This window comes from Physella acuta, unplaced genomic scaffold (assembly GCF_028476545.2).
Source record: "Physella acuta isolate Inbredline_101_S28 unplaced genomic scaffold, ASM2847654v3 ptg002303l, whole genome shotgun sequence".
Taxonomy (NCBI): domain Eukaryota; kingdom Metazoa; phylum Mollusca; class Gastropoda; family Physidae; genus Physella; species Physella acuta.
Genome location: NW_026733801.1, coordinates 1 through 72,089, shown reverse-complemented (window position 1 = coordinate 72,089; position 72,089 = coordinate 1). Strand labels below are relative to the sequence as shown.

At 38.5% G+C, this 72,089-nt stretch overlaps 3 protein-coding genes across 3 annotated transcripts; 1 reads left to right on the top strand and 2 right to left on the bottom strand.

The window, feature by feature from the left end:
* Positions 1-45,199: 45,199 nt before the first annotated feature.
* LOC131932875 (protein transport protein Sec61 subunit beta) lies at positions 45,200-47,303 on the top strand. Its single transcript, XM_059289781.1, has 4 exons — positions 45,200-45,271; positions 46,248-46,342; positions 46,502-46,600; positions 46,830-47,303. The coding sequence occupies exons 1-4, from the start codon at positions 45,263-45,265 to the stop codon at positions 46,915-46,917; spliced, it is 291 nt and encodes a 96-aa protein (XP_059145764.1). The 5' UTR covers positions 45,200-45,262; the 3' UTR covers positions 46,918-47,303.
* A 173-nt stretch (positions 47,304-47,476) lies between these two features.
* Positions 47,477-56,257, bottom strand: LOC131932878 (beclin-1). The gene is made up of 16 exons (XM_059289784.1): positions 56,052-56,257; positions 53,498-53,553; positions 53,086-53,141; positions 52,535-52,613; positions 52,378-52,440; positions 51,792-51,865; positions 51,632-51,704; positions 51,357-51,481; positions 51,143-51,205; positions 50,610-50,693; positions 50,380-50,440; positions 49,344-49,432; positions 49,060-49,167; positions 48,932-48,974; positions 48,681-48,781; positions 47,477-48,275 (listed from the first exon to the last, which is right to left on the bottom strand). The coding sequence occupies exons 1-16, from the start codon at positions 56,185-56,187 to the stop codon at positions 48,167-48,169; spliced, it is 1,320 nt and encodes a 439-aa protein (XP_059145767.1). The 5' UTR covers positions 56,188-56,257; the 3' UTR covers positions 47,477-48,166.
* Positions 56,258-57,890: 1,633 nt separating this feature from the next.
* On the bottom strand, positions 57,891-65,980 carry LOC131932876 (uncharacterized). The gene is made up of 6 exons (XM_059289782.1): positions 65,509-65,980; positions 64,172-64,347; positions 62,939-63,258; positions 60,884-61,132; positions 59,858-60,322; positions 57,891-59,043 (listed from the first exon to the last, which is right to left on the bottom strand). The coding sequence occupies exons 1-6, from the start codon at positions 65,978-65,980 to the stop codon at positions 57,891-57,893; spliced, it is 2,835 nt and encodes a 944-aa protein (XP_059145765.1).
* Between the last annotated feature and the right edge of the window lie 6,109 nt (positions 65,981-72,089).

The following is a 72,089-nucleotide window of genomic DNA, read 5'->3' as shown; positions in this document are numbered from 1 at the left end:
CAGATTCACCTACGTCATCCAAATCCTGGCGTAATTCAGTATTCCACAAATGTTGAGTAACAGTTGTCGAGTAATAAATGTTGAGTTACTAACAAATTGTTGAGGGAGAATTGTTAACCAACTACTAAAACTTCTTCGTCTGAACTATCAGCGTCGTTGTAAGCAATCAGATTGTAATTAGTGAACACAATCACTCCTGTCCTCTACTCCACCTGGTCAGGGTGTGACTGATCTGACTAGTAAACAAACTGAGCTGTATCCATATTTCCAGGTGACGACAGTTCCAGAAATGACTCGAATGTTCTATCTAGGCTTCTTGAAAAATTATTGATTTCTTAAAAGTCGATACATGTCTTCCATGTTAAACGTGTTTATTCCTGTAAGTCGGTGATTAGCGTTCTAAAGTTGGCTGATGAGTGGTTTGAATTCAAATTATAGATGGAAAAAGCTTAGCGATTTCTATTTTCAACTTTGAAGAAATGAGAAATGTTTTAACGCTTAAATAAACGTAACGCTTTCGAAACAAATTTCATTTCGAATACCAAATATAGTTAAATTTGTGTAATTAATTATATATTTCTAATTATTTTAATTTAATCTTAATTTATTTTTGTAATTAATTTATAATCTGAATATGTCAGTAATTATAAATAAACGCACACAATTATAAAGTGAAGTATAAAAGAATTCCAAATATTGAACTCGTAAAAGTTCAAACTGGTGACACATAAGTCACAACTCCGATAAGAATCTTGTGGTTAAAAGTTAGTGAATGTTTCCTTACCCCTGCCGAGTATATATCTAACACCGTACTAACGGCTGGAGTAATGGCCAGGGACTATCACGTGATCTGCTCCTGCTGCAAGCCTAGACTGGAGATGTTGAGACGGTGGGTGAGGCGTCACAAGGATCAGCGCTAACTCTGGGGTCTAGGTGCGAACACTGGGGCGCATCATTTCAATTCTTGTGTCTTCCTCTGTCAGTGTTGAAATGTAGCCCTCCATAGAATCAACCAGCGGCGTCTCTAGCAGTAGCTACCTCTAGCAGCGGGCTACCTCTGCAAGTGTATCGTGGTTTGACTAGGCAAAAGATTATGAAAAGCCGCCGCCCCGCCCTCCCCGCCCTAAATATAGACGGGGTTTAGTAATGATTGCAGTGGAGCCAATCACAGGGCGGCGTTGGGGGACGGATAATTCTACCCTCTCGCGCTGGAGAACTCTGCAATTTTCCCGGCAGCCGTCACACGTCGGGACACGCCCACACGTCGCTTCCTGCTTGAACCCAACCACACGCCCACACGTCGCTTCCTGCTTGAACCCAACCTCCCCACGTCCGCCTTCATATTGTCCGTGCTTACAGCATGTGTTGCAAGTTTCAAATGGTTTTATCAGAGGTGTGGAGGTGGGTGGGGTGGGGGAGAGAATGAGATAATCAAGTTAATCTAAACGTATTATTTGTTAGGAGTCGCCCCCCCCCCCCTCCCAAGCGCTAGTACACTAGCCCTACAATCAAACTATCAAACAACCAACATTCTACCAAAACCAGTGCCGTTATCAAACTTGTAAGTCGCTCAGCTGAGGAAAGTAGATTTTAAAATGTTGGATGTTTGGTGTAAGAGTACAGTATCTACACCACTAGTGAATTGTGTGGGCACGAGAATCATGGGCATCACTTGTGGGGGATGGGGCTAAGGGCATATCCCGTGTATAGATGATCCCGTGGGCATAACATATGGGCATATGCTTCAGAAAAGATATAACTTAAAGCAACGATAGAGTTAAGGTTTTAATTCACATTCTTAAAAGTACAAGAAGTGTGTAGACAGTACCTACTTAAGTTTTAAGGCAAGGGTTCCCAACCCCGTGCCCGCGGGCGCCATGGCGCCCGCCGAACGATTCTTATGTGCCCGCGTCTCACTATTCGACAGAGACAGAATTTTTTTCATAAACATTATTGAAAGGTTGAAGGGGATGTAAATCGAAAGTTTGAAAGGGGGGGGGGGTGCAAATCGAAAATTTGAGAGGGGGGTGCTAATCGAAAGTTTTGTCCCCGGGTGACGGGAAGGGTCGCTACGCCTCTGGAAGGATTTTGTCGATTTAAAATAGGTGGTGCCCGCCACCCTACCGATATTTTAGAATGTGCTGTAGAGTAAAAAAAGGTTGGGAACCCCTGTTTTAAGGTATGGATTAAGTAATCTTCCCTCTAAGCTGCGCGGTTGCGCGGCCGCACAGTAACTTTGAACCTGCTGCGCAGTCATTTTGAAAATACAAAAAGCGCGCACACAAAAAAAAACATGTTGCTCTCACTGTTTTGCCCTTATAGGGAACGTTTGTTTTAGACCGTGTGAAAATGTATCTTATAAAAAAATAAGAGTCTACCTTCTATGAAACTTGCGAGAATAAAGTTTCGTGTACTTGGAAAGATCTACCTAAATAAAAAAAATAAAAAATAAAAATAAAAAAAAAGATTTACCTAAATCTGATCAATGTTTTGTTAATATTTTCTGACAAAGAAAGAAACTTGTAAAGGGGCTATAGGCTTAGGGGTACATGGACGGTCAAAAGTTGACATGTTTGGGCCTATGGACGGTCAAAAGTTGACATGTGTGGGTCTATGGACGGTCAAAAGTTGACAGGTGTGGGTCTATGGACGGTCAAAAGTTGACATGTGTGGGTCTATGGACGGTCAAAAGTTGACAGGTGTGGGTCTATGGACGGTCAAAAGTTGACAGGCGTTGGTCTATGGACGGTCAAAAATTGACAGGTGTGTGTCTATGGACGGTCAAAAGTTGACAGACGTGGGTCTATGAACGGTCAAAAGTTGACATTTGTGGGTATATGGACGGTCAAAAGTTGACATGTGTGGGTCTATGAACGGTCAAAAGTTGACATTAGTGGGTATATGGACGGTCAAAAGTTGACATGTGTGGGTCTATGAACGGTCAAAAGGTGACATGTGTGGGTCTATGGACGGTCAAAAGTTGACACGTGTGGGTCTATGGACGGTCAAAAGTTGACATGTGTGGGTCTATGAACGGTCAAAAGTTGACATGTGGGGGTCTATGGACGGTCAAAAGTTGACACGTGTGGGTCTATGGACGGTCAAAAGTTGACACGTGTGAGTCTATGGACGGTCAAAAGTTGACATGTGTGGGTCTATGAACGGTCAAAAGTTGACATGTGGGGGTCTATGGACGGTCAAAAGTTGACATGTGTGGGTCTATGAACGGTCAAAAGTTGACATGTGGGGGTCTATGAACGGTCAAAAGTTGACATGTGTGGAGCTATGGGCGGTCAAAAGTTGACATGTGTGGGTCTATGGACGGTCAAACATTGACTGTGCTACGATGAGACGAGTGACGTAGGCCACTGACAGAGTATTACAGAAGCTGTCGACGTGTGTTTTAATAAATAAAATCAAAGAATTTTTCTTTCAAATAGATTATGTAAATTACACAACAGTAAATTAAATAAAATACGTTTACATATCTATAGATGGTTTTGACAGTTAAAAACAGCAATAGTTTTAAGTTTTTTAACATAGATATTCACATGTTTCCGAATCCCTGGTTCAACTCAGCTCTACTTCACCTACACCATGGACCGTCAGGTTTGAAAGAGTACTTTACGTTTATTTTATTCACTTGTTATGTATACAATGCCTGAAATGGGCAGGCAAAGTGTACATATACATTCCTTTGGTGACACAATAGTCATTAATAAATTAGACTCGATCTTTGGAATTATGGGATGGCTTTGTGCCTGGTAGCAAATTGTCAAGTCAAGTACCGTTTTCACATCTCGATAGTTTTAACGAAGACAACATAGCAAAGAGTTAATATTGAGTTAGCTTAGAGTTGGGTATATAACTTAGAGGGGTAGAGTTAACATACAGTTAGCTTAGAGTTGGGTATATAACTTAGAGGGGTAGAGTTAACAGACAGTTAGCTTAGAGTTGGGTAGAGCTAACATACAGTTAGCTTAGAGTTGGGTAGAGTTAACATTGAGTTAGCTTAGAGTTGGGTAGAGTTAACATTGAGTTAGCTTAGTGTTAACAACGCCAGCCACTTTAAGTCAGATATCACCAGAGGTATCTGGTGAATGAAGGCAGGTACCACAAGGGGTATCCGGTCCCAGAGACAGTCCAGGAACCGAACACAGTCATCGGGTGCTCGAGCGCCCGCTCTACCAGTCGACCACGCATCCATGTAACAGGTGTGGCTTTACTTGCCTGGTGTGAGCTTATCTTGAGCTTACATGAGCTCACACGAGCTTAACTCTTCACGTGCAGACTTATTAGATTTTTAAAATATTCTCTAGATATGTAAAATCACTTTAGAAAAAAAAAACAATACCTAAGAAAATATTTAAAAACAACGCTATTGTTTGCTATGATGAAAAAAAATATTGTGACGTCTTTATTTAGCGTGCTAACGCTATATTGTTGCCTACACAAGCAGATTTAAAGAACTTAAGTGTTTCCTCATTAAGAGTAATTAAGAGTAATTAGTTAGGATTTAATGACATGAAAAACTCTTTTATGTACATATTTTTAACAGCACCTACTTAAGGCTACGGGTAGGCACGTGAAATGTTGAGTAATCCATTTGTAACTTCATGGCCGTTGTCCGTGGGAGGGGGGGGGGGGGGAATTCTGCTGGTAACCGGAGCATTGTGACCTCACATGTCTAATTAATTAATTTGATGAACTCGCTGGGAAACCCATGAAAAGACAGCCATGCTTTATATGTTAAGCAACTTTAACCTAATGAGCCGTGCCTACGACTACTGAAATGTATAAGGTCTAATTGGATATGTGGTTACCAGTGGGTGAAAAATCTGCCCACTGCACGAGAATTAATACCAGACTCCAAATACCGGGTTAAAAGTTGGATTTTTTTTTATTTGGAGACAATTTTTAAGAATTTATTGTTAATAAGTTTTCCTTATAACCGCAAAAAATATTTTACTATCATTTAGATTTTTTTTAAAGAAAGTTGTTCCCAAGTTCGTTATGTTGTTAAATTCATATTTTTTAGAAGTTCGCTACTATTAATTTCATCTAAAAGTTCTGATGTATAAAGTAATCGATAACTCCAGCAAGTCGCCTGTCTGCAAATTACCGCCCCTGATATGCTTGATCGGCTTTCATTGGCCACACCCCCAGCCCCGCCTCCCTGTGACGTAGATGCCGCCATGAATATTCTGAGGCCTCGCTATCGATTTATTTTTTTCTCGAGACAATCGTTGCATGTGGCAATATAACAGATATATTGCGCAGGAGGAAAAAAAATTGATTTCCAGTACCTAGTTGATGCAGTAGTGAGTATTTGGGTACAGAATGGGGGAGGGGGGATGTAGGTTGTTTTTTTTTCTCCAAAGAAATCGATGTCCCGTACAATGTTTTTTTTATTCAATTTGACCTAGCAGTGACGTAGGATAAAGTTTGGTGTATAAGTAAAGTTCCCTTTCGAGCCAGTGTTTCTTACAGACTTTTTACTCCGGTGTGGGGCGGGAGGGGGGGGGGGGGGGCGGACAACATTTTTCGAGGGGCGGACAGTATGTTTTCTATATAAATTCCATTTCGTTCGGGGGGGGGGGGGGGGAGGCGGACAGTATGTTTTTATATAAATTCCATTTCGTTCGGGGGGTGGGGGGGGGGGTAGAAACTCAGTTAAAACCTGATAGGCTCTACGGGGCGAGTGAAGTAGAGTTTACTTGTTTCTGTGACCTCGGCATATGATGAGATATAGTGTGGTCAGCACTATGCCCAGCCGCCTTTACTTACCCTAACGTGAGTTGGGTGGACTCAGGGACGGTCTACTAACTTGAACCCGGATTCGAACTCGAGACTTAGCCTACGGGTTTGCAGTCCAGCTCTCTAACGCTAGGCCACTCCGTCCCAGAGTTTGTGTATGTGTGTTATAAAATGTTTGTACACTCAAATTGTTAAGATGTCGTCCATTAAACACGTCGCGCTATTCGGACGTCCCCCCCCCCGTCCGTCCGTCCGTGAGTACCGTGCTGTGACGGAAGTACCGTGCTGTGACGGAAGTACCGTGCCAAGTTCTGTGACGGAAGTACCGTGCGACGTTCTGTGACGGAAGTACCGTGCCAAGTTCTGTGACGGAAGTACCGTGCCAAGTTCTGTGACGGAAGTACCGTGCGACGTTCTGTGACGGAAGTACCGTGCGACGTTCTGTGACGGAAGTACCGTGCCAAGTTCTGTGACGGAAGTACCGTGCCAAGTTCTGTGACGGAAGTACCGTGCGACGTTCTGTGACGGAAGTACCGTGCTGTGACGGAAGTACCGTGCGACGTTCTGTGACGGAAGTACCGTGCTGTGACGGAAGTACCGTGCCAAGTTCTGTGACGGAAGTACCGTGCTGTGACGGAAGTACCGTGCCAAGTTCTGTGACGGAAGTACCGTGCTGTGACGGAAGTACCGTGCCAAGTTCTGTGACGGAAGTACCGTGCCAAGTTCTGTAACGGAAGTACCGTGCTGTGACGGAAGTACCGTGCTGTGACGGAAGTACCGTGCTGTGACGGAAGTACCGTGCTGTGACGGAAGTACCCTGCTGTGACGGAAGTACCGTGCTGTGACGGAAGTACCGTGCTGTGACGGAAGTACCGTGCTGTAACGGAAGTACCGTGCTGTGACGGAAGTACCGTGCCAAGTTCTGTGACGGAAGTACCGTGCCAAGTTCTGTAACGGAAGTACCGTGCTGTGACGGAAGTACCGTGCCAAGTTCTGTGACGGAAGTACCGTGCTGTGACGGAAGTACCGTGCTGTGACGGAAGTACCGTGCTGTAACGGAAGTACCGTGCTGTGACGGAAGTACCGTGCCAAGTTCTGTGACGGAAGTACCGTGCCAAGTTCTGTAACGGAAGTACCGTGCTGTGACGGAAGTACCGTGCTGTAACGGAAGTACCGTGCTGTGACGGAAGTACCGTGCTGTGACGGAAGTACCGTGCTGTGACGGAAGTACCGTGCTGTAACGGAAGTACCGTGCTGTGACGGAAGTACCGTGCTGTAACGGAAGTACCGTGCTGTGACGGAAGTACCGTGCTGTGACGGAAGTACCGTGCTGTAACGGAAGTACCGTGCTGTGACGGAAGTACCGTGCTGTAACGGAAGTACCGTGCTGTGACGGAAGTACCGTGCTGTGACGGAAGTACCGTGCCAAGTTCTGTGAGGGAAGTACCATGCGATGTGCTGTGACCAGTGGCGTAGGCAGAGGGGGGTTAGGAGGTCATAACCCCCCCCCCATAGACCCCTCGGTATATATATATATAAAAAGTATGAGGCGTGTGCAAATCGAAAATTTGGGGGGGGGGGGGTGCAAATCGAAAGTTTGAAGGGGGGGGGGTGCAAATCAAAAGTTTGAGGGGGGGTGTAAATCGAAACTTTGAGGGGGGGGGTGCAAATCGAAACTTTGTCCCCGGGTAAAAATTGGAACCCCCCCCCCCCCCCTTAAGACGATCCTGGCTACGCCACTGGCTGTGACGGAAGTACCGTGCTGTAACGGAAGTACCGTGCTGTGACGGAAGTACCGTGCTGTGACGGAAGTACCGTGCTGTGACGGAAGTACCGTGCTGTGACGGAAGTACCGTGCTGTGACGGAAGTACCGTGCTGTGACGGAAGTACCGTGCTGTGACGGAAGTACCGTGCTGTGACGGAAGTACCGTGCTGTGACGGAAGTACCGTGCTGTGACGGAAGTACCGTGCTGTGACGGAAGTACCGTGCTGTGACGGAAGTACCGTGCTGTGACGGAAGTACAGTGCCACGGATCCATGTAATTTGTCTGTGCGTGTGGGGGGGGGGGGGGGGGGGGGATAAAATATTTAAAAATTATTTTAACATGATTTGTTATGCTCCTTTGCTATAGTAACATCAGAATAAGTAGACTGATAAATTACTTCCATGTATATCATGATGTCTGACATGTTTTATCTGATGGTGTATCTGTCCGCATGATTTGAAAGCTTGACTGCAATCAGCTATGTTCATGCCAGTGTTAATGCTAGTTCACAGGGTTTTCATAAAAAAAAAAAAAATGCCTACTCCTACTCAAGTAAACAATTTTTGCGAGTTCACAGGGTTTTCATTTAAAAAAATGCCTACTCCTACTCCAGTAAACAATTTTTGCGACTATTCTGGAAATAACGGTCGAGGATTAGACCATTCAAAACATTTGCTTTTCGTTACGGTTTTTGGTTTCTTTTTTGTTGTTGTTGATTTTTTATTTTTGTTTGCTTATGTTTTGATTTAAATAAATGAGTTTTTGTTACAGTTGGTGGGGAATAATAGACAATATTTTACCAATTCAGAAGCACATTAGTTAATTTGTATGAGGGAATGATGTAATAGATAATGTGAAAGTGTTTTAGTGTTTATGTATTTTAAATAGTCAAATATAAAATTACGTTGTGTTTAAATATACATTTAAATCGTTTCAGAAATAACAGTATTTTATATAATATAGAAATAATTATTAACTATTTTATATTATTTAACTTGTTGATTTTTAAATTATATTTTACAAACAATTGGAATATAATTTTTAGTTGCCTCCCCTAATTACAATTTTAATGGGTGAATGGCAGAAATTTGTGTATTGTAATGCGAATGAACAATTCTCTCCACATCATATTTATACTAAGACTCTCATTCAATCCTGTACTGTAACTCCACCATTAAATTTAAAGTTTTCTTTTATCCGTAGTAAATCGTCGTGTATTGATTTTCAGTCATGGCTTACCATGTTATATTTAGTGTTATATTTTGGAATCAAACAATAGCATTAGCCTAAATTAAACAATGTACGTCATCAACCGCCTTCATTTAACTTACATGTGAGGTTGGGCGAAGAATTGGATGTATATGTGTGTGATGAATTAGATGTATGTGTGAGTGATGAATTTGATGTATGTGTGTAAGTGTGTGTGAGTGATGAATTGGATGCATGTTAGAGTGATGAATTGGATGTATGTGAGTGAAGAATCGGATGTATGTGTGAGTGATGAATTGGATGTATGTGTGAGTGATGAACTAGATGTTATTAAAAAAAACCACTCTAGCTTTGAGTTAGCTTTAGTTTACAGCCTCTAGCCCACGCTGTTGTAGACACACACAAAATGGTGGGCAATGAGGACGGGATGGGGGGGGGGAACACAAATGTGAAACTGTGATTTCACAGCAACTATGTTATTTCATGTAATATCACAGAAATTATGTGAAATCACAGAAACTGTGATTTCACATAAAACTATATCATATCACAGCAACTATAAGATTTCACAGAAACTATGTGATTTCATAAAAATCGTGTGATTCCATAGAAACTTAACAGAAACCAGAAACTATATCACATCACAGCAACTATATGATTTCACAGAACTATGTGATTTTACAGAAACTGATTTCACAGAACTATGTGTTTTCACATAAACTATGTGATTTCACATAGACTATGTGATTTGCCCGCTCAGCTGAGTATTTGGTTTCCCTTATCATATGACATCAATTTAACACTTTTCCTCTTCAGTTTTATAGGCATATAGCACAGCGAGGGACACTCGAGTATAATGTTCATTCTTTAATATGTAAAATATATTGTAGGCGTTTCTGCATCCATTTTCTATTTCTTTTAAGTAGTCCTATATACCACACAGACCGCTGTACATCAAAATGTCTCCATCATTTACCTATGTGATATATGTATATTCAAGATACCGTTTTCCACCTCCAATTTCTAGTATATCTTCTCCATTGAAACTGTTTCTATTCACCTTAAGCTCTAATATATCCGATTTCTCGAGGCGACTAAGAGTGTCTTGTTATGATCTATATCTTGTCTTGTACGGGCCAAATTTTTTTTTAGTTTAGTCAATTGTGTGGCTATTACCTTGTCTGGCTCCGTTTGGGGAAAAATAATTTGACTCGCGCGAATAGGGGGGATTACTCTTATGACAGTTCTAAAGCGCATGGGTTGTCTTCCCATTGTCCTGGTGGGAAATCCCGTGGGATCTATATTTAGATATTGTTTTCAAATAAGGGAAAGAACTAACCACACGGTACGGAGACCTTCGGGGAGTTGAATATTCGCACGGAGATTTTATGAGAGGTGATTTGATTTGGGCGCTATTCCCAGACGGTACACCTCTTCCCCTGTCACCCCAAGTGCGAATTAGCCCCTTTTTTGGTAAAGGTATACCTGGTTATTATTTGAAGTGACACCCACGGTTAGATTAGAAATCACAACAGTTACGGGGATTAGCTGTATCCCGATACTGGCCATAGCAGCATGCACCATATTTTCATCAGGCTGTCTAGGCCGTACCTCAGTGTGGGGACCCGGGGCGACGGGTAACGGTAGTTCCAATGGCCGACGGTGTAAGCATTATTGTTGAGTGGATTAAGGGATTAGGGTTAATCTCCGCTGCCCGTCCGTGGATTACGGGGACGACGCCGTGATGACGGCAGGCGGGTTGGGGGAAGCTGCGTCGGTGTCACTGCAAATAGATCATTACCTGACGGGTGTAGGGGTCATTTGTTGAAGGGGGGGGGGGGGGGGCGGGGGGGTCGTCGTAGAGGAGTGGGACTGGGCGTAATAAACTTGGGTGGGGGGGAGGGAGTAGGAAGATACTGGATGGCATGGGAAGTACTGGGCATTATTAGAGTAAGGGGTATGGAGTCGTACTGGGCATCATAATGGGCATGAGGGGGCATGGAGTCGTACGCAGTGGGCATCATTAGGGGATAAGAGCATTGGAAGTACTGGGCATCTTTTGGGGCTGAGGACATGGGAAGTACTCGGCATCATTATAGTAGGGGGCATGGAAAATACTGGGCATCTTTAGTGGATGGGGGAGGTATGGGAAGTACTGGACATTAATTATTAGGTGGTGTGATATGGGAAATACTGGGCGTCACTATGGTTGGGGGGGGGGAGGAATCATAGTGGGCGTCCCAGTGTTAGCACAATTGGGAAGATACCAGTCGGTCTAAAGACCTTTAGAAATCACCGGATAGTTTTTTTCCAAGAGATTTGTGGTTCAATAGGCGTAAATTGGTCGGCTGGCGCCTAGCTGGGGACAGACAGCTATAAATAGCTGCAAACTTAAATAATTTATTGTTGTCCCCCCTGATATAATCCAATGATTGGCTCTAGAATTACAGCATTACCAAAAAAACAGAACCATAAAAAAATGGAAAAAAAATACTATTCTTTTTTATTCCAAATTTTCTAGCTATGTTAGTTTTGTAAACATTTTTTTTAGCCCGATGTTTGTTTTTGAATTCGAGAGAAAGCTATGCTGATTTTTATCGAGGGGAAGTTGTTTTTTTTTTTTTAATTTTGTTGAAAGCTGAGGCTACCATGGAATAGAACTTTTTTTTTTAAATGTAAAGGAGTAGGCAAGGGATGTGTAAATGATTAGGCAAGGTATGGGATGTGGAAAGGATTAGGAAAGGGATGTTGAAGGGAGTAGGCAAGTGATGTACTGGTATTCGCTGACTGAGTTTTATTCCAGAAAGTTGTGAAGACGTCCGCATCATGTACAGGCCCAAAAGGTGTTCAGCAATGTTTGAAATAGAAATACAAAGGGAGACAATCTAGTATGACATGGGCTACATTCAGAGGCGTAGCGAGGGGGGGGGGCGGGGGGTGCGGACCGCACCTGGTGACACCATTTAGGGGGGTGACATCAAGGCAAAAAATAGTAAAATATATAGAGAAAATTTTGAGGGGGGGGGGAGCAAATCGAAAGTTTGAGGGGGGGGGGGGGTCGAATCGAAAGTTTGAGGGGGGTTGCAAATCGAAAATTTGAAGTTTGTCCCCGGGAAGAGTCGCCACGCCTCTGGGGAGGGGGGTGACACCATTAAGTACCGCAACGGGTGACACCCGACCTCGCTACGCCACTGGCTACATTAATTTACTGGATTAAGTTTGAGTTTGTGTTTTCGTTTATGTTTGTGTTTGCTTTTGCTTTTGAGTTTGTGTTTACTTTTTGGGTTTGGGTTTGTGTTTTGGTTTTGGTTTTGGTTGGTTGTGGTTAGGGTTAATTCGAAAGGTAATATATTTCCTAAAGTCGGGCAATGCCGGGTATATGCTGCTTAATAAACACACAAGTCATAGTCCTTAACTGATAGGTTTTTCACAGAGGCCAGTGCAGGGCCTGGCCGGGACGGTGTATATAACCATACACCTCTGGTTACACTAAGATGTCTTCAGATCAAACTCGGTGAAATCGAAACCGACAGAACAAGCAACAGACACGCCCACCAGCCACGTGACAAAAAAATTAGCATGCGAACTCAAAACAAATGTACAGTTCTCTCTATCACCGCGCCATTACAGGCTGGATGTCACGTGATCAGTCAGCTGATATATCACGTGGTCTGGTGTAGGTTACAACCACCGGTCCGATCCATTAGCCAGCTGATAGCCGGTAGTTTGGCCCGTCATACAGCATCAGATACGTCATCCAACATGAGACAGTCGTGGAGGCATTGGACAACTCATGCAGCCTCAGACACGTAGATGGTGTTATCTCCCATCATTGGGTTAAATAAGCCTATATTGATAGTTATCTCCCTTTAGATAGTTTCACTAACTGTAGAGTTAACATTCCGAGTGTTTGCTATGGATTTTTTTTACTAGGAGACAATTTATACACACCGGCCTTTGATAAATCAAGCTATGTAACTGCTGACTGTAACATAATGGATGTAGGTGGTGTTTTCGATTACCTCCCTGTATGGTGTACATTTTTTACTTAACAGGTGAAATGTATATTTCTATCCGTGACCGCTTGTTTATAGAATTGGATGCGAAAATATTTAAATGGCGTCAATGTCATTAATTGTGCCAATCAAGCTATTTCCGAATATCTATGTATTTTCAAAATCATTTATGCCAAAACATACCCCAAAAATATAAACACAGAACAACAGCAAAAAAATCTTGATTTAACGATATTTAATCTGAGATCAACAAAAAAGTCGGGGAAAAGTCTGTCTCAAGCGCAACATAAAAAACCGATGAACTTAAATCACCCCAAGGAACTCCCACGCCTAGCTAGATATCTGCATATCGGCTGAGCTGCCATTATCGGACTATGATGTCATCAGATGTTGATATAAATAATCAATGAAGTGCTAGTTCTGTTACCCTTCATCATCATGTTGATACAAATGATAAATGAAATGCTAGTTCTGTAATTCTGATCGTCATGTTAATATAATTGACTGGACAAAGCTGCAAATAACGTTTTTAATATTACACCAAATCTAAGCAGTTTCTCCCCCCCCCCCCTCCCCCACCCCACCTCGCCTCAGAGCACAATAGAAAAAAAATAATGTATATACAAGATATATACTAATCAGTTTCATTCTTGTTTCGCGGTTTTTATTAGAAATAAATGGAACCCGGATAATAAATTTTAACTCCAATTTGTTTTTAGGAGCGTCAAATTTAATTATAAAAAGAAATCAGACACTGATTTTAGAGATCACACAATTCTTCGTATTAAAAAAAACTGATTTCATACAGATTTCTATACTATTTCTTATGCAATAAAGGACTTGAAGATTCTACCAAATTCTGCCTTCTCAAAGAACTATATCATCATACAAATTCCTGAAAGGAACACACTTTTTTGGTCAGTTAGTTTTTTTGTTTTTTTTTAATTTAGATATAAATTATTTTCTTTTACACACGGACGCTGTCAGATGTTCGTTTCCGATATTTCTCTGTCCGTTTAGAAATGTACAAAGTTATCTCCGTACACTACTTTGAAAATGTTCGCGATGTTTCGACAATCTAAATCTACCTCATGTATTGTGGAACTCAAATAAAAAGCTCGCTTTGGTTGTTATGGGTTTCAAGTAGGCCTACATGGTATATTTCGGTCTAGATATTTTATCGCTGAGTATTTTAATTTTTTCGTAACATTTAGTTAGTAAATGTGTTTTTTTTTTTAGATTCTTCTCTATAAAATAATTTGACAAACAGCAAATGAGAAAATATGTTATAGCTAAGATTACTTAATATAAAAAATGTGCTAGTTACATTCTCTATAAAATGATTTAACAAACTGCAAAGGAAAAAATATGTTATACTTTAGATTACTTAATATAAAATTGTGTTAGTTACACCCCAATTAAAATTTTGAAGTAATTAAAGGAAACAATCCGTAAATATTCTTCACGAGAATGATCAACAGAGAGATTAATTCGATAGAAATCACGTTCTAAATTGAGTTTATAGTTTAGTACATTTCAATTAAGATTTTATGATTAATTGTCATAGAATTTCTTAGAATTTAATTTAGCTTGATTACAAAATCTTTATTCGTGAACATGAAAAAGTTAACATTTGTGTTAACAATCTTCTATGTATTCGCATTTTATTTCATAGAAAATATGTACTGACTAACGCAATATGCATATATTACCCAACACATAATCAATAGAAAAAATTAATATTCACCCTCATATTAAAAAAGTGCGAAGTATTATTTTAAACCGTTTAAAAATGTGTTAAATGTTGTGACCCTGTAGGATTACCGTAACATATCTCTTGATTAGGCTGACTTTACTTTTTAACACGTCTTTAGATTTTAATTGATCCTTGTAAACTTTATTGATACATGAAAATTGTGATAGATCTGATTTGAATTAAACATGCATGCCAAAAACAACGGATTTTATGTAGAATGTAAAAATTATTGCGAGATTTAAGATAAGGGTAGCAGACAAAACTACCAGAAAAATCACTGACGCGTAACGAAAAGTGTTAATATAAATCACTATGTGTGTCTTATTATGACATACAATTAGTATTTTTTAAACTTAATAAAAAAAAAGACTTGAAAAAAGACGGAGTTTTTAAAAGTATGAGTGTATTTGAGCCAACTCCTACTTCACCCATGCTATCTAGCCATACGTTAGATTCTCGTCAGTATCCTCCATAACAGATTTCTTTTTTTTTTTTTTTTACTGTCGCTGAATATCCGTAACAAGTTGACTATAGCTACTGGTTTGTGAATGAAAGTGATGCTTCATATTGTGCAGTGCCACTTTAAAAAATTAAATTTCTGTTGTTTGTTTTTGTGAGGTTTTTACTTTCTCGTATATACGTAGTATAGAGAAAGTATTGTAATCGTGCAAAAAAAAAAAATCGAGATTTTTACAAATCTCGACGTTTTACACCTCACTGATACGGAAAAACATAATTTTGCAATCTTGTCCGTATGTCTGTGTGTGTGTGTGTCTGTGTGTGTGTCTGTCCGTGTGTAAACACGATAACTTGAGTACCGTTACAGCTAGGTTGATGAAATTTCATATATAAGTATTTTATCAAAATCGTAGATCCGTATCAACTTTTGAGCGATTTCCGATAACCGGAAGTGGTACTTTTCCTACTTTGAATTTTTTAAAAGCCTATAACTTGAGTACTATTTCAGATAGATAAATGAAATTTCACATGTAAGTAAAAGATCTTATTCTCTACCTTCTGTTAAATTTTGAGTAATTTCCGTTGACTGGAAGTAGTAATTTACGCTACTTCCGATTTCTCAAAAAACTAATGTAAATTTTAAAAGTACTAATAATATTGCGCACTATTATGCGCTTTTTTTATTTGCGTTCACTTGGTGTGCAATTAATTTGTCTACGAGATTTTATTCTATTTTTAAAACTTTAAGTATTTAAAATGGATTAAAAATCATGTCTATAGCCCGAGTTTCCATCCCCTGTTATTTTATATAAGAATATTCGAGAAAGTTTAGGGGAGATCACTCCCGGTTTATTTTCTCTAAATATGGTGACATGAACAAAATCTACATACATTTTTAGACTTGATCGAACTAAAAGGCTAATGGTTTATTCACCTCCCCACTCCCACTCTGTTCGCCCCCTACCCCCACCCACGAACCCCCAACCGATTTACCCATTGAATCATCCCGAGAGGGCTGGGGCCATCTATCCGGGCAGGCAGGAGGAAAATTACCGCCCTGTCCGGCCACTCCGGATAAATCACAGTGATTGAAGCGTCCACGGGAACAAGAAGGATGGATTGTGGAAGCGCTCCACCCCGCTCTACCCCCGCTCCTCCATACAACTCAATCCTACCCGCCTCACTACTTGTCTCAATATATATGTATGTGTGTTCGTGTGCGCGTGCTTGCATGCGTGTGTGCGTGCGTGTGTGTGTGTGTGTATGTGTTGGGGAGGGGAGGGGAAGCGGGAATTGGTTGAAGTAAATTGAATCATTGTGTTGAGTCTATTTAGTCAATTGTATTTCTATTATTCTTGTATTATGAACAGTTATATGTCACCATTTAGGACGTGACTGTCACATTTAGGGCTGGTACAACATGACCATATTCACAAAAAGGGCGAGCAATCTCTACTTGACTATAAAAACCCAACCTGCGAGCACTTCTAGGTTTTAGCTCTAGCCACCCCACTTACACCCCCCCCCCCACCCACCCCACCCCTACCCTATCACCGACAACGTCAAATGATCCCCCTGCAACCACGTACCCGGAATAATGCTAGAATTGTTTCCCCTTGGTTGGTTTCCCATAATTCGGCTGGGCGCATGATATCCGGTCACGGTTGACTGAGCCTTTTGATTGGCTTACGTGGCCGCTCGTGGCCGGGGCTCTCGTGACGTCAGTGGGGGGGGGGGGGGCCTAATGTCTCGCCACGCCCGACCCACTGATCATGTGACGAGAATTTACCGAGATTTCCTTCAGCTGTGAGGTAACGACCTTAACCTTGGTAGAAGATTACCGGAGGGATCAAATACCTGGACCAGTGGACCGTGTCGATATGTGACGTCACACATTGAGACTCTTCTGCTTTGGAGAAGTCTTAAGTCGGTCTTAAGACGTAAGAGACTCGTTAATGAGCGCAAAGTGAGTTCATTTTAGCGTTCAAAGCGAACACTGTTATTGTATGAATCTCCGCCTAAATACTTTTTGAAGGCATATTAAGTCTGAGGTGAAAGGGCCAAACTTTTAATGATACCCGAAAGTAGATTGTTGGATTAAATTACGAGATTTGTAGAAGTAAAGTAATATTCAGAAAGGAAATGTTTGGGTAAAAGTTATGTCGGTAACTTGTGGCTCTTGTTGGTGGAAAGTTGTCGGTAACTTGTGGCCCATGTTGGTGGGAAGTTGTCGGTAACTTGTGGCCCATGTTGGTGGGAAGTTGTCGGTAATTTGTGGCTCAAATGTTGGTAGGAAGTTGTCGGTAACGTGTAGCTCATGTTGGTGGGAAGTTGTCGGTAACTTGTGGCTCATGTTTGTGGGAAGTTGTCGGTAACTTGTGGCCCACGTTCGTGGGAAGTTGTCGGTAACTTGTGGACCATGTTGGTGGGAAGTTGTCGGTAACTTGTTGGTGGGAAGTTGTCGGTAACTTGTGGCCCACGTTCGTGGGAAGTTGTCGGTAACTTGTGGACCATGTTGGTGGGAAGTTGTCGGTAACTTGTTGGTGGGAAGTTGTCGGTAACTTGTGGCTCATGTTGGTGGGAAGTTGTCGGTAACTTGTGGCTCACGTTGGTGGGAAGTTGTCGGTAACTTGTGGCTCAAGTTGGTGGGAAGTTGTCGGTAACTTGTGGCTCATGTTGGTGGGAAGTTGTCGGTAACTTGTGGCTCACGTTGGTGGGAAGTTGTCGGTAACTTGTGGCTCAAGTTGGTGGGAAGTTGTCGGTAACTTGTGGTTTACAGGCCCCTCTTTCAGTTCGGCGTGTAGTGAAAAAAAATGTCTTGTTACAAAAACCAAATCTACACTAAAAAAATTTTTTTAGTTTTATTCTATAACAGCTTAAGGTTGACCGGTAACCTTAGACCATTTTAACCTTACTATTTGATGGGACTGGTTTCTACTTAACTAGAGGGTAAAGGTTAAGGCTTTGGTAAAGGTTAAGGCTTGTGGTTGGCAAAGGTTATGACGTCTGGTAAAGATGTTAAATCAATCAAACAATAATTATCTTACACGCGCGCAAGCAGGTCCCCGTAATTAGCCCTGATATACCCCTTTTGAGTTGCTGTTTAATTAGCTCATTAGATTAGCTGGATCTTTTTTTCAACTTCGAATCATTTGATGAAAAAAAAAAGAAATCAGCTATGGTTTTAAACCTGTAATTTTTGTCTGATTACAATTAATTATCCGGGATTCATACGGGTCTGCATGTAGATTATGTGCAGCACTAGTTAAAGGACGTGGGTTCGTCTCCTAGTTGTGTGTTAGAGTATGTGTTTAGGTCGAAAGAAGGGAGTTCAAACTATACGTATGTTTTATAAAGTTTCACTTGAGGTCAAAGTATGCGTATATTTTATAAAGTTTGTATTTCAATTCAAGATGTACGCATGTTTTATAAAGTTTTCACTTGTGTTCAGACTATACATAATTTTTATAGAGTTTTTACTTCAGTTCAAACTATAGGAATGTTTTATAAAGTTTTTACTTCAGTTCAAACTATAGCCTACGTATGTTTTAAATAGTTTTCGCTTCAGTTCAAACTATACGTATTATTTATAGTTTTCACTTGAGTTCTAAATATATGTATGTTTTATACATATTTCAAGTGTTCAAACTATACGTATATTTTATAATGTTTTCACGTTAGGTCCTTTAAAAAACTGAACCAAAGTTATGGGAGCTAGGTTGGGCATATCAGGATCTTTAAAGTAGAAAAGAAAAATTCGATGCTAGCTACTCACACAGAAGTTGGTCTAATAAATGAGGACTGAATGTCTACACGGAATGTGGACTAGTGTCCTAGGCTTTACAAATGTTGACAAAATGGAACTGTTGTTGCCGATAATAAATAGTTACACAATTTCAACTTGGACAACAACCCATAGCAAAGTAAAGATTAGTCTTGAAGATATAGACTTGAGTACCTGCTTAAAGCGACACTGGAGGCATATACGGTTCTTTGGATTTTTGGATTTTTTTTTCGTGAAATAGGGGAACTGAATGGTTAGAAAAAAAACTAATTTAAAAAAGCATGTAAAATATTTGAATTTTATCTTCTACCAAAGGATTTTGGCCCATATTTTGTGCAGTCTGCTTGATAATTTTTTTTATTTTTTTTTTAAATGCACCAGTTCTCCTCTCCTTCATATCCCCCCCCCCCCGGCTTCATACCCCCAGTCCCCATCATGCATGTAGATTGTTTTTAAAGCTGAGACAAGCCCATACAATAAGCACATCATTCCTCACACAGATGTTGTCTAGAGACTTTTTTTATCTCAGCCAGGCGGCCGTACCTGCGCGTCTTGCGACTACTTCAAGAGCCCACAGATCGAAAAAAAATCGAAGCCGAGTCAGAGCGAGATTTTGTTTTTACGGTGGTTAATTACCACCCTGCGCGCTCGCTGCTCCGCGTAATTATATGTCATAACTTGCGCCATAGTGCGTCGATTTTTGCATCAAACATATGCCAAGGGGAATAACTCCTCCGGGATGATTTTGTACTGCTAGTCGCTACCACGCGATTGATTTGACGTTGTGTTGTCTGTTTTCTCGCAATGACACGTAGATTTATAAAAGTGTGACGAGGATGTTGAAATTCGACGAAACAATGTAGGCGCTGAAAAACAAATTTTGTTTGCGAAATGGTTTGAACCCTAACGAAATTTCACTCGACTTATGCGTGTTCGCGACCTATTTAATAAATGGTACGTGCATTTTGACATTTGCAGGCCGGGATTAGCGTACTGGATCATATTTATTATTTGAATCTTTGCTAGTTGCTAGGTAAAGATGGCCCATCTAAGTATAATTATGTCGTAGAGGTCTTGGTAGATGTAGTTATAGAATCAGCAGATTAGGCAAATTACGATACAGCATTAACAAGGGATTAATTATACTGGCGGCAAACGAGAGCTTCGTGGGCAAGTAATTATTGCAAAAATGCTGAGTTTAAGCCTTGCAATAACTTGCATTTCGATATTAGTGATTAGACGTAAATGCGAAATTAGGAAGAAACTGTTAATAAGAAATGGAGCTTCAGTCAATTGGAGTAATAAAAAAATTATATACAGGCAATATATATATATATATATATATATATATATATATATATATATATATATATATATATATATATATATATATATATATATATATATATATATATATATATATATAATTTATTGTTTCTTATATAAGATTCTTAACGTTGAAAAATCAGATAAACTAAACCGTTACCAAAAGCTGTAAATTAAGTGAAACAACTTTCATTTTGGGGGTCCATGGATGTGTATATTATAACACACACGAAAATTTCCGATCCCCCCCCCCCTCCTTTTTTTGGTAGATCATTTTATAAATGTCGATAAAAACGTATATTTAAAAATATAGTTAGATTAAACTGAAATATAAATGACTGGTTTATCCAAAACCATATGGATATTGTGGATATTCAATAAATTACAATGCTGCCTTACTACGTCAAAACAGGAAAAGTAGAAAAAAAAATGGATAATTTATTCCTTGCCATCCTAATTTGCTAAAGAATCGAAACAAAGTAGACGACACAATTGTAAATTGTATTCGCTTATTAGGACCTAAAATCTGTTTTATTGGCCCAATAAACGTGAATGTGGATGAGCCTTCAATTTAAAACACATGATAGTGTTTAATTTTTTTCTTTTTTTTTGTTTACTAACTACACTAAAAAAGCAGGCTATCATTTTAAAGGTTGATCATTAAAACCAAAGGAAGTAACTCTAATACAAATGCAATGTTTACATTTGGCTGTTACCATTTAAACGTCCGTGTGTTTGAATACGCTGATTTCTGTTTGCTGCTGTGTATTTAACCGATCACGTAAACCATGGATTGGATGACTGAACAAACACGCAGTCAGGCAAATCATAAAACATCATGAGTGTCGCTCCCAGCACTGTTAACACTCATCGACCCAGCGAAGTGGTCGGGGGCAGGTAAAGTAGAGTTTACGTGGTGGTCAAGGCAAATAGTGCGTGCAAAGTGACCAGTCGTACTTTACTTATTCCAAATGATGCCGGGTACTCACTAAAGCTGAATAAAATAGCTTTAATTGAGATGGAAAAATAACAATAACAATAAACAAAGAACGGCAACTCTCTGACACTCCCATGTAAAGGGCATTGATTTATTATAAGTAAAGAGGAGATAACAAGAGAAATTATCTCCCCCTCCCCCTCCTTTGTTGACTCAATTAAATTTTACCTAGTCTCAGATAAAACCTTTATTTCTTTTTTTTTTAAATTATACGCTGTGAGGCTGCTTGATGTTTATTGACCTCCCCCACCCTCCCCCACCCTCCCCCACCCCACTGTGATGGCAAGCTGAATCGGGCGCATTGTCTAGTCGTGTGAGCAGTTGTTTCAGTGGGAGTAAGGGGGAGGGGGAGGGGGAGGAGAGGGGAGATAAAAAAAAAACTTTTGCAATAAATCCTAAACAAGTTTTTTTTTTTTTTTTTTTTTTTTTTTTTTTTTTTAGCTTTGAGTACGAATTATAAAATCTTGTTAAAACTCTAATAAAAGTTCAACATTTAAAATAAAAATATATGAATACAAAAATGAATCATAAAAATCAATGAGACTAAATTTAGATGTCATTAATTAAGATAGCACCACGTGACTAATTTAACGAAACTGGAGTAAGAACAAGAAAATAAGAAATGGCCAATTAGCACCTCAGTTAGAAAATTGTTAGAAAGATGTAATAACAAGAAAATAAGAACTAGCCAATTAACAATTCAGTTAGAAAAGTGACAGAAACATTTAAATAAGTTTTGACGCTAGACTGTCTAAGCTTAATGAAATGTTAATTACCTCGTTTGTTAACTAGCAGATTCGAACGGACTTTTTTCCCTCCAATTTCAACATGTCTTGGGTAATGGTGAAAAAACTCTTCAAATTTAATTTATGAAATATGAATGATAATTATTTATGTTTTTGCGCGTTTAAAATAAAACTTTGATGAAAACGTATGTTAAATATAAAAGCGCTGTAATAATAATAATAAATCGCTTTTTTTAAACTATTGTCACATAGAAGCAGAAATATTATGACTAGCCATCCATAGCCAACACCACGCTTTTTAAACGAATTCTATCCCTCCCCACCTGCCCTATCGTCACAGATCGTCACACCTGAGTACCGTTACAGCTAGATTAATGAAATTTCATATCTAAGTATTATATCAAATTTGAAGTTATGTATAAACTTTTCGGCGATTTCCGGTAACCAGTGGAACTTATTCTACTTTTGGTTTTTCAAAAGCCTGTAACTTGAGTACTGTTTCAGATAAATAGACGAAATTCTAACAGATTTTGAGTAATTTCCGTTTATCGAAAGTAATACTTTACGCTATTTCTGATTTCTCAAAAAAAAAAAAACGCATATCCTAATATATAAAAGACCATGTGCGCACTTCTCTCTCTCTCTGTGTGTTTTTTTTTAGGCGATGTGATCCGTATGTTCAGCAATATATGGAGAACTTAAAGATACTGCATATTCGAACGTAGAAACACAATTTTAATTATGCAAACGGAAAAGCGTGTATTGTTGTGAAAAGAACGCAATAAACAATGACGTCACATGCCATGGAAAGAAGACAAAACTAATCGCGTCATCTTCCAATTTTACAATATAAAGAAATGAACTATTTCATTCAAAGTTGATTCAGATTTATAGATCTACTTATCGGGATGTACGCTATGAAATATATACAATTTTCTCGGCCAAAAGTAATACAAATTACTTTAAAAAACTACATAAATAACATTGAACAGCCGGGTTTTTAACGGAATCATTTAAGTCTCTTAATCAGTGTGTGCATTTAATATGGTGTTGTGTTGACTAATAATGTATATAATTTGGTAGCCTATGTTGATTTAAATGTGCCGGATTTTTGCTATTTGGATATTTCTTTGCTTTGTCACTAATATCGTTCAGCTTGTAGTAAAGAACATTTAGTTTTGACCAATTTTATAAAATATTTTTCTCAAACAAGTACAACATTAAAATATGTAGGACTATAATTCACGTGTAACGGGTACCGACGGCTAGGGAATTTATAAAGTACTAATTATTCGAAATATTATACACACATTGTTTTCTTGCTGTTCACTTGGTGCGTAATTCTTTTTTCTACGTGATTGTATTCTATTTTAAAAGTGTAAATAATTAAAAATTGATTAAAAATTACGACCCCTCCCCCTTAGAAGCGTGACGTCGTTTATGAACAATGTTGAATGGAAAATTCTAGAAAAGGTCAATAAATCCATGAATTTGTATTGAAATAGCTCGATGTAGTGTCAGGCAATGTGCTCTATATTTTCAGGACTGCTTTTAAAAAACATCATACAAAACGTTACAAGCCACTGAAGCTTAGTTCAGTTACAAGTACTCACCAAAGGTATTCATCAGCTCTTTTTGTGTGTCTAAAGAACAAATCAAATTCAAAACGAATTTACATTTTTAGATTTAGATTTAGCGCATTTCAAGTTTCTTGCCCAATCACAAGTAGCCAAAATGTGACGTAATAAAGAAAAGATCAAGGAACGTAACTCTAAAGGGGGGGGGGGGGTAACTGGTCTGGTCCCCTGGAGGAAATTATAGGCCAGACAATGTCGAGGTGACGAGGGAGAGTCCCCAGAGGTGAATAACGGAAGCAACATTTGATGCTGGGAAAAAATGATGGAGCTCAACGGGCGAAACAAACGTCAGTCGTCTGTCGTGGAACAAGGGGAGTTAACAAGCTTAGATTAACTGCTTGGACGAGCAAACAAGATGGCGGCGACAGGACGCATGTGGGAGACTGGAGTGGTTTGGAAAAAGAATGAATAGTTGCCCCGTTCTCTCCCCTGACCGGAGACGATAGTTGTCCTATTCTCTCCCCTTACTGTGGACGCTGGAGCAGCAGATTGAAAGAAAGGGGGACAACTCGAGACAGAAGGTCAGGACTTGGAAGAAAATTAATTTTCCCGAATCGCAATGGTTATTTTCGAGTAGGAAAAGCTAAAAAATTAACTCGTTGATTTCAATTGGATTGACTTGCGCGCCTGTGTGCTGGTTGATGCATCATGGGTGAGGCTTTGAGTCACCGCCCGGAGCGATTTGAGTTTATCTTAATGAATTAGCATATTGCTTGTTAGGAAGTTGATTAAAAACTTTAATTGGTTTGAGAAATTGGGTGGTACCTGTGTTTTATCAAAGAGTTTAAAGAATTTTCTCTCTATATTGTGACACTGTGTATGAAAAGCTAATCATGTAGGCATAGAGCTGAGTTTCTGCTGGAGCGGAGTTGTCTAGATTTGTTGTGAACAGGTTAGGTCATTACTCGAACAGGTCATTACTGAATCAAGTCATTACTCGAGCAAGTCATTATTGTTTTAGTAGGACTTTACATACTAAGCCAAGACGTTTTGGTTTATCACCAGCTTTTCCCGTTCGTACACAAGGCACATGGGGCAGATGAAGTAGAGTTTATCTCAGAGTTTCTTCCAGGCATCTCTTCGGGGGGGGGGGGGGGGCGGTGCTCCCCCCCCCCCCCGCCCGAAGAAAGTCTACCCCCCCCCCCCCCCCGAGCGAAATGGAATTTATATAGAAAATATATACATTTGACAGTGTCCGCCCCCCCCCCCCCCCCCGGAAATTTCAAGTGCACCCCCGGAGAAAAAAGTCTGGAAGAAACACTGGTTAATCTGTTTTAATGACCTCGGTATACAGGGGAATAGTGTGGTCAGCACTATGACATTTGTTTCTCTAACGTGAGTCGGGTGTATATCAGAGCTGGGTAGACTCAGAGACGTCCTACAGACTCGAACCCGGGATCCGAACTCGAGACTTCAGGGTTAGCAGTCTTTAGCTCTTCGTAAGAAGTTTTAGTTGCCTAGATTAATTATTAATCAGATCATCACGCGATTGAAACAATGTCTTTAATTAACAAAACGTAATCAATAGAAGTTTTTTTTGTTTAGTGAAGTATGAAAGTTGGTTAGAAACCGCGAAGTGACAATAGCCACTAAAGCTGAGCAGTAGAGTTGACGTATGGCACGTGTTTCATCCATTCGCACCCAAGTGATCCAATTATCCAGTGTTGAAACAAATTGACACTCCGTCAAGATGTGCAAATGAACACCCCAAGCCATAGCCAGGGGCGACATCTACCGCCATCTAATACCGATAACAATATTGTAATTAACCGTAGACTCGCTCCCCTTGTGTGTGAGCAGTCTCCTCACGCTTGCTCACTGTCATCCTGTATTCTCCATGCACGTGCTCTAAGATAATGAGATGCGCGTCCCTAAGCCACGCGCCATCTCCAGTGTAAATATCAGCACACGGTGCGCACCAAGAATTGGTGCGTTCGTCTCGAGGACCATTAGAGCTTGTAGGAGGCCCTCGAACGCTCCTCGCACCGGATGTACTGTCGCGCCTCGTGGCGGCGATTAGGACGCCATTTTGACAAGCATGGCGAGCACTGAATGGGGAAAACCCGATTTCCGACCGGTGTTAATTTGAGCACGATTATTGCTGCAAGTGGATAAAGACGTTTTTACGTGCCATTAATCTGGATTAAAGTGATCACGTGACGGGGCGTGTACAGGAGAAGCCGAAACACGAGTTAATATTTTAAATTGCACATATCATTGTCAGGCCTAATCCCAGTGAATGATGTGCGTCCACGTGTTTTGTGCAAAACAAGAACTTTTGTTTTGTAGTTTGGATGTTCATAAAATTTGCTTATCATGAACAATTTTTTAAAAATGCACAATAGCTAATCAGATCAATTATGAGATAAATATTTGGTGGTTTGGCGTTTATCAATAGACCACAACCTGTGTCACTCTACCGCAGTGGCGTAGCGAGGTCGGGTGTCACCCGGTGCGGCACTTAATGGTGTCACCCCCCCCCCCCCCCCCACCCCCCCAGAGGCGTTGCGACCCTTCCCGGGGACAAACTTTCAAGTTTTCGATTTGCAGCCCCCCCCCCTCAAACTTTCGATTTGCACCCCCCCCCCCCCTCAAGTTTTTCTCTATATATTTTGCTATTTTTTGCCTTGGTGTCACCAACCCTAAATGGTGTCACCCTGTGCGGTCCGCCCCCCCCCGCCCCCCCTCACTACGCCCCTGCTCTACCGTATCACAAGGATTATCACAAGGATTATGGTTCTAATCCTTAATCCCTATTGGTTGTTAACCCTAAGATGATGTAATCTTGAAAACCCCATTGCACAAAATTTTCTTCAAAAAAAAATAAAAACCCAAAACAAATCAAACCACCCGACATACACGACTCAACAACCGTTTCTGTCACTAGATTACTACAAGCTTTAGTCCGAGAAACACCAAAGGCCTACAGGTCTAGTGATCTGATCAAACACAACCGTACAACAACAACAATGAACTTGGTTGTGTAGTGAAGTTTCTCTTTAACGCCAGTACAAAGTAGACGAGACTGTCCACATATCTTTACACTAAAGAAAATTTAACACAAATCTCAAGTTAATTTTATTTTATTTTATAAACAGTTTATAAAACTTCACTTTTCGAACCTTACTTTTGCTTGTCTTTATTCAAAATGCGTGTCCACGTTTGGTCTACAGTTGTTTGTTGAAGTTTTGTCATTGGCCACAGTTAATTTCAATCAAAGAGATTAACTTTTGGATGATTAAACCACTGGATTCATTAAAAGGCCTTCAGACGCCCCATCCCTGCAGACAACCCACCCCCTCCCGAATATCCCCCCCCCCACCCCCCACCCCGAGTCACAGTCCCTGCCATCAGATTCCGAGATGCACACTCCCTCCTTCCCTTCCCCCTTCCTCCATTATGCTCCTTTCTATCTCTCTCGTTACCAAAGCTTCGAACGCCAGCGATTACCGGGGAAAACGAGGGTCATTAGATGTTGAAAATTGAGGAAAATTATAGAAAATTACCTCGATATCCCGTCGCAAAGGGAAGCCACGAGAAGCCATGACGAGCAATTATAATCAAGCCTTTATTTCGACCTGATTGCGCAGCAAGACCCGTTAGAGGCTTTTAATTTATAAGCGGGGAAACCCGAAGATCGGGAAGTCGCATGCTAAAGTGATTTATATGGAAGCATTTGGGCAAGGGAGGCTAGTGATGGGTAGGTATCGTCTTTTGTGTCCACGGTTACTGGGGTATTCGGATATTCGTCTATTCGAGTCCTGCAAAGTTGTTGCAAGTTAATTATAGCATTCTCGTGTTGCGGTAGGATGTGACCAAGTTTGTGTGTACAGTTGGGTGTGAAATGTGCAGTGTTGTTGTTGACATTGTGGTAGGTTATAGACGTTATACAATACTGTGAAACGTTGTAGTTATAAAAGGAACGGTGTGGTCGAATGGTAACGCTTTCGAGTTCGGATCTCGGGTTCGAGTCCATGAGACGTTCGTGAGTCCATCGAGTCAGTTAAGGGAAAGCAAAGGCGGCTGGACATAACGCTGACCACACTATCCCTTTCTTCTTCTTCTTCGGTCTTAATTTTAGTGTTGGAAGGGATCACCTCTAACACAATTAAGTATACGTGTTAACTTGCTATGCGCAACCAAGAACAAACTACAAGGCAGCAGTCTTTTGATTTTGGAGTTGTCTCTCCTAGAAAAGTGGCTGTCCCCCAGCTAACGAGCCTTATCTGCCCGAGGGTTCAAACTCAAGACTTTTCGGTTAAGCAACCATGAGCTTTACCGACTCGGCCAAGCCGACCCCCACTATCCCTTAAAATCTAGAGTTTACCGAAACACGCGAACTCTACTTCACCTACTTCAGGGACCGTACGATTCAAAAGATTACTTTTTGTGCCCATCGTAGAATGTTGTAGTCGCCTTGAAAGACGGGAGATGGAGTAAACATGGCTGCTACCATATCGTCTGCATTGAGTATTTTCTATGAAAAAATGTCACTAAAATATCAACAAGGCAATAGACAGTAATTTAACAGCCTTAAGACACGTAAACAATGTCCAGCTAAACTTGATTCGCCCATTATATGAACATTTCACAGATATAAAAAAAAATATTTTACTGTTCGATATTTTTATCTAAAAATTGAAGCCCATTTTCTCCTGTCATTTTAAAGTATACAATAGTTTAATTTAAAATAGCAATGATCAGTTAAACAACAAAATTAAATCTCGGTAGGCCTTCACTAAAGTTTATGTTCGATATTGTGTGTATTTTTTCTGATTCTGAAACTGGTTTAGACTACGCCATATTCAGAGTTTCTTCCAGGCATCTCTTAGAAGAAAGCCAACCCCCCCCCCCCCCCCCCCCGCCCCCGAAATGAAATGTAATTTATATATAAAACATACTTTTACCAGTGTAAAAAATGTCTGGAAGAAACACTGGCCATATTTTATTGCCTAATTTAAAGTAGGCCCTACAATAGCAACTTTAGTTACAAAATTAATCGAGAATATACATACTATACACATTATAACTAATTCCATTCAAATAGTTTTATTCGTTGGTGAATTCCGTTATTTGAACTAATTAAACAGTCTTTTAAGTCAACTATACGTTATATGGTCAAAGTATGTGTGTAGTTTTAGTGAATAAATAAGGAACATGGTCAATTAAATCAGTATTTTTGTCGTTGGTATAAAATTATTTAAATTAGTGTTTAAAAAAAACAACGATTTCAATTAGTGCTAGATTGTGTGTTCTTGAGTTTTTTTAAAACATTCCAATTAGTGTTAGTTTGTAGCATGCATATGATGGTACTTAAAACAAGCACTCTTCAAGTTAATCAACTGTTGTTGATTTTTTTCCTGATTTTTTTCTAATTTTTTTTAGCTTGGTCTTGTCCTTTTAATAAACGTAATAAAAGTGTAACTTTGTTATTGAAAGAACTTCAGCCATAACAAATCACAGAGCCATACATCTCTGACAGAACACAGTTATCGATTACTTTGTTCTGTTTTCTTTTTTTTTCTTGCCGCAGAAAAATGTGATGAATGATCGCTGATTTTTCTCGCAAGCTGAGGGCGTTGGAATTGGTCGATTGTAATAATTCGATGCGGGTTCAATTCCCACTTGAGCGGCTACAATTGATTCATTACTTTTTATCGCGTTAGCGTACAGTTTTTTTTTTATCCGTAACACGGGAGTTCGCGCCATTGTTGCCTGGGGAACTTGAAAAATAAAAACTCGAACCGCGGTCCAACGATTAACGAAACAACTTTTATTTTTGGACTCAACAAAGCTCATCCCCTTATACGGTTGACTGGTTGTGCCTCTCGGCTGACCAAAACGTTACGGTTGAGCGAACTGTGGGGCGCAGGATGAGGACTAAGAAATCTGTTTCGGATGGTTGGGGTGTGTTGGTTAACACACGGCTGGGTGGGGCTGTTTGATGGCATTATAGGCAGATGTTGCAGACTATGTGGAGTTCGTCTAAAAACATGAATGGAGCTATCGAAAAGGAACGGGGCTATCGAAAAGGCCAATGGTATAAGAATTAGAAGAATAGACCAATGTACTAAGTACTATTCTTACACGGGAATCGACATAAATAAATATAATTAATTTTTTTTAAACCTGTTTCTTAATTTTTTTTTATTTAATTATTTAATTTTTTTTTATTTTTATGTTGGTGTTTTTAATTTTGTTGTTTTTGTTTTCGTAGTCATAGCATACTAATACTGTTGTAATACAGAAGACTTTTTTATACTCGGCAATGGGAGGGAAAATATTTAGCCATTTTGTGGAGGTCGTGTGTAAATAAAGAAAAACCTAACATAAACGTTGGTAAACCAGTTACGTTGTGTAAATATACATTAGATTAAGATCTATGAAGGCAGCCGTTTAAAATCTAGGAGGTAGGGGAAGGGGTGGACTAGTGCTAGGAGAGACAAGTTTAGCAGAAATGAACAACCCATACTAATGAACAAACTTCTAGAAAAAGTAGATAATTATATCATAGTAACGACATTTTGGCATGGGAGAAATTGTTTCCCGTGACGTTCGCATTGACTTTTGTCCCATAGTCAGAAGTCAGAAGTTATTTCCTTTCTATTTTAACACTTGTTCCACCGCCTACATAAGGTGTGTGGTTATAGGGATATTTATAGAAATAAAATATACATTTTAAGTTGTTTTTTGTTATGTTTTTTTTAAAGGAGAGCACCATAAGTTGTTGTTTTCTTTTTTAAGGAAAGCTGAGATGAAAAGTTTGGAAACCGCTGAATTAAATTTTGTTTGTTACTTCCCATTTCAAAATTAAACATACGTAAGGGAATGAACCTTAAATTATGTTCTCAAAAGTCGTTGACATACAAAGAAATTCGATAATAATAAAGATTAAAATATATATTTAATTATTATTGAATAAATTTTATAATTAATGTTTTTTTATGACTTCTTGTCTAAATTTTACAATTTATGAAGGTGAGAATAATCATTCGAACGTACCCTAAATAGAAAACGAGTAGCGTTATTAAATAATTAAGTTGTAGACAATTGAAACTTTACTTGTAAGTAGGGTTAGCAAGTCAATACACATTATTAGAAAAATACATTTTATTAGAGTTATTACTTTCTCGTATATACGAAGTATAGAGAAAGTATTGTAATCGTGCACAAAAATCACTTGAAATTTTAACTATTTTCACCGTATTACACCTCAGTCCTTCATCACATCCGAAGTATAGAGGACTTATTTTAATCGGGCAAAAATTATCAATCCAGATTTATCAAAATTAAAAGGTTTTATGCGTATTCCAGTCTGAAAAACTGGGCTTTGCAATTCTGTCCGTATGTCTGTGTGTCTGTGTGTGTGTGTGTGTCCGTGTGTAAACACGATAACTTGAGTACCGTTACAGCTAGGTTGATGAAATTTCATATATAAGTATTTTATCAAAATCGTAGATCCGTATCAACTTTTGAGCGATTTCGGATAACCGGAAGTGGTACTTTTTCTACTTTGAATTTTTCAAAAGCCTATAACTTGAGTACTATTTCAGATAGATAAATGAAATTTGATATGTAAGTAAAAGATCTAATTCTCTACCTTCTGTCAAATTTTGAGAATTTTTCGTTGACCGGAAGTACTTATTTACGCTACTTCCGATTTCTCAAAAAACTAATGTAAATTTTAAAAGTACTAATAATATTGCGCACTATTATGCGCTTTTTTATTCGCGTTCACTTGGTGTGCAATTAATTTGTCTACGAGATTTTATTCTATTTTTAAAACTTTAAGTATTTAAAATGGATTAAAAATCATGTCTATAGCCCGAGTTCCCATCCCCTGTTATTTTATATAAGAATATTCGAGAAAGTTTAGGGGAGATCACTCGCGGTTTAGTTTTAAATATTGTCTTTAATAAGCCGATGATGAAAACTGTAATACTAAAGCGAACACACAACTGACGCTATAATTACGTGTCTGAGGCAAAAAAAAAATTAAAAAATAAATTGTTGTTTAAAAAAAGAAAACAAATTACCATAATAAGTATTCAACAACAAAACATGATGATGTAAAAAGATGAAACAACATTAAGAACTATGTAGGCTTACATATTTTCAAAACAAAATAAAGTGGTTTACAGTATTAAAAAAAACTATTTAAAAAAAATTGAGTTATTTTAAATAAATGGGATGGTGGCTAAGGGGAAACCAAGATATTTATATAAACCGCTGATACACAGCATGTCATCGTTTGCATTGTTAAAATAACTGTTATTCTTGATTCGTGGGGTTGTTTTTTACTTTCTCGTATATACGTAGTATAGAGAAAGTATTGTAATCGTGCAAAAAAATAAAAAATCGAGATTTTTACAAATCTCGACGTTTTACACCTCACTGATACGGAAAAACATAATTTTGCAATCTTGTCCATATGTCTGTGTGTGTGTGTGTGTGTGTGTGTGTGTCTGTCTGTGTGTCCGTGTGTAAACACGATAACTTGAGTACCGTTACTGCTAGGTTGATGAAATTTCATATATAAGTATTTTATCAAAATCGTAGATCCGTATCAACTTTTGAGCGATTTCCGATAACCGGAAGTGGTACTTTTTCTACTTTGAATTTTTCAAAAGCCTATAACTTGAGTACTATTTCAGATAGATAAAAGAAATTTCACATGTAAGTAAAAGATCTAATTCTCTACCTTCTGTTAAATTTTGAGTAATTTCCGTTGACCGGAAGTAGTAATTTACGCTACTTCCGATTTCTCAAAAAACTAATGTAAATTTTAAAAGTACTAATAATATTGCGCACTATTATGCGCTTTTTTATTTCGCGTTCACTTGGTGTGCAATTAATTTGTCTAAGAGATTTTATTCTATTTTTAAAACTTTAAGTATTAAATATGGATTAAAAATCATGTCTTTATATAAAAATACTAGCCGTCCCAGCCAGGCCCTGCTCTGTCTTCTGTGAAAAACCTTTCTGTTAAAGACCATTACCTGTGTGTTTAGTAATCATCATAAACCCGGCATTGCCCACCCAAACCACAACCAACCAAAACAACAAAACGCAAACATAACGCTAACACAATTACAAATACAAACGAAAACAAAAACCTATCAGCAAACCCAACCACAAACACCAATACCAACAAAAAAAAAACAAAAAAAAAACGAAAAAGCAAACGAAAACAAACCAAATCCAAATGCAAAACCAACCAAAAACACAAATACAAACCCAAACAAAAAAACACAAACAAAAACGAAAAAAGAAGGAACAAAAACGAACCAAATCAAAACGCAACCACTAACGCAAACCCACCTAAACACAAAGAAAACACTAACGCGAACATAAACACCCGGGGCGGAATCACCTGTTTTAGCTTAATGAACGACTATAGTACCCCAACTTATTCATAGTCTTTTGCACTCACTTAAACGAACGCGCCTGTTTCAATTTAATGAACAATTTTAATACTCCAAGCTTATCCGTAAAATACCTACAACATTTGCACTTGATCAATTCCCGCTAATTATGTAATTATTTTTTTTCCAACACCAAAACAAAGTAATTAAAAAGTAAAATCTTTTCCACGAATGCAATGGTTTTATAAAGGGAAGTAATTGTGTTTTCACTATTTTATCAAAGGGAAGTAAGTGCTATAGGACTAAATAAAGACATAATTAGAATTTTTGTAAAAGATGATATTTTTTTAAAACTTACGTTTATTGAACATGCCGACAATTATTACTATAATTTGAAAAATGAAAATTATTTCCCAACACTTTCAATAGTAATTTTTTAAGCTCATAAATTTAGAGAAATGCGCACGATAATATAATAACACTTTAATGCATCCAAGACCAACGACAAACATATGCGTTACAGAATTGAGCTTTATATATTAGATTCGAGAAAGTTTAGGGGAGATCACTCCCGGTTTATTTTTTTTGTAAGACGGAAGTTTTCTTAAAAGCTAAGACCTAAAATTTAGAATGATGAAAGTAAATCAATATTTAGTCAAGACAAAAAGCAACACTGACGCGTAAATGCAACAAAATTCAACAAGTAATTTGTAAATTGGGAACGGCGTGACTGAACGGTAGAGCGCTAGGCTGTTAAATCTAAAGTCTCGAGTTCGAGGTAGGAGTCCACCCAGCTCTAATGGGTACCTGACATGTTAGTGAAACAAAGGTCATATTATTGACCACACTACCCCCCCCCCCCCTTGTATGCCGAGGTCATTAAAACAGATGAACTCTACTTCATCTGCACATGTATTGGGCACGAACAAGAAAAGATGATGATGATTGTGTAAATAATACAGTTCTATAAAATCGACAGTAAAAGTATTTTACAAATCAGAAGTAATGCAACGTACCACTTCCGATTAACGGAAATCGCTCACAAGCTGATTCCCCAACACTCCTTTACATCTTACCAACGCTGTAAAAGTTAAGATAAATCATTTCCCTATTCATTTGTGGAAAAAAAATATTTTAAAAAGTAAGTTGTTGATGTTCAGATAGTTAGACGTGTGTACCTGGGTATTGATTGTTTTTGTTGTACCCTCCTCAGACTTCTAGAAACTTCTGCCGCCTAAGATGTCTGCTGCCCGCCATTGATCCATTCCAGCCGATAGACTTGTGTCGTCCAATTAATTGTTTTCTGACGATGCCATGGCCGCTGCCTGCTATAATTAGTGACAATTAACCACTGTGCCAGTGACATTTCTAATAACAATACTAGTTGTCTCTGTCAAATAGGGTCACTGAACGACATCATATATATATATATATATATATATATATATATATATATATATATATATATATATATATATATATATATATATATATATATATTTATATTTATATTTATATTTATATATATATATATTTATATATATATATATTTATATATATATATATTTATATATATATATTTATTTATTTATTTATTTATATATATATTTGCACTTTTACAAGTAAATATCATTTTGCACATTGGAGAGAGGAAGTAGAGTTCATCTGTTACACTCAACATATGTAGGGATAGTGTGGCCAGCACTATTGCATACCGCCTTAGTTCCTTTATTGTGAGTCAGTTACCTATCAGAGCTGGATGGACTCAGTAACATCATGCAGAGACTCGAACCCGAGATTCGAACTCGAGACTTTTGAATTAGCAGTCTTTAGCTCTACCATCCTACCACTCCGTCATTTAAGTTTCACTATACTCGTATTATAATGTTTACAAATAATTGCCTTATTTTGTTTTTTCTTTGAAGCGTGAACATACGAAATGCGTTCCGGTATTTTTTAATGTATTGATCGAGCAGTCCAAAGATAAATTGCTACACTAATGAACGGCTCTGTCATGTTTTAGTCTCACGGTTTGAAAACATAATTCATATCCTCCCCTGCCCCAGTCCCATTCTCCCCCACCCCCGGATAGTCATAGCCTCCCAGACCCCGGATAACGTTACATCAAACCTCACGCTAGCCGAGGGAAGACGATAATAGTTAATACCAGCCATATTTCAATCTTTGACGGTGCGCTTTGGCTGCGGCGGGGGACGGGCGGTGGATGTCGGTAGTTAGACGCTTTGTGCACTCAAGATGGTTGTCTGGTGACTCCTTGACTTGACCAGAAACCCCCGAGTGGGGTGGGCGGCAAGGTAGCAATTTAGCCCTGCTCGCTGCTGCCTTGCCCTCAATAGCCGTGTCTGTTCATAAACTCCCGCTAGCTCCAACGGAGCTGTCTTCCTTTTTTATCCATTTTTTTTCTTTCTTTTATTCTCTTTCTATTCTTTCTTCTCCAATCTGTTAGTATGATGAAGAGCGATTCCTTAAGAAACTTGTTTTTCTCGCGACTTTCTGCTTGTGTTATTATCAATTCTTTGTACTGGATATAAAGATATTTTTATACACTTTTACAAAGCTGATTAATTATTTATACAAACTTGTCTGATGCCAATTAGAACCGTGCACAAAAATTAATAATTACCAGCTTGGCAGCATAGACGTTTACTCTTTATTGAAAACTTTGTAAAAGTTGTGCACTTTAAGGTTTTTAAAATTTTCTCCTTATATATTCTGATGACAACATGACCTTATTAACGTATGGTTAATTTACATACATTATTATATATTTTTAAAATTATAAATGATTAATGAATCTTAAGAATATTTGAATGTACTATTAAAAACTGTACTGAATAGTTTTTTTTGCCTTAAATTTTGGTACTTTATATTTTATTAGATTTATAGTTTATCAGAAACTAGGGCATACATCAAATATGCTAAATTATCTCGATTTAGTGTGTGTTTTGCATTGTATATAGCGACAAGGCCCAATTTCTCATTCATTGCATTTTTTTAACCCTATAATAAGCGCATAATTTTGTTAAAGCAAATGCTTTTTTTTCACTTTTTTTAGAATGTCCTTTTATATATAAAAAATTTCATCAAAGAAACAAGCCACTGATAATAAAACAAGCGATCATTGAATATGAGCTCTGGTGTCTTGTAAATTGCTTTGGACATTTGTCTATGCGTTGTTTTGTTGGTTTTTTTTTTTTTACAAAATGAAATACGTATAGTTTTTTTAAAAATCAAAATATGGAATATTGTATTAGATTTTCAAAATTTAAATTTTCTACAAACTATTATTTTTAAATCCGGCATGTGGTAGAAAAAAAAAAAAAACTAGCCCAGAGATTGCTATTTTTAAAAAAAATCCAATAGAAGAATTAATTATCGCGTTGATGTGAATATTTAGGTGATGAAAACAGTATAGACTGCCATGATGGACTGGAATCGACTGAACCTTGGGCCCAGGTGGGCACCCCAGGGGAAAATTGAAGGCTAGCTTGGACTGGTAGGGGGGCGGGCCAGCAGACGAGACCGGGTGATTATTCGCACCCGGATGATTGGGATTATGGCCTGACTTCTTGAGCGCATTATCCCGGGATAAAGAGAAGTTAATTACAAGAGCGATCAATTAATATCGCATTCAACGGGCGGCGGTGTTTTCTCATGTTTGGATCGTTTCTTTATCTAGACAGCTTTTTAATTTGTTTATGATTATTGTCATTTGTACAGGTTGTAAAAAAATTTCTTCTCTTGTAGTACTGTCGCTAATTTATTTTGTGCAATGGTCTCTGGTGTATCTCCACTATTCAGCCTCAAAGGCGTACCCGAATAAATGTTAAATTGGCTAGAAAATTATATACGTGACGCTTTTGTATATAGCTATATAGAATAAATTTAAAAAGGAGTGAACTTCCCTAAACTTTATTGTACATTCGTATATAACAATAGGACACTTCCAGTGGGATTGGGCAATAGAAGAAAAAGGTAAGATTGTAAAAAAAAAAACTTTTTTTTTCGAGAAAAAAATATAGGCGAATAGTTCTTAGAATATGCTGCTTTATGATAGTAACCCACAAAATGATCAAGCAATAATGTTTTTAAAGAATTGGAAATAAAGTACCGCTTCCGGATGAAAGAAATATTCGCATATATTTTAAAACTTACATTTATAATTTCGTCCACAATATAGTTTTTACACCTAGCATTACTCAAAATATGCTATCGGTATTTCAGAAACTGGAAAATAGAATGAAGTACCAATTCCGATTACCGAAAATAGATCTAAAGTCGAAAGAAACCTACGAATAGGATCTAATAATAAAAATGATATTTTAAATTTTGTCCACATTACTAAAACGGTACTCAAGTTATTGCGTTCACACACACACACACAAACACACACACACACACACACATATATATATATATATATATATATATATATATATATATATATATATATATATATATATATATATATATATATATATATATATATATATATATATATGTGTGTGTGTGTGTGTGTGTGTGTGTGTGTGTGTGTGTATATATAAACAAACAAGATTACAATACTTCCTCTTATACTAGCAAGTAAATAGTGACATCAGAAAGGGACACAGCTACGCCGCTACGCCCCCAAAACTACACCATGCGTAGTACACTACGGTGCTTTTTTGCTATAAATCTGTGATAAAGCTATGGCTTGGGGGGGGGGGGTCGACTACCTGGGTCACATATGGCTATTTGAATGGCTAAATGAGAATACTTGAATGGTGAAAAGTGACTTTTTGTCTGGTCACTCGCGGGTCATCGAAATGTGAAAAAGCTGAACATTGAATTGTTTAAAGCGGACATTTCAATGGTTACATTTAGATGTTTCAATGGTCAAATATGGATATTTGGATATCTGGATATTTCAATGGTTAAATGCGAACGTTTGATTTTTTTTTTTAAGCGGCTTGAGCCATTTCTAAAGTTTACTAGAGCTGAAATACATCAGAGCTTTAACAAGGACTCCAGTAGATGTTCATAAATTATGTAAAACTTCGTTGTCCGAAAATAGAGTTATCCACTCCAGGTTTAGGGTTATGTTTGAATGAGGGTTTACTTGTTATCGTGTGGTTATATTCCCACATTTTAGTTATGGAAGTAAGTTTGAAGCCTTTGTACGTGGTACCCCATAAAGGTAAAACATATGTAATGGTTTGTTTTACCTGATATGAAACGCACCGAGCTATTCAACATTTTTTTGAAACAACTGAATAAACCTCCGAATTATCGTGATTGAAACTCTAGAGGCATTTTTTTTCAGTTCATGTTTTTCTATTAATAATTTGCTAATTTTTTTTAAACATATGAAAATGTAATAAACATATAAAACATAAATCATGAACTAACTCATACAAATGCTTAAACGTTTTGTCTTTTTGGGTTCAGTTGGTCCTTTCACTTTCTCTCTGCCTCTCTTTCTCTTCCTCTCTCTCTCTCTCTCTCTCTCTCTGCCTCTCTAACCCCATTCACACTATGTTAGTTCATTCCGTTTTCGATGATTGAAAATCCCCCACCCTATAATTATCCGCTGCCGTTGGGGCTGAGGAAAGCATTTTTCCCTGCCCTTTCCCCTCCGAACTGAGTTATCAAGGGCCATTACTACCAATCGAACCTGACGTCTGAGCGGAAATGCCGTTTGATCAGGTTCGAATTATGCCCCTTTTCGTGACAATGTTCAGCATGCAAAGAGCCTCATAGGGGGCGATGAAGTAGTGTCGAAGCGCGCGGCGCTTAGCATGCCGGGTCAAAAATAACTAAATCGGGATGTGAAAACATCATTAACTCCCCTAGTTTTGGACTGTTTTTGTTGCAAAGGCTTGGTTCTAATCGCTCAGTTAGCTGGGCTCCTGGCCAGTATAATAACTCTTGGACCGGGGGGGGGGGGGGGGGAGGAGGGGGGTAATGAATGACGTTTAAATAGTTCCAACACCCACACAGTTTGGTTGGAAGCGTTAAGGCAATGTATCAATGGACTTAGTTGAGTTCTGTTATACGACTAGATGTTGAGCCGTAATGAAGACTTACTGTGTATACATTTGTTACATTTCTTTGTTACTTGATATACTTGCAGTAGAATTATTGTAAGGCATAGCATTTGTTATTGTAGTGTATATATCATACAACACAATGTGTGCATGTTTGTATCATTGAGGTGTATTGGTTAAAAGGCCTATAGACCAGTGGTTCTTAACTTGGGTTTATCGAACCCCAGCGGTTCGGTGAGTCAGTCTCAGGGTTTGACGGAGGTAAAGACATACAACCTGACCCATATGATTCATTATTGGATTTTCTCTGTGCTGGCGATAGAACTTTAAAGAAGGGTTCTGTGAGTGCGCATATAAAACTGGTGGGTTCGATATCTTCAAAAAGGTTAAGAACCACTGGTATAGAGACATGTTACTCGACTTATGACTGTCACAAATCAGTGTAAGGCATTAGGAAAAAAAAAAATAATAAATACGCGACAAAAGATTTTCTGTTTATAATGATGTGATTCAATAGTTATTTTTATGTAGTGGTATTTATTATGTGTGGGTTGTTTTTTGTTTTTTTTTTTTTTTTTTGGGGGGGGGGGGGGGGGGGTTACGTATTCCTGCCCGACCACCGTAGCCTGTGGTGTTGGTAGTCGTCGTACAAATGTTCTGTCCTCACTTGAGTCAAACTTTCCATCTAAGCTGGGCGTGGCCGTGTAGTTGATTTGTAAAATAATTATCATTAAAAAAGTTTTTAAAAACCCACGTTTTCTGATTGAACTAAAAAGTAGAAAATAAATGCTTTACATCACAATAATGCAAGCGATCACTCTACTATAAGCGATGAAAAACGTGGGGCGCCGAAGTAAAAGTTATATTACTATTGATTAGATAATACTATTGACTTTTATTAGGGAGCTTGTAGAGAGTCAACAGTATTAGAAACTGTAAGAAAATCACGGCGCCCCACGTTTTTGATCGCTTATAGTAGAGTGATCGCTTGCATTATTGTCATGTATAGCATTTATTTTCTACTTTTTAGTTCAATCAGAAAAGGTTGGTTTTTAAAAACTTTTTTAATGATAATTATTTTCTACTTTTTAGTCTTTGTCTGTTTGTTTGCATTCAAATCTTGCTATCGATTTTATCTTCTCGCATTCACTTTTTTTTTTTGGGTAAACAAAGACAACTCGTAAAAAACACATGCCTTTTCCAATCGACGTTTCTTCTGTTTTGCCGTTTCTTTCACCATTTTGCCCTCGCGTGCAAACCATTCGACCATCAATATTCTACTTCCAATTTATTTTCTACTTTTTAGTTCAATCAGAAAACGTGGGTTTTTTAAAACTTTTTTAATGATTATTATTTTCTACTTTTTAGTCTTTGTCTGTTTGTTTGCATTAAAATCTTGCTATCGATTTTATCTTTTCACTTTTTTTTTGGGTAAAAAAAGACAACTCGTAAAAAGACAACTCGTAAAAAAACACGTTGTGTGAATACGTTACTGACTAGAACACATAGATTTGAACCCGTGTCGAGTGGGATAGCAATCGTGTGCCCAACCACTCGACCATACTGGCCACCAGTTGTTACGGTTGTTTGTATACAAATTACAGTTACTGGGTTATGTCCCTTTTCCCCACGTTTTTACTACAACGAGCCGCTATTTAGTTGATTTATTTTCTACTTTCAGTAATTCATAATTTGTGAATTCGACAGTACCAATGCTGCCACTGAAAATATTTGCTTTAAAATATTTGCGGTCTAAAATGCTCAATAAAATGTTTCCATGGATCAATTTAGTAATAATAACAATTGAATATTCTATTGTCATCCAAAACAAAGCTTCCCTGAAAATTTCAGCGCGCTAGTTAACTGGGAAGTGCCAGAAATTTCGATCGCAAGATTTGATTGGAAAGACAGAGACGAAAGCAAGTTAAAGAAAACGTGGGAATACATCGAGGGCTACTCTTGTATATGTCCCTTAGATCACCGCGAACTAAAACTAATCGTTGTACGCTACCTTTTTTTCACTTAGAGGGAACATTACTTGTGACGATTTCGATGAGTTCTTCCCGTAATTTTGGGGAGTTAAAAAACTACGTCATTTTTTTTAAAAATCAATCCAGCTAGCCAGTAGAGCTGTTTATTTAAAAGTAGTTCTTGAACTGGGTCAAAGCGTTGGTTAAAGCATCCAATGAGGCACAAATTGACATCCATCGAATTGATTATAAAAAGGTTCAAACGGTTAAGTCTTCGGTGGATACAGGGACATGTTTTAGAAGAAAATGTATTAAAAGTATATGATATTCAAACTTTGCGATTTGCCCAACTATAAAATCAAATCTCGGCCATTCCGTATCCAATATTTGCAGATATTTTTTAAATAGGCATAAGATATTCTTTATAATGAACAATCTAAATTTTAATCAATAACAAATCAAGTTTGTCGTAACTCGCCTGTATTTTTTAAAATGTCAATATCATAGATAGTGCTACCACTATGTATGCAGAAACTGCAGTGTTGAACAATAGTTAAAAACTTTAAGTTTGAATATTGACGTGTTGCTTCCCATATTTACATTAGAATGATCAAAGGGAAACAGCCAATAACTATGCATCAAAGAGTCGTTTAAAATAATATATAATTAAGTTATTTAAAATTAACATATAATTCTTTGTTTATTGTTTTATTAAACATTATTGTTAAAAAATTTTGTCTTCTCTTTATATTTTATCATGTTTATAATTATCGTTATACTATAATTTAAATTGATAAATATTACCTGCCTTTAATACCAGATGTGTAGATCATTGAAAGTTAAACTTTCAATAACATTGGGCGTGTCATTCTTCCGCTGTCAAATGTTTTACAAAATTAGTCTTCACATCGTATAATTAAACTACACATGTGCATTTTCAGGTTAAAAGTAAATTGTAATTAGACGTTTTGTATTAGATTTATGTTTTAGTAAACCATCTTAAATGAATAAAAATACATGTAATAAAGAAGTATTACTGTTGTAAATCTGTATCAGTCCTCACAAGCCTTCGACTTCACCATAATGTACAATGTAAACAAAACACACGGTCCAATAACGATGCACTTATCACCAAAACCACAAAATCAACGGGACCCTTAGATGGTCCCCCCCCCCCACTAAACAACTCATGGGTACCCCCACACTTAACAACTCAACACTTCTACAAGCACTACGATATTCAGCAACAAAGAACCATCCATAAGCACAATTGCACACACCGATTATCGCAGCTTTGCTATCTACACTGACAAACCTTCAACCATCAAAATAAACTACAAAAACAAAACACTAACATCGGGAAAAGACAGACGTGTCAGCTCGGCTCTTCCACGGTGTTTCTTCCAGACTTTTTTTTTCTCCGGGGGGGGGGGGGGGGGACGTCTTGAAATTTTCGGGGGGGGGGGCTTGAAATTTTCGGGGGGGGGGGGGGCGGTAGACTTTCTTCGGGGGGGGGGGGGGGCGGACACTGTTAAAAGTATATATTTTCAATATAAATTATATAAATTTCATTTCGTTCAGGAAGAGGGGGGTAAAAAAAATTCGGGGGTGGCTTCGCTCCCCCGAAGAGTTGCCTGGAAGAAACTCTGCTCTTCCACGCAATACAGGACGGACCATTTCAAGTTAGCACACTCCGACACACCACATTGTGACCACAGCAGGAAATCCTAACACCACAACCAACAACACCAGCAACAACAGGGAAGGCAACCAACAAAGTTAGCACCGGAACACCAGCAACCACCAGCACACCACAGCAAAACGCTTCCAATGACACAGAACCACAAACTGCCATGGAAACAGAAACACTCGCGAAAAGTAAGAATAAAGCCAGTCCAGCCACGCTTCAAGAAAGAAAAACAAAATCGGCCAAAAACAACATCAGATGCCGCGGCAACAACTCCACCAAACACTAAACAAACCCTGCTACAACAAGAAACTACCACCGCATCTATCCAAGTCTCCAAACCCTTAACTCCTGGAAAAAACAAGAGCTGTGGATGCTGCTTCTTCAGTTTCTATAAGTGTTTCTTCCAGACTTTTTTCTCCCGGGGGGGGGGGCACTTGAAATTTTCGGAGGGGGGGGGGGGGCGGGGCCGGACACTGTTAAAAGTATATATTTTCTATATAAATTCCATTTTGTTAGGGGAGGGGGCGGTAGACTTTCTTCGGAGGGGTGGGGGAGAAGCAGAGCCCGCTCGAATAGATGCCTGGAAGAAACTCTGGTTACTATACTGCCAGCTAGTGTACAACGTGTACAGAAACAGCCCACCCTGAAGCTAAAAAATGCCCACACTGCAATAATGTGATCAAAAGAAGGCATGCAATCAAACACCATTTGGCAAAACTCCCAGACGCCTCTGTCTTCCGGTATGGATATTGTCTGACAAACCTATACACAAAGAGAGATATAGGTCAACACATCATGACCAGCACCTGACAACGACCTCTGTCACTATAAAATCATCTTCATTCTTATCCCGGACAAATCAGTGTCTTACATATATCCAGACGACAACATATACAGAAAAACATCTACCTGACAAGTATATCCTTCATCTAATTTCATTTACTTGTTTCTTCATTAAATCTACTTTTTTTTTTAAAAAAATCAACATTGCCGAAATTTTATGATTAAAACACACAAATTATTACAACTAGCTCAAGCTATAACTCACTGAAGCACAGACAGTAAGAGTTAAGAGATGCTTATTTAATTTTAAAGGGGCTCTATCTTCCAGGCAACTCGTAGTTAAATTCCCACTGTTGGTAGGCAAGAACAAAAACTTGTAAGCTACTTTATTTACAGTGTATAAGGGGAAACAACCACGATTAATTTAAAGCGAACATTATATTCCTGCTTCTCTTTCCTTGCAACACCGGAAAAAATGACCGCGGCTGCAGCAGAGTAGAAAAGAAACTAGATTTCCATCTTTTTTTTTTTTAAATTATTTATACACAACTAATATTAACATCCCAATGTAAAAGTTTTAATTTTTTAAAAAGGAAAACGGGCCCTAGGTTCCTTGGGCCCCTATTCTTTGCTGATGCTAGCTTTACGGTAGCTACGCTGCTGATTGGATGTCATGATTAAATGGCAGAGCACAAGACTTCTAACCCGAAAGTCTCGAGTTCAAGTCTTTGAATCCACCCCGCCTCTGATGGGTACCTAACTCACGATAGGGAAAGTAAAAGCGGTTCACTTGCTCCATAGACTGCCAAGTTCGAAAGGCAACCAGAGTTTCTTCCAGGCATCTCTTCGAAGAAGGCCAAGCCCCCCCCCCCCCCCCCCAAACGAAATAGAATTTATATAAAAAAAATATACTTTTAACTGTGTCCGCCCCCCCCCCCCCCCGAAATTTCAAATGCCCCCCCCCCCCCCCCCCCCCCCCCCACCCCCCCCCCCAGAAAAAACACTGGAAGAAACACTGAAGGAAATCTTACTATAATAGTAATACTTTTTATAAGGGGATGTGGTCTATAAAGATATTATGTAACGTTTTATAGTGTAGGTTAGGGCAGGGGCGTAGCGAGGGGGGGGGGCGGGGGTGCGGACCGCACCGGGTGACACCATTTAGGGGGTGACACCAAGGCAAAAAATAGCAAAATATATAGAGAAAAACTTGAGGGGGTGGGTGCAAATCGAAAGTGTGAGGGAGGGTGCAAATCGAAAACTTAAGGGGGGGGGTGCAAATCGAAAACTTGAAAGTTTGTCCCCAGGAAGGGTCGCTACGCCTCTGGGGGGTGACACCATTAAGTGCCGCACCGGGTGACACCCGACCTCGTTACGCCACTGGGTTAGGGTACAGTGTTTCTTCCAGACTTTTTTCTCCGGGGGGGCACTTGAAATCTTCGGGGGGGGCGGTAAACTTTCTTCGGGGGGGCGGACACTGTTAAAAGTATATATTTTGTATATAAATTATATAAATTTCATTTCGTTCGGGGGGGCGGTAAAAATTTTTCGGGGGGGGCTTTGCCCCCCCCGAAGAGATGCCTGGAAGAAACTCTGTTAGGGCATGTTGAATAATAATACTCGTACTCTTGCATCAGAGTCAGACATTTGGGTGCCAGTATTCCTATTATTTAAACTACGAAATTAAAATATGTATTACTGTTCAAGTCTGTGTTCATAAAGGATTTAATAAAAGACAAAAAAATGTAATTCTTTTAAAATTTAACTTAAATATTATAATAATTTATCACTCTTCACTATATAGGCCTATTCTAGGTCTATTTTTTTTATAGCCTAGTGCCCACATTAAAATGTTCGCTGGACCGGATATACAAATAAGCCGGATACGTGGCAATTTTTTTAGATAAAGTTCACTTCCTGTTTCTTACACCGTACCTAGTCGACGTAGACATGGCACTTGTGAGTTTTTGTACAATTAAACGTATTTACTCATATTAATACAGATCAAAATAGTTCTTGCTTATGTCTTATTTTTAACGATATTTCAGTATTTTTAGCAAATTAATTAAATGGAGATATTAGTAAATGTAGACTTGCTTTTTCCCCGATTAATGCAGTGATGTTAGAAGCAATGATCAACAAAAATGTTAAATGAATGTTTGCGACAGTTGGTCGCTGCAAATTAATAATTAAACATATGGATAGGTTTCTTTGTTTTAAACATACGAATAAGTTTATTTGTTGTAAACCTCCTTCGTAGATCTAGATATATAAATAAGAAAAAGTATGGTAATATGGTTTTCCAATCACCCATATGAAACTGTCAGTATGACGTGTTACTGTAGTTACTGGACTGTTAGCCTCTCAGTCTTACTCAGTCTTAGACTAGAGATTAGAATCGTTAGATTAGATTTGTTCTAACACCAGCTCTAGTAGTAAATTGAAATTCTAACTATTATCTAGATCTAGTTACTCTAGACTAGACACTAGACAAGTTGGATATCACATTTTTTGGTGTAGGGCCTAACTGAATTTTGATCCATTATTTACAAACTTTTTTTCTTAGGTCACAGTGTCTGTGGGTTTTGGGGTTGAATCTTGAACTCACTTTTGTTCTTATTTCGAATTGTGCTACTTCTTTCAAACTATCCAGATGCCCCACCTTATTTAAAAAATCAGTCTGTTGAAAACAGATAAATCTAGATCTATGCCTGTAAGAATGACGACGAATCACTATACTATTATTTAGCTAGATCTTATGTGCTGTGGATCTTGTAAGAAAGGCCAGAAGATTCTGTAGACAGTTTTGTGTCATTATTTTCTCATGACTATTTTCCTGAAAAGTGTTTGTATTAAAAAAAATTTAAGTAATATGTGTTAAAATATATTTTTTACATGATCCGCTGTTATAGTTCTTATTTATATTGAATTTCAGCCAGCAGCAAGTTCGACATCTGTTGGTGGGGGAGGCCGTGGTGGCCCATCAAAGACAATAGCCCCAAGATCAGGCGGCACCACAGCTAGACAAAGGTTTGTTAAGTCCTATCAGTCGGCCTATTCATTCCATTATGCTTATTGCAATTTGCTTAAGTGGATTGTGAGTTTTACAGCATAGTAATTATATTAAGATTTCACCAATTTGTAAGTTAATTCAGGTTTTTAATTTTTATGCAATTTTTTTTTTTCAAGGAAAGCACCAGCTTCAAGTAGTGGTGGTACACGCAAGGCAGCTGGAGGTAGTGCTGGCATGTGGCGTTTTTACACGGAGGATTCCCCTGGCATCAAAGTGTAAGTCAGACTCGTACTTTTTTTTTTTTTTTACCGAGCAGTACATATATATTAGGCCTGTATCATACTTATATGGTTTCATGCTTGTTCTTCATCACCTTTTTCAACTCCCGGTGGAAGATAGGACATTTACGACACCCTTCCATAACATTGATTTTTCAAACTATTCATGTCTTTTTCAATTTCTCTAGGCCATGCATGTTATAATAGTCTTTTTATTTTATTTCAGTGGACCTGTTCCTGTTTTGGTCATGAGTCTCATATTCATCGCTTCCGTCTTCATGCTACACATTTGGGGAAAATACACACGTAGTTAACAAGTTGATGGCTGAACTTCTTTCCTTTACATAGACGTACAACTAATTATGGACCATTAATTTGGAAAAGAAAAATTGGAATACATATAAAAAAAATTCTACATCTTGAGGATGTGATGCATTTCATTGTGAATATGATGTTGAAAGCTGTGAGGGTCAATGTATTTATTTCTTTTAGAGATTTTGAAATTTTTAAGTGAGTTTCATTCCACTCATTAAGATTTATGCTGAATGGTCTGGTAGCTACTCTTGGAACTTAATGTATGATATTTTTACTAATCAAATTTCAACAGGTGTATGGAGTTGAATGGCTGTGTGTTTTTGCTGTGTTGGTTGAGGATTTTAAATCTTATATTGAATGCGATTAAATATTGAATGTTACTAGATGCTTGTCTTTGTGTATTTTTTGTAAAATGTTTTAAAATGTTTTCAGTTCCCTGCTGTGCTCACTATCTTTAGGATGACTTGGTCAGTTGTATCTGTTTTGTGGGGGCCTTTGTGGCCAGCCAGGTTTTCTTGATTTGAATAGCAAAAAACGTAACAAATACATTACCAATTTATAGACATTTATTTTTACATTAAAAAATTGCAGAATTCATAATAAAATGCTTGAAAGACATAGTAAATTATACAGATATTTTAGCTGCTGTGATTATGAAGTACAGATAATTAGCAATCCATACAAATTATTCTAATTAGAAAGAGGCATTTTTTCTTACATACATCAATTGCAGACAATCTGGCGAATAGTTGAATTAGAATTCCGTTAAAAAGAAAGAGCCACCAGTTCAAAAATAATTCTGGAGCTTTCCTAGTGTGACCAAATTTTCTGTATTGGTACTCTTTAAATTAAGTAGTTTTTAGGATTGCAAATGGATGTAGACATCTAAAGAAACATTTCACTGTTAAGCACTACAATATACATAAACAAATTCTATTATTTAAAGAGGGGATGGAGGCTTGAAAATCACACCTATGTGCTTGCTGTCTTGGATGTTTGTAAATTGTATTTAAAAGTTTTATGGAAATGAAAATATAGCCAATAGAAATTATACTAATGGCATTCCAAAATAACCAATTTACAAGCACCCAGATTGGAATAGTGAATTAACAGAGGATAAATTAAAACTGATCAAATAGTGCGACATTTATGTACATCATTGTGTTTGATGCTAACCATAAGCCAATGATTTGAAGATAACTGGTACATTATGTACAAGAAACTTGGACGACTACATATTGACTAGAATCAATCGCCAAGACTTTTTCTGGCAGATAGCCAGGCTAGCGCCCATTTAAGGTTGGTCAACAGGTATTTCAACGCTTTTGTCCACTGTTCCTCAGAATTAAATTGCATCCTAGAAACAGAAATTGATGGATAACTGTTTCAACGATTCAATAATTGTAACAGATTACAATAAGTGTTTTAAAGCTTAATCTGTGCAATTAAAGCCAAAATACATGTTACTGTAAAGAAAATAGATGATAGATCAAATTGGAAGATTTTTAACTGAGTAAATGTTTATATGTTCTCAAATGTCAAAGAAAATATTTTCAATACACTGCTTAGTAAAACAAAAGTAGTGCATTATCATATATGACACATCAGTGGTGTTGTGAGTGAAAGGTTAAAGGTTAGGGATTTTTTGGAGTTCAAATGATAAATGAATGATCACTAATGTTTAATTTAATGATAAATTAAAATATTGAGTGATTTGTAGTACTTATTTTTTAGTGGATAAAATGAATGCACAGAATCTTACTTGACAGAATACTGTGCCTTTTCTCCTTCATAAATTTTTCCTTTGCTCATTTTATATGGAAGATTAAAAGTTGAATCTTCTTTTTCCACCTCGTCACGAAACTGTCAGAGGAAATAAAAAAAATTTTAAATCTAAAACTGGAAAAAACATTTATACTAAAGACACATAAAAATATTATTAATGAGTACAAAATAATAGGCAAAATAATTAAATATTTGACAAAAAGAAATTTTTTTTTAAGATTTACTCACTTGCTGTAAGCATTCCAAAAATGCAACCATTGCTAAATCAAATCTGAAAGCATAGACAGTTCATAAGTATTTTTAAAGCAGTTAGTGAAAACATCAAGAGGCTGGTTATGATTGTATATGATTCTTACTTAGTGTCCCACAGGAAACGAATGCCACCAGATCCATACAAAGGAAGTTCTTTCTTTTCATCAAGCACTTCAATATATGAATGGTTTCCATATGGTACAGGTCGGTATCTGGAATATATTACAATAACTTTTTAAAAGAAATAATATGAGCAACTTTATTTTAGTATACTAGCTTAGTTTTATATTAACATTAAGTTCAGGGGGAGTTTTTATACTGGCATTTCTTTCCACAAAGTTTTAGTTAAAAAATAATCTAAACGAAGGAAGAGTTTTTTGCATGTTACTTTTTAAAAGTGAGACCAATTTTGTTAGCCAGGGACACCAACAACAGGACAACTTGACCCCAGGCTGTGTTGATTTCAGTCCATTCAATCTGAATGTAGGAACGAACAATTTAAAAATGTAAGGAATGTTGAAATTGACATGTGTTGATTTCAGTCCATTCAATCTGAGAGTAGGAACAAACAATTTAAAATGTAAGGAATGTTGAAATTGACATATGTTGATTTCAGTCCATTCAATCTGAGAGTAGGAACAAACAATTTAAAAATGTAAGGAATGTTGAAATTGACATGTGTTGATTTCAGTCCATTCAATCTGAGAGTAGGAACAAACGATTTAAAAATGTAAGGAATGTTGAAATTGACATATGTTGATTTCAGTCCATTCAATCTGAGAGTAGGAACAAACAATTTAAAATGTAAGGAATGTTGAAATTGACATATGTTGATTTCAGTCCATTCAATCTGAGAGTAGGAACAAACAATTTAAAAATGTAAGGAATGTTGAAATTGACATGTGTTGATTTCAGTCCATTCAATCTGAGAGTAGGAACAAACAATTTAAAATGTAAGGAATGTTGAAATTGACATATGTTGATTTCAGTCCATTCAATCTGTGAGTAGGAACAAACAATTTAAAAATGTAAGGAATGTTGAAATTGACATGTGTTGATTTCAGTCCATTCAATCTGAGAGTAGGAACAAACAATTTAAAATGTAAGGAATGTTGAAATTGACATATGTTGATTTCAGTCCATTCAATCTGAGAGTAGGAACAAACAATTTAAAATGTAAGGAATGTTGAAATTGACATATGTTGATTTCAGTCCATTCAATCTGAGAGTAGGAACAAACAATTTAAAATGTAAGGAATGTTGAAATTGACATGTGTTGATTTCAGTCCATTCAATCTGAGAGTAGGAACAAACAATTTAAAATGTAAGGAATGTTGAAATTGACATATCATTATGTTATTTTAATCTCATCTGTATTTAATCTAGATACAATGCTAAAACTCATCAAATGATTCACAACTTACTGATGTCCCAGGTAATCGTCCAAGCCTAAAATCATTGATAGTTCCAAACTCTCCATCATGCCTGTAAGAAGGGGGTTAATAAAAAAAGGTAAATCAAAGATGCGTTTTATAACTTTTTCATCAATCTCAAAATCAGCAGAAAAAAACAGTGAAGAAGAGTTAAATAATAAGCATATCTGTAATAAATTCTAAAAATTTGCAATTATTAAGTCCAAGGTTTAAGTTCTCACCATATATGAAATGTGGCATTGAACACATTGGTTTTCTTTAGCCTGTCTAGTTGTGCTTGAGCATATTTAAGTTGGTTGTCCACACTTTAGGAGAAGAAAAGATAGTTTATAACTAATAAAAAATGAATTAAAAAATCAATTGTATCACATAATTGTTGTGGCCTAAAGTCCTAAAAGAACCTCAGTAACTTTAAGTACCACAGGGACAAAGGTCAAGGTTTGTTTTTTTAAATGAAAACCTGGACAACACAATATTACAAACAGCAATGTGAGAACTAGTTATTTGAAATTATCCAAATAAAAGACTCCCTAAAAAATGTGAGGGCACTGGAAAAAATAATAGTCTACTCTGATACATTCCAAATTTCAATTTATGTGTGCAGCAAGTAAATGATGTGATTCTCAAACTTCTAAAAGAAAGGATTATTTCATGAGAGAAAAAGTTAAAAAACTGAAATTTGTGTCTATTAGATTACAAATGCAGTCAGTACACACTTTTGGACTCCATTGTAAAAACTAAAACTTTCTTTTACCTTCTCTGTTCATCTTCAAGTTCTATAGCAATGCGACACTGGTCATTATACTCTTGCCAGTAACTGCAACAAGAAAATATGTTGTTGAAGAAAATTTTATCAGAAATTAAATCTTTATATTACCAAAATTTTATTGTTTAATTTCTCTAGGAAATATTTAATAAGGTGAAAATGTGTCTGTAATTTTACTTTCTATTAAGTGATCAGTGCTTACATTTCCTCTTCATCATCTAATTTTTTGGCTTTCTCTTTCTCAATGATCATAGCCTCTGACACTTTGTACCTCTCATTTTCAGCCTGTTCTAACTCCTGCCTCAGTTTTTTCTCTTCTTGAATAAGCTAACACACAAAAAATTAAACAAAAATTTAAATAGCTTATCAAAAAACATTTCATTCTTAATCAGCAGTAGAAGTGATTTTGACACTCAAGTTTATATTACTCACAAAAATAAAAAATTACATTGCAGTAATATAGATTAATTAAGTAACCTGCTTTAGTTCTTCATCTAGTTCCAACTCTTTGTCAAATTCATCAGTAAATTCCAATTTTTCCAGAAATTCCCTAAAAAAATGTTAAATCATTTTTTATCCTTTCTTAGAAATGAGAACTGATATCTGTTAGATTAGAAACATAACTTGTGGTGTTTACCTGTATTCTTTACTCTCATCCTCCACTATCTTCAACTGGTGATCCAGGTTGTCTAACAAGTGGTCTGTGCATTCCTGTGTATCAAAAACATATTTCATTAAACACTTTGATTCAACTTAATCAGGCACAGAGAATGAGGATTAAAGAACAATATTAGAGAATTAATGAGTTTTCCGTTGTTATTTGGATCAACAATCTTCATATTCGGGATTGGCATACTGGCCAATGGTGTCTGTTTTTGTGTATTGCTTATGTCAAATGGTATTGCTTTCTTGATGTTTAGGGTTTGCTAGAAGATGACGATGTGACAAGATTGATGGGTTGCTTATAATCTTACACTCAAACCATCATTTATGTAAAGCCTTTGGCTGGTTTTTCTATTCCAAAAAGATCAGTCATTCTTATTTTTGACTTTTTTAAAATCAGAGTTTTAGCCCTTTATAATGATGCCAAAAACTATGGGTACATTCAAACTAAATAGAGGGGAAAATATATTTCATGGTCACTGATATTTAAATCCAGTATCCATTTTGGTTTTGGCTTATTGATACTATGATCTAACGTAAAATCAACCATAATTAGTTACCTCACACAAGGGATGATCTATATCTGAAACACCAGACATAAGGTCAAATAGATGACCTGTTACCTGAAATAGATATCACAAAAAATAAAAACAATGATAAAGATGGTTTAGTGAAATCAGTTTAAATTTAATATACATTTTAAAAATGTAAACTTACTTTAGCTCGTATACTTAATGTGTCCATACTGCCGGGTCCAAGGTTACCAACCAAGGTAAAGTCATTAGATTCTTCAAACCTAGGGTAGGTTAATAAAACAACAGTTGATAATTAACTTATGACAATGTAAAGTCATTGGGTTCTTCAAACCTAGGGTGGATTAATAAAACAACATTTTCTAATTAACTTGTGCCAATGTAAAGTCATTGGATTATTCAAACCTAGGGTAGATTAATAAAACAACAATTGCTAATTAACTTATGACAATGTAGAGTCATTAGATTATTCAAACCTAGGGTAGATTAATAAAACAACAGTTGCTAATTAACTTATGACATTGTAAGGTCATAGGATTCTTCAAAACTAGGGTAGGTTAATAAAACAACAGTTGCTAGTAAACGTATGACAATGTAAAGTCAATTTTAAGCAACAATCAATCTTGATATTGATAATGCAAATATCAATATGTTCACTATTCCTACAAAAAATCACTGAAAAATGTGCACACATTTTTGTGTAAACAACAGCTTGGGAAAAAAAATTAAACTTACCCGCCTCGTGGTACAAATGTGCTGATGAAGCCATCTTCTTCCTCATACAGTATTTCCTAGATTAAAACATGAGAAAAAGTTCAAGGCTAAAGTGCATTTTAAAACTGTAAACAGACGATTTATTAATTATGTTGTGGTAGGTGGAGATTATTTAATTACTGAATTTTCTCATAGGGGAAAATACAACAGTTTAAACACACTGCTTCCCAACCACCACCCCTCCCCAATCTTGTAACACTACTACACTACAGTGTAACACCAAGCAGACACATCAGATTAAGACAACCGTGATGTAATGTAAGAACACACAAATTAAAAGACTGTAATAAAAACAACACATCAGAATCCTTTAAAAACACATCAAAAAGACAGTTTTTATCACTTCCCAATGTCTTCCTAAGTATAGATTTACCTCTTGGCGAACTATATGAATACTTTCTTCAAAATCTGAAGTTGCTCCCATAGGACCTGAAATTTAGATCAGCTTATATATAATTATTATAATTATGTGAATTAGGCCTATATAATAAATATATAATATGATGCAACATAAAGTACCTAAAATGTATAAATGACATAGATGAACATCATTCTATTTTTAGTATTTTACAAAAATCCTTTTAGCCAAGGTTTTTTACTAGACCTATAGATTCAATTAAGTAAGTGTAATATTATAAATCTATGCTAATTAGGGTCTAATTAAAAATACCAATAAGAAAAAGTTTATTGGTATAACATACTAATAACTAATCTATTACAGATGTCCAACAATCAATAGACTCTTCTCAAACTAGGTGTGTTAGGTTAGGTTATTAGTAGTATTTTAATCTCAGGTTTAGAGTTTAGTGTTATGGTGTAAACTAATTGAAATTAGTCATTGATAGACCTAGCAACCTAACACAACTATTTTTGGACGAGTCTCTTATTAGACTCAATCATCCAAATCTTATTAGTAACAATGACAATATTAATAGAAATATTACTAATAATACTAATATAGTAATAATGATAACTACAAAAATCAAATAGATGTGTTACAAATATGATTTGCTAATGTCAATTGTCAGCACTCAAAGTCAAAGGCATAAGGGCTGCATCTATTCGGACCAGCCAATATTAAAATTTGTTAACATTTAGTTAAATAATAAATAAGATACAGAATATATCTTTTTTGTTATTGTAATTTGTTTTCTTGTATTCCATATATCTTGAGATCTTGCTTTAAAATACCCGCTGTCTTTTCTGACAAATGTCACGTCGAACCGGAGTCTTATGGCCTATGGTATGAATGTTGAGCGCGCAAGTAAAAATGTGAGGGTTTTTTGTATTTTATTTTTTTCTTCTGTTAAATGTTTGTATTTAAAAAAATATAATTGTATAAATAGCTGACTATATTTATAGGCTAGAGTCTACAGCTCCCGGGCCTGTTTTCTTGAAAACTAATATGACGCATGTGTAGTAGTATGCTATAAAAGAAGCAATATATAAGATGAACTCACAATGACTCCAAATACGTTGGGTAGGGGGGGGGGGGGGGGGACACAAATAGAAGTGACATCATTGACAATCTCAAATGTCAATGGTCTAGCCTACACTATTCATATCTAAACAAATGTGAACTCACATTGACCCTAGACTGTCGGTATTTTTCCACAAGAAAAACAAATAAACATAAAAGGCAAAAGGTAGGCCTATAATTTTAATACAGGTTATACATACGAGCATGTAACTACAGACCAAATGTGGGGTCCGAATAGAGGCCATGGCTATAATATATAAAATATATGGCCGATTCTAGCCGGAATAAGATACGCATGCGATACGCATGCGCACTGTAGAGAAACTGAGACTTGCCTTAGCGGCGATGTTTTCGATGGTACTGCGCATGCGTGTGTTTACAACCGCAGAACCCTAACACCAACCCTAATCCTATCCTTAATCCTATCCCTAACCCTAGCCCTAATCCTATCCCTAACCCTATCCCTAATCCTACCCCTAACCCTAATTCTAGCCCTAACCCTAGCCATAGGTCACTGCGCATGCACAGAGCTATCTTTTGCCGACTAAGTGGAGACGTTGGGGAGAAAAATCTTCTTCCGAGTAGACACTTCGAAAATATATAGGCCTATATAAGAGTAGGGCCTATATATTATAATGGTAATCTATCGTTTTGGGTACGTAAAATCGCCCGCAGCTATTAATGTACGAAAACGTTACCTCATTGTCAAGGCTGTAATAGAAGTATATTGTCATATGTTTGTGTCAAATATTATAGATAAATGAATAATAAACCTAAATCAATGGCTAAATATATAAATATAGGCCAGAAATTAACTTAAAAAGCAGTGTCTGCAAGCAAGATTTGCTATATAAAACAGCAGCCATTTGTTAAATAGAGTGACTTCCGCCTGAATCTCGCGCTATAAGTCTATAAAAATAAAACTTTAACAAGATGGCTGCTATAGTAAATTAGCAAGGTTGCATCTGTTGGAAACATTGCTGGTGTTCATTTATTACTGAAAAGTTTTAATTCAATTGTTTAAAAACAGGTACGTAAATGAAACAAGGAAACATTTTTGAATTTTTCAAAACATAAATCCTCCTCAAAATGTGAAATAATTATTAAAATGTAAGGAGTCACCTGTTTTTCACATTACTAGTCGCGGGCGATTTTACATACCCAAAACGATAGATTACCATTATAATTATATATTAAATATTAATATTATTATTATATTTTAATATTATTATTATAATAATAATATTAATATCTTATTAAGGACCAGGGTCCGTCCAAATATCCAATTCCGAAAGGATAGAGATTATGATTAGCTACTAGAATCTAGAAAAGAAATGTGTAGACACAATTTGTGTGTGTGTGTTCTATCTAGTATCTAGACTACCTACCTAGAACTAGAGTGTCCTAGAGTCTAGTCTAGATCTAGAGTCATCTGACATCTACCTACCTGCTAATTCTTTGAATAAATCTCTGGACATTTCGCTAAAGCTTGAGTCTATTTTCAATGGCGAGTTGCAATTTTGGCATATAAAATGAACAAGAGTTCGGCCCGACTTATTCGAATCTACGCGAGTGCTAGCCATTTTTACTATTTACAATATAGAACCTTCAGAAAATTTTCTTATCAAACCTAGGACCTAGTGTAGAAAAATTCTAGATCTAGATCTAGTGGCAGTAGAGAATAACAAACTGATAACCACACAAAAAAATAAACAAATGACAAAACAACATCCGGTAGAGAATATTATCGATAATCATTACTGATCGTTCTTAAAAGTGGAGTTAAATTCTTCCAGAAACAAAACAAAATGGGGTGGGTGTGGCTAGAGAAGTATTTATTAAAATATAAATATATATTTTTAAAAAATAATTAATTACTGTTCCCTGCAACCCACCAAATCTGGTGGGGACAGGAGAACAGTCTTTCTTTTAAGCATCTACCCAAGGAAACACGCCCCCTCTTCCCGCTGCAAGAAGTCCACCCATTCTACATATAAAGTGGAAAAAATATATAATTTATAAAGAAAATATAAGCCGTGTACCCCTCCTCCGTCCCGAAAAAGTCAAGAGTAGCCTACCCCCCTTCCCCTCGGATAAAAATGTCTGAAAGAAACCCTGTATTTGTTATCAGCTCTTTTTCTTTGTTAGCCTGCTTTTCTTTCTGGATTTCTTTCGGCATTTGTCCATTATAGAACAAACTACAGCAGTTGCTTGATTTGGAGTTGTTTTTTCCTAGATGGGTTGCTGTCAACTGCTAACGAGCCTCGTCTGCCCGGGGATCCGAACTCGGGACTCATGGAGTAAGCAATCACGTGTTCTCCCGCCCGACCATGCGGTCCCCTAAAGATATCAAATAAGTATGTCGGAGTGTGAGGAATGTGAAGGATAGACGAAATGTGTAAGAGTGCGAACATCTTATTTTTAAAGATAGAGGTTAGATTTGGTGTAAAGTTTGTTTTGTATACAGTTTGTGCTGTATCTGAATCTTTGTGTTGTTAGCGTGGTACCCGAACCAGCCACAAGTAGATCTTACAATCGCTATATAAATGTGCTGTATTGAGTTCAATACTATTTGAATTTCCAAAGATTATACACTGTTTTCTAACGGGTTGGTCCAGTCTGGTATTGACACTCCTATCCCTCCCCGCTTCTTTCCCCATTGGACAGTATGCCCCTATGCTGTAAACTAGCACAATATTCCCATTGAGACTGAAAGTTCCTGTCAATAAACAACCACTTTTGTAATGTTAAAGTAGCCTAACAGTCCCCTCCACACATCCTGAGATGTATCTCCTGAAGATAGTTTCGGAAGTTGCCCAATATTTCACCCTCTGAAAAAACATCAACTACATTGGACATGCAAGGCACATAGGGCAGATGAAGTAGAGTTAATCTGTTTCAATTATGTTAGCATACATGGGGATAGTGTCGTCAGATCTATGTCCAGTCGGGTATTCATCAGAGCTGGTTAAACTTAGTACTGAAAAAATTCAAGACCAGTTATTATTGTAGTGACCATACTATTCTATTCAGTAGCCACAGACACATTATTTTTTATTGGCTCAGATTGTACTGTCAACGGTGGTATTAAAACAATTTCTTATTTTTACTACATCATAACAGGAGAAGAGAACTCTTGTGCTTGTATTTTTTAAAATCATTATATATTTATTTGGAGAAATGTTGGGATAAAAACATAAAACAAGGATGAAGTATGAAACAAACAGTTTATGAGCACAGCAAAATGTCAGTAATTTAATGTAAAAAAAAACTATGAGCATTCTGTTTAAAGTTTAGTTTGTTTGAGACAAATTTTCTTGTGTCCCTTCTTCCACGCCTCCCTCTGACACACCTGCGAACAGTACCAGGCGGCTCCACACCTGCCACAGTGGGGAAACATTTTCTGGGAGACTTGGCTGGTTTCTCCACAGTCTTTTACAGTGCAGCAATGGTGGTCATGTTGGTTTTCGGTAACTAGTCCATTTTCTGGAGATTCTACGGGGTTTTTGTTTACTGTGCAGCTTGAATGTTCGTGTTGATTTTCGGTAACTAACCCATTTTCTGGTGATTCTACGGGGTTTTCACAATGTGGAAGCACTTGCTGTAAGTCCGGGCTAATTGGAACACTTTCGTCTACAGTGCAGCTTGAATGTTCATGTTGATTTTCGGTAGCTAGTTCATTTTTTGGGGATTCACCTGCCAATACGTCTGTCCCTGTTTGAGAATGTTTCCTCTCATCACTAACAATTGTGTCATTTATATCGTGTTTGTTGTCTTCTAATGTTGAGCTATTGAAGTCTATCTGACTTTCAACTGAAATTGAATCTTTGTTATTGGATGAAAGCTGCGTATCGCAAAATTTGCTTTCTTTGTCGTTAACTAAATTTGACGTTGAAATACTGTTTGTTAGATTGTTAACGTTTGTGTCTACAACATTGTCAACTTTATTACAGTTAACCGATAGGCTAACAAAGTTAAGGTCATCTGATACTTGAGGTGTGGGGGCAGGGGGGTTGTTGGAACGTTGGTCAGATTCTGACAAATCTGTTGGTGTATCTTTGTTAGGGCTATTTGCAGACGACAACAAATCTGTTGATGTATCTTTGTTTGGGCCATCTGCAGACAATAAATCTGTTGGTGTATCTTTGTTTGGGCCATCTGCAGACGACAACAAATCTGTTGGTGTATCTTTGTTTGGGCCATCTGCAGACGACAACAAATCTGTTGGTGTATCTTTGTTTGGTCCATCTGCAGACGACAACAAATCTGTTGGTGTATCTTTGTTTGGTTGAGAAAACACCCCAGTATCTTGCCCGCTGCTCCTGTTAGATCCACTGAATCTGTCCACGTCTGCTACAGTTTTCCCACAGTGAGTACACGTGTCAGGACCGTCACCTTGGAAGGTGCACTTGATGCACTGGCAGATGAACTTGTAACGCCTGGGGACAGATAAGTCACGTGACATGAATACTTGGTTGCAAATTTAGGTTGTATTTTGTATGTAATTATTTTTTAAGCAGTTAATTAGTGTAGGCCTATATGTATCCTGTAAAATTAAATCTCATCATAACGACACAATAATTTAATTAAGAGTATCATTAATATAAGTTTTTACACGACACGAACATTAATGATATCTCAATATTGTTACCATTGTGATCTTGCTTTAATTTAGTCGTTATTTTATTCACGATTCTTAGGTTTTAGTATTGTGTTTTATTAGCGTGTTCTGGGGTCATCCTTGACGTCGCGCTTTTTTTTGACGATTTTTACCTCCCCCCTTCCCTCCCTCACACGTCGCCACAAAAAGCCATACCCCCCCCCCCCTAAAATGACGTCACACCCCAGCCTACACCACCCCCCCCCCCCCTCAAAATTGCTGTTGAATTTTTCTTAAAACATCGATATTTTTCCAAAATCTTGTCAGAACTCTGTCAACATAGAGTATTTTGATAAATTTCTATTACAATTTATTAAAACCGTTTTCTAAAACGCGTTTTCTAACATTGCTTTTTTATAATGCAAAAAGTGACGTCACACCATCTGACACCCCCCCCCCCCCATCTCTTCCTCATCACACACGTTCACAAAATTACGGACCCCCTCCCCCCTCCGAGTGTGATGTCATTTATGGGAGACCCCTGTCTGAACTTGGGCTTAATCATTATTAATATGTTTGACGTTTTGTTTAAAAAAAATATTTTGTACACTAAATCAAACAGCTCTGGAGATTTAAAAACAAAATGTCCTGACCTCCATAACGCCTGCCTGCGACCTGCCTTGTCCTGGTCGGGGTTGATGTAGGACACGAAGATCTCATCGCCTGCTGCTATGTTCTCAACAGCCTGCACACAGATCCCCGGCCTCCCGTTCACAGCGGTGCTGATGATTTCTGCATTCGGCAAGCAGGAATGGTTGATGGTAGAGGCCAGGGGAAATAACCCATGGAACTCTGCCCTGGGTAGCGGTTCTTGGAGATACTTGCTCATTCTCTTGTAGCGCTTGCGATCCTGGGCCAACTTGTCGATAAAGTGACGTAGCGGGTCTTTGTCGTCATAGAATGTGATGTAGTTGGTCAGGATTTGTGAATGACGCTTGTCGAAGTCTTCTTTCGTGATGTCATAGCGTAAGGTTTTACTCCTTTTAAAAATGGTGGCCAGGAGTTCAAACATTTTTGGTATGGTTTCATGAGCTGAGTTACTTCCCTTTCCTGTGTACCTGTAAACACCGCATTAATTACTCAGTGATCACATCAAAAATTAGTTAGACTTCTAAATTACTCAAACAGATGCCACACGGGAGTTTTAGACTGTCTAATTTTTATGAATAACAAAAAAAGATTTTGAAAATGTTTCGACTATTGATCTTGGTCAGGATGAAGTTACAAATAAATAAAAAATAGTTTTATTTTTAATGCTGTTGATCTGAAGACTAATACCCCAATAAACAATGCAATAAGTGCAATCAATAATAGTTCGGCTTCTAGTCAATAACAATGCCTAGTCGTACATTAAAATATGTTTGTATGCACTGAACTGAATTTTATTTAAGACAGTTTTTACTACTTTACGTGTTTATTATTTTAAGTTTTGAGTTAAACATGTTCCAATATGAATAGGGCTGGTAAGTAGGTCACCAACCAGTTCTACGGCTCAATAAAACCTGCTTGAGCCATAGAACTGGTTGGTGACCTACTTACCAGCCCTATTGTTGTAAAAGCAACACAGTTTTTATCGTTTCCTCTCACATGTTACAATTTACATAATTTATGTGACCTACTTCTCAAACTGTGAGCCGGCCTTGACCCAGTCTATTTTTGACGGCTGCTGTGATTGGCCCATGTCCAGCTTGGCCCTGCAGACAATGGTGGCCCAGAGCCGCGCCAACAAGACGGGGCTGAACTCCACGTTCCACCACCCCTGCCAGGACCCACCCTCACTGGGCCGCACCTCAGTGAAGGACTGTCTGACGTCATACAACATGGCCGTCGTCGTGTTTTGGGCTGATGAGCATAGAACTTTGTGGTACCTGGAACATGGAACATAGAACTTTGTGGTACCTGGAACATGGGACATAGAACTTTGTGGTACCTGGAACATGGAACTTTGTGGTACCTGGAACATGGGACATAGAACTTTGTGGTACCTGGAACATGGAACTTTGTGGTACCTGGAACATGGAACTTTGTGGTACCTGGAACATGGAACATAGGACTTTGTGGTACCTAGAACATGGAACATAGAACTTTGTGGTATCTGGAACATTGAAAAGTTTGGGGATATATAGAGATTTCAGTTGACCCCCCTCCCTCCCCAAACGATATACAATGTAAATAGAAAATATATACTTTTACTAGTGACGTCATCGTCATCCCCCCCCCAACACTTAGTCCGCAGCCCCCCCCCCCCCCCCCCCCCAGGAGAAACTTTTTTCTCCGGGGCGGGGGGAGGCACTTGATATTTTCTGGGGGGAGCCGGACATTGGTAAAAGTATATGTTTTCTATATAAATTCCATTTCGCTCGGGGGGAGGGCGGAAGACTTTCTTCGGGGAGGAGGGGGGGGGGGCTCCACCCCTCCCCCCACCGAAGAGATGCTTGGAAGAAACTCTGAACAAGTCTGAAAGAAACACTGGTGGGAGGTGGCTACAAGTTTAAACAACAGAGGCCTGCGTGGGCGCCGGTTAGATTTTTCGCATGAGAGACTGTGTTGATTTATGTTATTTTTTAAATAAAAAAGCTCTTATTTCATTGTACTTAATTCTAATATATAAAGCTCAGTTCTGTATGTAATGCATTTGTATGTCGTTGGAATTGTACGAATTTAAGTGTTAGAAAATTAGCGTGCGCATTTGTCTAAATTTATGAGCTAAAAAATTACTATTGAAAGTGTTGGGAAATAATTTTCATTTTTCAAATTATAGTAATAATTGTCGGCATGTTCATTAAACACAAGTTTTAAAAAAAATATCATCTTTTACAAAAATTCTAATTATGTCTTTATTTAGTCCTATAGCACTTACTTCCCTTTGATAAATTAGGAAAAACACAATTACTTCCCTTTATAAAACCATTGCATTTTGTGGAAAAGTATTTACTTTTTAATAATTACTTTGTTTTGGTGTTGGGAAAAAAAAATAATTACATAATTAGCGGGGATTGATCAAGTGCAAATGTTGTAAGTATTTTACGGATAAGCTTGGAGTATTATAATTGTTCAGGCGCGTTCGTTTAAGTGAGTGCAAAAGACTATGAATAAGTTGGGGTACTATAGTCGTTCATTAAGCTAAAACAGGTGATTCCGCCCCGGGCGTTTATGTTCGCGTTAGTGTTTTCTTTGTGTTTAGGTGGGTTTGCGTTAGTGGTTGCGTTTTGATTTGGTTCGTTTTTGTTCTTTCTTTTTTCGTTTTTGTTTGCGTTTTTTTTTGTTTGGGTTTGTATTTGTGTTTTTGGTTGGTTTTGCGTTTGGATTTGGTTTGTTTTCGTTTGCTTTTTCGTTGTTTTTTTTTTTGGTATTGGTGTTTGTGGTTGGGTTTGTTGTTAGGTTTTGGTTTTCTTTTGTATTTGTAATTGTGTTAGCGTTATGTTTGCGTTTTGTTGTTTTGGTTGGTTGTGGTTTGGGTGGGCAATGCCGGGTTTATGATGATTACTAAACACACAGGTAATGGTCTTTAACAGAAAGGTTTTTCACAGAAGCCAGAGCAGGGCCTGGCCGGGACGGCTAGTATAATATGATTGTGTGACTTCTGAGTAACTGAGATTTATTTGTTTTGTTTTTTTCCTTACTAGTTAAGAAAATCTAAAACAAAATCATTAAGTAATAAGGGCGTCACTTACTTTGTCCACGATTCTTGCCGACAAGATTCACTACAATAGACAACTCTGTTACAATTATTGCACTGGGTGACTTCCCTTTTGACCCAGACTTTCTTGAAGGTTTTCATATTGTCCCCCACTGCCGTGCATTCTCTGGGGAAAACGTTCTGAGGCTTGGCCAGGGAGAGGCCGCAGTGAGCGCAGGCCAGGATGTTACAGGTGGCGATGCTCTGCTCACAGACTTCCGGCAGCTCCGTGAAGATGACCTCGTCTTTGGAGATGTTGCGCGTGGCGTGGAGGCCACGCCCGCTGCTGGTGTTGGTGACCTTCACCTTCGCTCCCTGTAGGGATGGAGAGTGGAAGTGGGCGAGTGACTGCGTCAGCAAGTAAATATGGCGTCGTTTGACTCTCAAGTTAATTGTAAGAAATACTAAACGAGTAGAACAGTACACGTCTAATATTAACAAAGAGGACTTGAGTTCGATTCGCGGGCTCGACTCAAAGGGACGTCATCAAATGCACATACTCATTTTAGTCCACGTATCATGACCCTTGTCATGGAATCTAACGTGGTTGTAAAAATTGCAATGCCATGAACACAGAAATATAACTCTACTCTATACAAATTGTATTTATTTTTATCTAACAAATCACTATTCACATAGAATGTGTTAGAGTATCCTCTATAACTATCATTAAAAACCCCTCTATGGAATCGATTTATGATTTAGTTTAACATATTTAAACAACTATTTCTAGATATGTAGAGCTCATATAGGCCGTGTTGACTCTACTTAGGGGCGAATATCTGTGTAACAATATACCTTGATGTAGGGATCATACAACTCACCTTGATGTAGGGCTCATACAACTCACCTTGATGTAGGGCTCATACAACTCACCTGTAGGGCTCATACAACTCACCTTGATGTAGGGCTCATACAACTCACCTTGATGTAGGGCTCATACAACTCACCTGTAGGGCTCATACAACTCACCTTGATGTAGGGCTCATACAACTCACCTTGATGTAGGGCTCATACAACTCACCTTGATGTAGGGCTCATACAACTCACCTTGATGTAGGGCTCATACAACTCACCTTGATGTAGGGCTCATACAACTCACCTGTAGGGCTCATACAACTCACCTTGATGTAGGGCTCATACAACTCACCTTGATGTAGGGCTCATACAACTCACCTTGATGTAGGGCTCATACAACTCACCTTGATGTAGGGCTCATACAACTCACCTTGATGTAGGGCTCATACGTGCGACGTGTGTGGATCTCCTGCAACATGTGGAATGCCCGATGCGCCCACTGTTCCGCGCTACCCTCGCTTGACGCCGTCTTTCTCGTTGCCATGACAACCTTTTTCAGCCAGTGTTCGGCGGTGATGAGAAGACCAAGCTTCTCCATGGCAACGGCTGAAACATGGCAAGTAAGAAATGTATGTAATTTTTTAAATTAATTAATCCGTGTCAGATGGGAGGTGTCAGATGGGAGGTGTCAGATGGGAGGTGTCAGATGGGAGGTGTTAGATGGGAGGTGACAGATGGGAGGTGTTAGATGGGAGGTGTCAGGTGGGAGGTGTCAGATGGGAGGTGTCAGATGGGAGGTGTTAGATGGGAGGTGTCAGATGGGAGGTGTCAGATGGGAGGTTCCGATGGGAGGTGTCAGATGGGAGGTGTCAGATGGGAGGTGTCAGATGGGAGGTTCCGATGGGAGGTGTCAGATGGGAGGTTCCGATGGGTGGTGTCATATGGAAGGTGTCAGATGGGAGGTGGCTGATGGGAGTTGTCAGATGGGAGGTGTCAGATGGGAGGTGGCTGATGGGAGTTGTCAGATGGGAGGTGTCAGATGGGAGGTGGCTGATGGGAGGTGTCAGATGGGAGGTTCCGATGGGAGGTGTCAGATGGGAGGTTCCGATGGGTGGTGTCATATGGAAGGTGTCAGATGGGAGGTGGCTGATGGGAGTTGTCAGATGGGAGGTGTCAGATGGGAGGTGGCTGATGGGAGGTGTCAGATGGGAGGTGACAGATGGGAGGTGTCAGATGGGAGGTGTCAGATGGGAGGTGACAGATGGGAGGTAACATATGGGAGGTGTTAGATGGGAGGTGTTAGATGGGAGTTGTCAGATGGGAGGTGGCTATTGGGAGGTGTCAGATGGGAGGTGTCAGATGGGAGGTATCAGATGGGAGGTGTCAGATGGGAGGTGTCAGATGTTATGTGTCGGGAGGTGTCAGATGGGAGGTGTCAGGTGGGAGGTGTCAGATGGGAGGTGTCAGGTGGGAGGTGTCAGATGGGAGGTGTCAGATGGGAGGTGTCAGATGGGAGGTGTCAGATGTTATGTGTCGGGAGGTGTCAGGTGGGAGGTGTCAGGTGGGAGGTGTCAGATGAGAGGTGTCAGGTGGGAGGTGTCAGATGAGAGGTGTTAGATGTTAAATATCTGACACTAGGATAATGGGAAATATCTAATTGGGTTCTCTTGTGTAGATATTTAATGAAAGAATTATGATGAGACGTTCTGTGGATTCGTGGAGGTTAATTAGATATTGATTGTTTTGTTAAATTATAAGGTGTCATACCTCCAGCTATAAATAGCTCAAACGTCATGTGACTAAGGTCAATGTTGGAGATGGCCCTGAGCGCCTCCAGATGATCCTCCATGGCGTTCATGAGATTAGCCTTGAGGGTCCACAGCTTTAGGGCGTTGGTCGGGCTCAGGCTCAGGAAGGCGTCATCTAGGTATATCAGACAGTCGCAGTACTGACCGCTCTGATACGCGGCATGCGCCATTTCATAGTCCTCGTCGGTAGACTCGTCCGGTACTTTGTCTTCGTCAACATCCGCTGATTTATTTCCGGTACTTGTGGCGGTGTTTGCTGAAGCGTAGATATCATTTTCTGGTGTTTCGACGTTTTCGTCGAATTCGTTTCGGTTGGAGGATAGTTCTATAAATGTATCGGGAAATCCCCATTTTTTCAGTACTTCGTTTTCCATCGTGTAGGCGACGTCATCACCAGGAAGTCCACAAGCCATGGATGTAAATGACGTCATCTTCCTAACCTGGATCTGCTTGGTGAGGTAATTAAAATATTTTTTTTTAACAAAACTGCCATGATTACGACACTGATATAACCAAGAGTAAAATCAAAACAACTAGGATTGGTTACAGTATTAAAAGGGATAGCGCTAAAGGTGAATTAACGCATGCTTGTATTAATGAGTAAGGAATAGAAAAGGGGTGGACATGGTGATCAGTTTAGATGTCCTTCACATCTCTAAGCTAATGGTTAGAGCATCAAAGGCATCTCTCTGCAGTAGCGTTGCGAGGGGTGGGGGGAACATATGTCCCCGGGCGCCGACCGAAAAATAAATTGAAAGGTTGAGGGGGGTGCAAATCGAAATCTTGAGGGGGTGCAAATCCGGGAAGGGTCGATACGCCTCTGTCGCTCTGGGTGTGAATGGGGGGGGGGGGGGTGACAGTCCGATCACGTCCCCCGCCCGACCCCCACCCTCCCAGACAAATTAGAAAATATATCTCTACAAAATATCTACTTTATCCATTGTACACCCCCACCTCCTTGAGAGAAACCCTGGCCAAGCGAAAGGATGGGGATTCTGTCTTCTTGCCCCGAGTGTAACGTGTTTCTTCCAGGCATCTCTTCGGGGAGTCTATATTTATATAAAAAATATATATAGGCCCTACTTTTAACAGTGTCCGCCCCAGAAGCGTACCGACCCCTCCCGGCGCCCGTGGACAAACTTTCAATTTGGCGCTCTCCCCCCCCCCCCCTATATTTTTTTGTTTATAATTCAAAACTGCAGCTAAAATTAGCTTTTAATTTTTTTCCCAACCCATTTAGGCGCCGGAGACATATGTACCGACCCGCCCCCCCCCCCCCACCTCTTCGCTACACCTCAGAGGCGTAGCGAAGGGGTGGGGGGCAGGGGGGGTACATATGTCCCCGGGCGCCGACCTTAGGGGGCGCCAAAATGGGTTGAAAAAAACAAATTAAAATCTCATTTTAGGTGCAGTTTTGCATAATAAATATAAAATATATATGGGGGGGGGGTGCAAATGGAAAGTTTGAGGGGGGGGGGGTGCAAATTGAAAAAAAATTGAAGGTTTGTTTCCGAGGGGGGGGGGGGCAAATTGAAAGTTTGTCCCCGGGCGCCGGGAAGGGTCGCTACGCCTCTGCTACACCTCTTCCCTCCCCCCTTACCCCCCCCCTCCCCCCCCCCCCCGAAAAAGTAAAATCCCTCACCGGAGAAAAAAAGAAAAAAGTCTGGAAGAAACCTTTGAGTGTAACGTTAGGCTAGCAAAGCCGGCAAAAAGAAATGACTACAAATTTCAGGCACTTGTTGTCAATTGAAAGAAAGAAATCAACACTACTTTACCTACCACGTGAGCCACTTAGCCGCTAGTAATTTATTTATCCACACAGAAGTAATGCTACAAACAAGATTCTAATACAATTAAGCTTGATGTTGGCTTAATTTTAGCGGTGACTTTTACTTAAAAAAGAACTATCTAGAAAATAATTACATTTTAAATATAAGCCTATGACAAACTATTTTGAGCTTAAAACGTATTTGACTTAATTATTTAGCTAAAATATTATCTACAAAACTTACTTGAAACTATAAAAATTTCAACTACTATAATTTAAAACCTAATTTATAATAATAACAGTTCTCACAAAACTAATTCTAGAGTTCAAAACGTATCCTTAGAACTCCTTTACTGCTAGATCTCTATCACACAAATAATCTTTCCGTGGTAATGACTAGCAAGATACAAGACAGTGGAGAAAAAATACAACGTGCACACGTGCAAGTCTAGGGGTGGTTGGTGGTGTGTACCTGCTGTTGTACACCTCTAGTGGGGCACAGGTAGCTCACGTGGATGAGTGGAACACAGGTAACACAGGTAACCTGCGGATGCCGGGGTTGTTTACAGGTTGGGGATGGCGCCAGGTATTTCTGTTCTGGAACTGCGTGACGTAATAAGCACGGGGAGATGGGGGGAGGGTAGTATGTGAGAGTTGTGGAACTTTGGGCGAGTTGTTGGTGTAGTATCGACACCAGCTGTAGGAGCTTAGCAAGGCTAGCAGATAAATCAGAAGATGGCTGAACTTTGAGTTGATGTTGGGGTGTGGGCTAGTTTGTATTAGTGTGGGGATATAAGTGAAATAGATTCTATAAGACAATTACGAGTGAACAAAGAGGTACCAGTTGTTGTTTTTTTTATTTCTAGATTCTAGAACAGTGGTTCTTAAAATAAAGTTAAAATGGATTTGATTGAACCCCAAGTTCGGTAAGTCACTCTCAGGGATTTTGCGGAGGTCAAAACACACACCCGACTCATATGATTCACGATCGGATTTTGTCAGTACGGTCGACAGAACTAGTAACAAGGGTTCGAAGAATGCGTATATAAAACGGGGGATCCGGACAAAAGACCGACAAGACAAAAAGCCGACTGCTAAAAGGCCGACATCCAAAAGGCCGATCACATATGAAGAGATCACGCATGGAGTGACCACATATAAAGTGACCATAACAGGAGTGGCAACATATGGAGTGACTAGGCGCTGAGTGACCAGATTATGCGCATTTGGCCTGTGTAAGTAGAGCTATCACTCTAAGTCAACATGTCTCTCCCCCCCCCCCCCCCCCGGGTCCAGTCTCTCTTGGTGTGGACAATAGACGGGTACTTCATGCTTCATCGCCTTAGCTACACTATAGATTGGGACTTTTTGTTTACGTGTGAAAATTCACTGTGCTAGGTAGTTCGAAGGTTGAAACCATTGTGTCAGTATGTTGTTCGAAGGTTAAACCATTGTGTCAGTAGGTTGTTCGAATGTTGAAACCATTGTGTCAGTAGGTTGTTCGAAGGTTGAAACCATTGTGTCAGTCAGTAGGTTGTTCGACGGTTGAAACCATTGTGTCAGTAGGTTGTTCAAATGTTGAAACCATTGTGTCAGTAGGTTGTTCGAATGTTGAAACCATTGTGTCAGTAGGTTGTTCGAAGGTTGAAACCATTGTGTCAGTAGGTTGTTCGAAGGTTGAACCCATTGTGTCAGTAGGTTGTTCGAATGTTGAAACCATTGTGTCAGTAGGTTGTTCGAATGTTGAAACCATTGTGTCAGTAGGTTGTTCGAATGTTGAAACCATTGTGTCAGTAGGTTGTTCGAATGTTAAAACCATTGTGTCAGTAGGTTGTTCGAAGGTTGAAACCATTGTGTCAGTAGGTTGTTCGAATGTTGAAACCATTGTGTCAGTAGGTTGTTCGAAGGTTGAAACCATTGTGTCAGTAGGTTGTTCGAAGGTTGAAACCATTGTGTCAGTCAGTAGGTTGTTCGACGGTTGAAACCATTGTGCCAGTAGGTTGTTCGAATGTTGAAACCATTGTGTCAGTAGGTTGTTCGAATGTTGAAACCATTGTGTCAGTAGGTTGTTCGAATGTTGAAACCATTGTGTCAGTAGGTTGTTCGAATGTTGAAACCATTGTGTCAGTAGGTTGTTCGAAGGTTGAAACCATTGTGTCAGTAGGTTGTTCGAATGTTGAAACCATTGTGTCAGTAGGTTGTTCGAAGGTTGAAACCATTGTGTCAGTAGGTTGTTCGAAGGTTGAAACCATTGTGTCAGTCAGTAGGTTGTTCGACGGTTGAAACCATTGTGCCAGTAGGTTGTTCGAATGTTGAAACCATTGTGTCAGTAGGTTGTTCGAATGTTGAAACAATTGTGTCAGTAGGTTGTTCGAAGGTTGAAACCATTGTGTCAGTAGGTTGTTCGAATGTTGAAACCATTGTGTCAGTAGGTTGTTCGAATGTTGAAACAATTGTGTCAGTAGGTTGTTCGAATGTTGAAACAATTGTGTCAGTAGGTTGTTCGAATGTTGAAACAATTGTGTCAGTAGGTTGTTCGAATGTTGAAACAATTGTGTCAGTAGGTTGTTCGAATGTTGAAACAATTGTGTCACAGCATTCTTTTGTCCCTGACTCAAGGGGGTAAGCAGTTTCTTCCAGGCATCTCTTCGGGGGTGTAGCCCCAGTGGCGTCGCTAGGTCGGGTGTCACCCGGTGCGACACCTCGTGGTGTCACCCCCCCCCCCTGTTGTAATAATTGTCGATTAGTACTATTTAACTATTAAAGACTATTTAACTTTAATTAATCACTAATGGATCTGGCAAAAAACAGCATTTTTCTTCTGTGCATTTTGCAATTTTTTGGCGTTTGTGTCACCCCCACGCTGTCACCCGGTGCGGTTCGCACCCCCCCCCCCCCCCTCTGCGGAGCCCTCCCTTCCCCCCCCCCCCCCCCGGAACAAAATATAAATTATATTGAAAATATATACCCGTCCACCCCACCCCTCCCGTCCCCCGAAGAAAAAAATCCTTAAGGAAACACTGGAGATAAGAGAATACATGTGAATGTGGGCCGCCGTATTTTGTTATACGTGGTCCAGACAGCTTTGTTCGAATTTAGACCGTGTCGGTCAACAAGGTACAAGTCGGCCCATTCCTCCTTACAGTACAACAGCGTGTCCACTAATGAAGGCTTGTTTGTTGACCTGCGCCTCAAGCGTATGACCATAAGCTTGCGATTAGTTTTAACAATAAGAGTGGCCGCCCTTTATGTTTACGTCATTAAATAGGTCACGGCTGTGTGTCGAACGCTTATCGAGGTCACAGGGGTGGACAAAGGTTATGAACACATGAGTTGTACATTCAACAGACGTCACGTGGCTAGAGTGGAGTGGGGCGTGGTCAGGCCCATAGTTTTTTTCAGGCATCTCTTCGGCGTGGCGAAGCCCCCCCCCCCCCCTTCTCCCTGTAGAACGTCTACAGCCCCCCCCCCCTCCCCAAACGAAAAAAAATAAATTATTACAGAAAATATACTTTTTTTACCAGCCCCCCCCCCCCCCCATCCCGCCGAGAGAAAAAAGTCTGAAAGAAACACTGTGAATAGATGGGGGGGGGAGTTGAGAAACGGACTTCTAAAGGACAAAATCTATGGATGATGTATTTATTTTTCATTTGTTTGTTTTTATTTTAGAGAATGCGTTAAGACTTGTGATATATTTTAGTGACGACGTGTTACGATGGGGGTGTGGGAAGGTACATTTAGGCTAACATTGCCTAACGACAACTTGTTCTGACCGGTTGCATAATCGTTGAGCCTAATATTAATAAACAAACGAGGATTTCAAGGATAATTTTTACATTTTTAAAAGTTGGTTTGAATGCAACGTTTGACAGTCGTCAGTGGAAACAAAAATGAAGCACTAATCAAACATTGAACAGCGGTGTCCAAACGGACAGGGGCGCCGAACTGGCAGGGGCGCCAAACGGACAGGGGCGCCGAACTGGCAGAGACGCTGGACAGACTACAAAAACTACGAACAGTGAAGTGAACACACAAGCATGTATCTGAATGGAACATGAACAAAAATTTATTTTAGAAGTTGGTTGTAAATATTTATTTTCTATTTCTTTAATGGTATGGAAATAGATGCTACAACACAACAAAGTACATTTTTATTTTTGGTTTAAATGACCAGCGCTCGATGGTAATTTAATAAAACGGCTCACTAATTGGGCCTGACTAATTGGGTTTCGACTAATTGCGTTTGGACTGATTACGTTTGGACTGATTAAGTTAGGTCAAATTAAGTTTGATCTAATTAAGTTTAATCTAATTAAAAGCTTGGACTGATTACGTTGACTGATTACGTTTGGTCTAATTAAGCTTGTACTGTTTACGCTTGCACTGATTAACTTTGGTCTAATTAAGCTTGGACTGATTACGTTTGCACTGATTAAGTTTGCACGATTACGTTTGGTCTAATTAAGCTTGGACTGTTTACGTTTGCACTGATTAACTTTGGTCTAATTAAGCTTGGACTGATTACGTTTGCACTGATTAAGTTTGCACGATTACGTTTGGTCTAATTAAGCTTGGACTGTTTACGTTTGCACTGATTAAGTTTGCACGATTACGTTTGGTCTAATTAAGCTTGGACTGTTTAGGTTTGCACTGATTAAGTTTGGTCTAATTAAGCTTGGACTGATTAAGTTAGAATCCGGGAGTGGGTCCGTTCCCATTATCATTAGGAAGACGCCAGAGTTGTCTCGTCTTGGTGCAGTCATTCGTACAGC

What these genes read in the sequence shown, in the direction of transcription:
- LOC131932875 (XM_059289781.1), top strand. An exon ending in GGCACCACAGCTAGACAAAG is followed by an intron (nt 46,343 to 46,501) that starts GTTTGTTAAGTC and finishes TTTTTTTTCAAG; the next exon opens with GAAAGCACCAGCTTCAAGTA. An exon ending in GATTCCCCTGGCATCAAAGT is followed by an intron (nt 46,601 to 46,829) that starts GTAAGTCAGACT and finishes ATTTTATTTCAG; the next exon opens with TGGACCTGTTCCTGTTTTGG.
- LOC131932878 (XM_059289784.1), bottom strand. Translation starts at nt 56,187, where the DNA reads ATGGCTAGCACTCGCGTAGATTCGAATAAGTCGGGCCGAACTCTTGTT. An exon ending in CATTAAGTATACGAGCTAAA is followed by an intron (nt 52,441 to 52,534) that starts GTAAGTTTACAT and finishes TATCTATTTCAG; the next exon opens with GTAACAGGTCATCTATTTGA. An exon ending in TTAGATGATGAAGAGGAAAT is followed by an intron (nt 51,206 to 51,356) that starts GTAAGCACTGAT and finishes TTCTTGTTGCAG; the next exon opens with TTACTGGCAAGAGTATAATG.
- LOC131932876 (XM_059289782.1), bottom strand. Translation starts at nt 65,980, where the DNA reads ATGACGTCATTTACATCCATGGCTTGTGGACTTCCTGGTGATGACGTC. An exon ending in CGTATGAGCCCTACATCAAG is followed by an intron (nt 63,259 to 64,171) that starts GTGAGTTGTATG and finishes CCATCCCTACAG; the next exon opens with GGAGCGAAGGTGAAGGTCAC. An exon ending in CGCAGGCAGGCGTTATGGAG is followed by an intron (nt 59,044 to 59,857) that starts GTCAGGACATTT and finishes ATCTGTCCCCAG; the next exon opens with GCGTTACAAGTTCATCTGCC.